The sequence below is a fragment of the Schistocerca serialis genome, chromosome 5 (assembly GCF_023864345.2).
Source record: "Schistocerca serialis cubense isolate TAMUIC-IGC-003099 chromosome 5, iqSchSeri2.2, whole genome shotgun sequence".
NCBI classification, from domain to species: domain Eukaryota; kingdom Metazoa; phylum Arthropoda; class Insecta; order Orthoptera; family Acrididae; genus Schistocerca; species Schistocerca serialis.
This window is the reverse complement of record NC_064642.1, coordinates 268,446,929-268,519,017: the sequence shown is the minus strand read 5'-3', so window position 1 is coordinate 268,519,017 and position 72,089 is coordinate 268,446,929. Positions and strand designations below refer to the sequence as shown.

The window sequence follows — 72,089 nt, the reverse complement described above, 5'->3', positions numbered from 1 at the left end:
TGTGCATACAATTCTCCAATGGTTAATTGAGGCAGAAGTTCTTTTGACAGACAGTGATGGTCTCAGCTTAATCCAGTGCACCTAAGGGAAGGGATCACTGTCACTTGCGCAAGAGGTGACAGTATGCAGTAGCCCGAGCCGGCTACCTGGGAGTACCGACACCAAATATCTGCTTCCTTATGACGTCCATCCATAGTGAAGAGTGTTGATCTTGGTGAAACAGATTTTCGCTGTAATATACTTCTCTTAGGATAAGACACAGTGGACCTGTTTACAGCACACCGTGAACCATTCATAAGGATGGTAGACGAATCATTTAAATGTCTCTGCAAACGAATCATAACGTCCTGATGAGGTCATAACGGACTACAAAAGATGCTAGTAGCCAAAATCTATGTGGGGTATTGTAAGAAGGTGTGTTAGAAGAACGAAAAAATTAATAACTATACACCCTAACCAAACACATCAGTACATTTCTTTATAAGATGCGTTCTCAATTTTATGATCCCATCGTCTGGTTTGGTATTTATCCGAAGCGTATTAATGCTTCGTTTTGGTGGGAGCACAAAAACTTTGTGACATACGCAAAAAAAAAAAAAAAAAAAAAAAAAAAAAAAAAAAAAAAAAAAAATCACCACAAATGCAAGAATTCACTCTGAATCAAGGATTTACTTACCTGATTATCTGATGTTGAAATGTTACACCGTAAAATATGTTTCACAAAGATGTTAAACTTCAGTTGATTACGGTATACAATTCAGTTACAGTAGGCCTAATCTCACACTATCCGCTTTATTAATATGAATTCCTGTATGCAGATTTCCTAAGGTACACAAAGAATCGAGAAAAATGTTAGCCAGATATAATTAAACAGCTTTATTTTTTGTTTCTAAAATCCAGGTTAAAATGGCTCTAAGCACTATGGGACTTAACAGCTGAGGTCATCAGTCCCCTAGAACTTAGAACTACTTAAACCTAACCAACCTAAGGACATCACACAAACCCGTGCCCGAGGCAGGATTCGAACCTTCGACCGTAGCAGCAGCGCGGCTCCGGACTGGAGCGCCTAGAACCGCACGGCCACCGCGGCCGGCTAAAATCCAGGACACGCTTCTGCAGAATCTATTAATTACTTGAAATACTTGAAAAAAAAAAAAAAAAAGAGCTGTGTTTGTAGTGAAGTATCGAAACAGTTAGACGTTTTCGGGGAAATACATTTGAAATTATGAAACAATCGTACAAAGAAATATGTATTGTGTACAAATGTATAAGTACAGTATCCAAACTAAGAAACTTGATCCTGGGCAGTTTTTTTACTCTGCGCGCGGTTGCTTCGCTTGCCCACAACGCGATTTTGTAAAGGTCTCTCTGTCAACATCTCTTCGTAGCTCCATAAACAGTTATCTTTTTCGCCTATGGTCGTTTGCGCTTCGTAGTTGAAAGCACTCAAAAACGTCGTCAACGTAAGTAACTTCCTCAAGTTGACTCGATTGAACGAGTGACTTAGTAGTATGGAATAAATCTACTAAAACTTCATGTATGATGCGGCGTTTTCCTCGTACGTCAGTGTTTATGACGTCATATCTCTTGAACTATATATGAAGAAATACTTGTGTAGATACTTACAGCGGTTTACACTGATAAGCCAAAACAATGAGACCACTGCCCACCGCAATGTTGGGTGCCGCCACGGTGACGTTGCTTGCACTTGAAGCGTTAACAAAAGTATGTAAGCGGAGCAGATACTGAAGGTATGGGCCTCAAATGGGATAATCCGTTCAGATAAACGACTTTGGCGAAGATTTAAAATAGTTCAAATGGCTCTGAGCACGCTGGGACTTAACAAAAATGGGACTTAACTTCTGAGGTCATCAGTCCCCTAGAACATAGAACTACTTAAACCTAACTAACCTAAGGACATCACACACATCCATGCCCGAGGCAGGATTCGAAGCTACGACCGTAGCGGTCGCGCGGCTCCTGGGACTTAAGAGCTGAGGTCATCAGTCCCCTAGAACTTAGAACTACTTAAACCTAACTAACCTAAGGACATCACACACATCCATGCCCGAGGCAGGATTCGATTCTGCGACCGTAGAGGTCGCGCGGTTCCAGACTGAAGCGCCTAGAACCGCTCGGCCACACTGGCCGGCTTTGGCGAAGAGTAGATTGTTATTATGTAGAGCCTATGAACGAGTATCTCGAAAGCGGAGAAGCTGGTCGAATATTCACGTGCTACTGTCATGGGAATCTACGGGAAGAGATAGAAGGATAGTGAAACTATCACTAGGCGTTAAAGAGTTGGATGTCCACGACTCCTCACACGACGTGGGTTTCTGAGGCTTTTCTGCACTGTAAAGTAGGATACATGGTCATCTGTGGCATCTCTGCAGAAAGAGCACAATGATGGTGCACGGACAACTGTTTTGGAGCACACCGTTCATCGTACATTGTTGAACAGGGGGCTCCGCAGCAGACAACCTCTAAGCGTTCACATGTTGACCCAATTACATCGTCAATTACTACTGCAGTGGCACGGTACCATCGGGATTCAACGGTCGATCAATTGAAATGTCTCGGCTCTTCGGGTACACTAGGTCGATGGTCATTTCCACAAACACCGTCATCGTGGTAAACGGCGGCTTGAAGCGTGCAGCACGCCACGACACAGTACTACGCTATGGGAGGTATTGTCCTGCACTTGCTTGTGATAGTAACCGAAGACCGCTAACAGCTGCGAGCAACCTGCATCCCTTCATGCTTGATGTCTTCTCCGACAGCGATGTCATCTTGTCTCGGAGTCAGAACCGTGCTGCAGTGATTTGAGGAGCATTATGGTGAGCTCTTCACCTGATGTGTTTCCCAAGGAACCCATCTGGGTCCCTATGGGGCACGGTCACCACGTACGCAAATCAGCGGCCCGTTATCTACGCGAATTGCATGACTTGTGCCTAGACGGCTAATGCCACATACCTCCAGAAATCGACCAACAAACTGTCGGATCCCTGATACGCAGAATCAGTGATGTATTTCGTTCTAAAGATGGAGAAACAAGATACTAAGCAGGTCGTCATAATATTTTGGCTCATCAGTGTTCGTGGATACTGTCAACAAAATATGTTGAGCTATTAGCAAAGAAGTAATAAACTTAAACCTCAAGCACAATGCGGCAGTTTTGCAAGCATCTCTGTATTTATGACGCCATATCTCCTGAACTATTTATGGTACCATGATATACTTTTGTAGGTGCATTTTGCGGCATATGTTGATACTGCTTGCTACATTTATTGCGAATACAGTTAGTAGCACAGAAGTAATACATTTAAGCGTCACGTACGATGCGGCACTTTTTCACGCTTCTCATTCTTTATGACGTCATATCTCTTGACAATAAGGGAATACGCGTACACACACACGCACACACACACACACACACACACACACACACACACACACACATATATATATATATATATATATATATATATATATATATAGTTTTAGTAGAATTTTCGGTGAGACCAAAGAGTTAGAAAACTCTACCGAATGCCATACTGTACTTAAATGAACATTGGAAAATATTTTCTGCTGTATCAACAAAAGAACAGCTTATATGTAGGAGTACATTGTAACAAATTTTTGGTCACATGTGGATAAATTTTACTGTCTGCCTTAAAGGCAGTTAACGGTTTCTGTTATAGCGCGCCATCATTCTTTATCAACAGGCTAGACTTACAAACGGGTGCAATCTGTAGGACTGTACGTTTTGCACCACATCGCTCGGAATTTGAAAGTGAGTACTTCTTATCCTCAGCAAATGCTGTAAGTTATTGTAACACGTATGTAGTGAGTGGAATGTGCGAGAAAAGAAAGTAAACACTGTAAGACGTTTTACAATGTTAGTTATAATCCGTCTTGATTGCAAAAATGTTTATTCACATGTCCGGTTTCGGTTCCTCTAGAACCATCTTCATGATTGCGGTATCCCATCAGAAATTATGTCTGTTTTTGCACAGTAAGACGTTTTGATGTATTATTTAGTTGTTTCTTAGTTTTCATGCTGCAGTGTTCACATACTTATTAGTATTACAACATACACAATTTTTTTCGTCACGGTACCACACATTCTCACTTAAGATTACTTTTACTTTTGTCAACAATTACTGCAAATATACATAAGAATTACAGATTTACTCCTCTAGTTGCCACAACTGCTTCAATAGCACTACACGTTTCATTTGTCATTTCATCACCATCATCAACAGAGGAATTAAAATGCTTTTACGTTCTGGAAGGCAGTTGCGACATGCACATGTGTCGTCTGTTTGAAACGCAGCTGTCTGATAAGAAGTTTGTATATCCTCTTTCATACATGGGTCAACAAATACATTTGCTCTACGCTGTAATGTCGCACCGCACGCGACAGCTACTCATCATTTCAAAATCTCAAAGCACTATGTTTTCCATTCAACGTTCACCTTGTTTCGACAACCAATCGTGGAACTGCTAATCCCTTAGCAGAGACTACACTAAGAAAGCTTACCATGCACCACATTATACAGAAATTTGGGTGACCAGTTTTCTGAATCCAATTCAGATTCAGGCCACCCCTGCTGTTGTCCACTGTGCAGGTGCCCGCAATGCACCCCTGACAGCAGTGTCCTCACTAACACACACGCTACTTGCAATGGCACAAGCTCGCCACATCGCACAGTGGGACCGAATCACCAAAACGTGGCCGAAACCCCAAGAAGGCGTTTAATTCAGACGAATCTCATCACACGGGAATCTTTGAGGTCGCTGATTATGGACTGGAAGTTAAAAATTGTCTAAACAAAATGGCGTATCCAATATAGCGACGGGACGCATGAAATCCCGTCTCAGTATTTTAATAATAGCATATATATAGAGGATCTGGAAAACAATAATTACAACAATTAACACAGTGACAAAGTGATTTGTTTATTAAACCAAAATAACAGAATTTCCGTCGAAAATATATTGGAAAATAACACTTCTTAGATACCACAAAAATTGACACACAGTAATACAATAGAACAAACTTCAAAGTCGGTGATTAAATCCAACTAATAAAAGTAATAGTATAATCAACGATAGAAGTAATTGTTATGATGATAATAATAATAATAATTACTACAGTAATAATAATAATAATAGCTATTGAAGACAATAGGTCTTAACATTTAAAACGTAATGTGACTGATGTTGAAGATGTTGTTCTGGTGCATACAAAATGATGTAATTTGTTTCATCTGAATCAGTATCGCTCTCGAAGTCCTCACACTCAGAATCCACATCGGAATCTGTGACTGGAATTTCAGGGGGTAGTAATAGCTCTATTGCGTCCTTCGACGAACGTTTCATATCGTTTTGTGGCAGTTTTCTAATACTGAAAATATATGGTTCGGAAGTTACCAGAAGCCGCTTGAAAACGTCTTCCATTGTTGTTGCAAACTTTTTGTCAATTTAGTAAACACGAGAGAGAGAGAGAGAGAGAGAGAGAGAGAGAGAGAGAGAGAGAGAGACTTTTATATCCTCCTGTAACTGCTACGGTCGACCTATTTTCTTTCAAAGTTGTTCCACAAATAAGGGATTAATGTAGAAGATTAACGATGTTGAATACTTCTTTCCGAGTGAATTTGACGTATTCTTCATCCAGTTCTGTGTGAAAATTATAAATTAGCATTACCAACAAATTATTTACAGATAAATAGTCAAATACCGTAACCGTGTTGCAAGGGAAACATGGTTCTGAAGCCTGCCGCGCTGTGCGCTAGCAACATAGACCGCGGCGCTGCGCTATGTTAGCGATACTATATGTGGGACGCACGGGCCCGAGGAAACATTCATTATACAAGAGAACAGGTGGATTTAGACAGCTGATTCTTGTCAATTACATCAAATAATTGATGAATCTATAGTCTGGAAGTCGTTATTCCGCGGTTTATGATATTTTTGCTCCGGTTGAAAGGGCAAGTTCGGCAAATCATGGTCATTTCGTACAAACATTGAGAAAGATATAATATAAATAGGATAACCATGAAATTTAGACGGCATTAGTGTGGGAATATGTTCTGAATACCTATAACAATCGTTTCCATCTTGTAAATATCCACTCACTAACCAAGCCTAAATTTGCCTAAATGTCACAGCGACGCGTGTGCTCTCGACGAAGGTCACCTTTGAAGTGATGTAATTCTACAGGTGTCGGAGGTAGGCACGCATCATTTTCGGGTGAGATGCTCCAATCCTTCCTCTACCCAACCTACCTCTCGAGACTCCCAGACTTGAAAATTCTTTTATCGGGGTTGTGGTCACGTTTTGGGGATTCTGTCGCCACCATCTGCGGCAGTCTGCACTACAGTGCAGACACGTCATCTTACCTCAGTTACATCATTTTACAGCACAACTGCACAATCATCGTTCAAGTGAGTACAGGAACTTCCGTGTCTCTCATAAATAAGAATACCTACGCTCAGGCGGGATCTCTCCAGCTGCTCCCTGCACCTTAGCCTCTAAGGGTGCGTTTATGGGCCCACCTCGCTGCTCGCTGCTCGCGCGGCAATGATGAATCAAACCTGCTACCACTGCGATATCAAGCTGGTTTGTGTTTTGAACTATGACCATCGTCGTATGTCCTGAAACCATGACTGGATATTTCAAGATCACTCCAGGAATGTATGGACAACTGCACCTTAGCACGAGCAGTGAGGCTGCAGCGCTAATGCAACGCCACCGCCTGTCAGCGAGGTTCGATGTGATAGCAGCGTGCAGCGAGGTGCCAGCAGCAAGTATGTGGCATAAACTCACCCTAATGAGCTACATCCAACAGTGCATCCCCTTACGTTATCATTATGAAATGGCCGCTCGCTGCAAGAACATCGACAGAAAGTTAACGTTTTACGTTGTTGCTTCAGGCTCTGTTGAAAACCTTTTCGGTCTTGAAGCTTTTCAGCTTGAAGATTCCGTAAAGACGCCTCTCGACAATCTCGGTAGCCCGTGTGAAGAATTATCAACTCTCATCGAGCCTGGTTTGGTTGTGCCAACAATTACGCAGCACACATTGACTTGAAATCGTCGGTCACTTCACGTTTTTTTTCCGTCTCCTCAGTTTCAGTCGCACTTCGCGGCATGTTCAAAGCCGAAATGAACTTCCTGGAAGCGTTAGGTTTATTGACTCCCGTTACTACAAGTCTTAGGAGCTACTTTGTTGGTGTTTCTTAGGAAGCCTGATTTTAGATTTCGTTTCTCTGAGGAAAATTTAAAACAAATGTCAATGCTCAGTTATTTGTCAAAATTTATAACATTTATCGCCCCGGCAAACTTACGCCAAAAGCAGTCGGAGGAAAATATTTTTCCAAAGTTGATCTAGCAGAGGCGTATCTTCGGTTACCATATTGTCCGGCTTCCCAGCATTTCATGGTCATCAGTTCTCCCCACAATCGCCCCCCTTTCAGCGTGGCTAGTGCCCCTGCATTGTTTCAGCGTTATCTGGAACTGGTTATCCGTAACGTTCCATTCTGCGCTAACAACTTTACTGGCCGAACAAGGAAAGCACGTCCATGTAATCTTTGCCTTCTCTACCAAACCCCACAACGTAATGGTCTCCATAACACTTTAAAGAAATCTGAATTTCTTAAACCAGAGGTTGACTACTATAATAATATGGACGGCTTACGCCCAATGAATAAAAATATCGAAGCCATCATGAAATTCCCTCCGCCTGTAACGTATCATCACTATTTTTTGCCATTTTCGCATGTCTGTGCCATCATATTCTAATAACGAATACACTTTGTATATCTTGCACATGAAACCACTGATTCACTGTTGATATATTCATGCAATATCTGCATAATAATTTGCTTTATTGAAGCAGTTCTGTAAATTAATTTATTTATGTTATTAATATTTACAAATATGTATGTAAATAACTGATCACTTCCTGTGGGAATGGTGTACTAAATTGCTGAACGTGGTCTTCAGCCACAAAAGTGGGGAATGTACTTTAAACTTTTCGTTTGCAAATTTTTCTTGTCTTGGCGCGCAACGAGAAAAGAGACCTGCAGTCAGTAGTAGCTTTACAATAGTGCAGTGCAGTCGACGACTGGTGTGCATAGCGAGTAGTTATTTCAGTGCAGTCTATGATATTGCACAATGTTGGTTGGAGACGTCGATTTGGTATATTTACATTAATAAGTCTTCTCTCTTATATAATCACTTCGGATGCAAGATATTTTTCGTAGATAAATTACTGATGAAGTATCTCACACCATTAATCGAACAAGTATTGCGGTCAAGGAATGCAGTATGGCACGCTGTGCGTGCGTCTTTAATATGAGAGGTGAAGATACTGTAATCTGTTCACTCTCTACACGTCTATGTTTCAGTTAAAAAGGAAAAACATTTCATTTCTGATTAGAGCGGTAACTGGAAGAAAAGTTAATGACAACTGTAGTTATTGAATTACGAACAATACATTAAAATCATCAACAATAACATTGTGTTAGTATTACCTTAAAAATTCATCAATTCCTTTCCTTTCTATCGTTTTCTAGTCATCCTATTAATTGATGAGTAATTATACGCAGTTTAAATGTTTATATAGCTACAGTAAACAAGTAACTGTTCCGCTTTTTTCCTTCAGTTCTCGCCTTGCTGAAGTTCACGATTAATTGAGTATTAAGTTTTTGCAGAATTAACTGAACAGTTAGATTTATAATTTGGTCACATTCGTGTTTGCATAACGTTACTAATGTTGTTTGCATATGTTTGTTTGCTTGATTCATATTTTTTTCAATAAATTCAAGTAGAAAACCTTGATGATAAATTCTGTTAGTGATATCTGAGAAGACATAAAAACAATTTGGTCCCTTATGGACTGATGACAGAATTCTGTAGCTAATACCATTTTTTCAGGTGGAAAAATAATAATGTATTAATAAAAGCTCTATTGTTTAGTGAATGTCTGTAAGTTATTTGAATAATGACTAATTTAAGGAGTGCAGCTTATATCTGTAAAGTTCTTTAGAGAATGAGCCAAACTAATAACTACTAAATGCTTCAGAACGACGCAATGGTCTTAACAATAATATAGTAAGTTTTGGTCATAGTCAACAATTTGCTAAATTAAAATCATTGAAAGGTTCATTATAAATCACACAAGGTAGTGTCACGGTGTCACTATATTATTCTGTTTTTATGTAGAGCTAAAGCATGTGTAGCTATATGAGAGCGTATTCTACATCATGCTAGTGCAAAGACTCGACATAACACTCAGCTTCGTTTAATAAGAATAAAATTAAAAATTAAAAGAAACTGAAAGTACAATAGACTGTGTTATATGACAGCTAATCTTAAGGAATTACAATCATTTTTGGGAAAACTCAGTTATTATGTCAAATTTATCTCCATGACATCAGAAACATCCAAACCTTCAACGTTCTGAGAAAATATGGGGCCAAATTCAGTGGACAACTGCTTACCAACAGATTTTCGATTGTTTAAGGTGCAGCCTTCACCGTGCCCCATGCCTAACCACGTTTGACCTCTGTAAACCATTGTTCTTCGCCACTGATGACTCACAACACAACACTAATGCACGTTTGTCACTTAAAAATTCTGCTGGCACAGAACACCTTGTTACACATATCTTGAAAACAATGAATAACGATCAACTCAGTTATAGTCAAAAACAAAACGGTCTTCGGCCCTTGCAGTTCACTGACTACAAGATAACAATATCAATTCCTCTATAGATCCATCTCTCAGCGCATCAATGTAAATGCAGTCTATCAGCTCCCCGTGGGTTACAGAAGATGCGTTACAGGAGATGGAGTGTTTTTCTATTGATGGGGTGCTATAGAATGTTCTCAATGGATTCCCCATCACTGCAGTAGCTCACTCAAGCCACAGTAGAGGATCCAGTCCTAAACAGGTCTCCCACTTGGCCACAATGAGCTGATCCAAGCTTGTGCCCACCAATACTGCTGGACTTCGGACTATGCTCTCGCCACAGCATCAACTACAAGCCATCAGAGGTGTCGTTCTCCATTCAGCGGCTGAAGGTAAGTGTTCGGCAATCATTCCCACATCACTACACCCCCACAACATGCAGCTTCTGCATCCACACTTGAGGAGAATGCACCGCACCGAGATGCTTGCCAGATGGTACTTCCACTGACCAGGCATGTCCTGGGACATAGAACACTTCGTCGGTGGCAGTCTTACCTTTGCTGCCACTCACGTCGCACCACTGCCGAAGGCTTCGCCCTGGCCGACACCGCTGCAACCGTGGAAGTACGTCCACTTCGACTGTGTTGATCTCTTCCTCGATGACATATGCTTGATGGTTGTCGACGAACTCTCCAAGTTTCCCTACATAGCTCGCTCAAATAGCACATTCTCAGCTGCAAGTATCTACGCCCTCAGAAAGATATTCCCGTTAAAGCACACTCTTCGCACTTAAGTCTCAGACAGTCGACCACAATTTTGGTCTGTTCAGTTTACGGACATCTACAGGAACAACGGAATCCAAGATATATTTGCTGCTCCTCCTCATTCCACTTCTACAGGGGAAGCTGAGTACTTTGTGTGCCCATTTAAAAGGCAAATGATCAAAGCCTTCACTACCGCTAACAAGAAATAAGCGCTTCATGCTTTTTTTATGAGCCAGCAGGAGCACCCCACTACAATGCCGATCACTAGCTGAAATCGTGCATGCTCGTCGTCAGCGCACGCTGCTGGACCTCCTGCAGCCGGCATCGCAAGGTTAGGCGTCCAGCAGTGGCCACATTGTGCAGTGGGCACCACTGTCTGGGCCCGTACACATGGCCAGCCCCACGATGGGTTCTGGGAGACGTCACAGCCGCTTTGAGCAACATGATGTTCGATGCAGAAGCAAATGGGATGCGCCTAATGTGACCCGCAAATCAGCTCCGTCTTCGCCTGCCATCCACTAAGCTGGAAAGCCTTGCCTCCTCCAGTACTGGCACAAATCCCGTACCACTACCAGCACTTTCGCTACGCCTCACTCTTGGCGTCCACCTTTGAGCATCTACCTACGAGGACGACGCTGTTTATGTACAGAGTTGCACAGCATCCCATAGGTCACCCACCTCATCTGCCACCCAGGTGTTTGACGCCGTGGAGGTGAAGACTGACAAGGCATCTCTGACGTCTCCCGTCACCAACACGCGTGGAGATGTATAGCTTACTCCGGCGGACCCATGAAGTGAGACGCTCAGCTTCACTTACCGTCGTCCGACCCGTTGTCTTCGGCAATAACGACCGATTCTGTGGGGGAGGGACCATGTGCCTCATTTGGATAATAACGGCATCAACTCCACCACAGAAGATATCAATGTCATAAAGTGAAAGATTTGCTGGGCACGACAACTCAAGATAGGCAGTGCTCCCTACCATCTACAGGCCAGAACGCTTTTATAACCAGCGTCCGGTAGCTCCAATGACGTTTCGTCTATTTCGTCTTCCGAGTGACGAATTTTCATCGTTTTGACACCATACTGAAACCTGGCTGCTCTGTACTAGATTGGACTATGGACTGATATATGGATCATAACTTGCTGTGCTGATAACGATTTTGTGAGGACTTGCCAACTTACTTGCATTATACTTCCACCAACAAATTTATGCACTCACGTTTACCCAAAAAGAGCACACAAAAATACTGATAAAGAAAATTTGCTGTTTTTCGTTATTCCCAAAAAAGAATGAGGCAGCCTTGAAAACTGATTGTTCAGCTGGACAGCACTTATATTAACTCCTGATAAATCTCTAGCCTGCTAAAACTCACCCCCATGCTCCTTATTTACAATATCCTACATCGAAGCGTTTAGTGTTGGCCGAGTATACAGCTCTTACCTGTCGACCCTGAATCGCATCACTATGCTCCCCTTCTTTACATAACAGTTTCAGATAACATGAACCAAATAATGTGCTACCCTGGCCGGTAGTCTCCTCAGCTGAAATCACAAAGATACTGTCCATTCCAAAAAGTTAATAAATGACTCAATCTCGGCCAAAAACTAATTTAATTGCAGTTTTATAGTACTTATGTTGTCCCCACGAAGTAAACAAAACTGTTTCTCCCAGCACATGACAAAACTGTTTCTTAGGCTCGGCACAGCAGCCACAGGAACCTATTCAAGACTGATGACTTCATGGGCCAATTATTCTTCCAAACTCATCGTATTCAAGGAACATGTCTAGCAGCACATTTACAAAAGCACAGGACTGTATAGAAACGAATTCTCACAACTTATCCAGACACAAAACGGCGCTATGCTACCACTTACAGTTTGCAGTAGTATTGGAATTGTGATGAGGAAGTCATGCGAATTGTTGGGCATAATTTTATTAACATTTAACACTTTACATAAATTTAATTGGAAATGAGAAAATCCAAGTAGATTCTTAAACAACCTTGCATATATAGTGCAGTTGAGCTGATAATTATACTGATAATCAAACAGAAAAACAATAACAGTGTGTGTCAAATATTCTACAAGCTTGCAAGTGTACAGACTTTAAATAATGAATGCTCTACTTGTGGATATAAGATCTGAAACAATTAATGTTGTTCTAAAATCAAGTAACTTAAACCTACGGAATTTAATAAACTTTACTAAAAGTATTACAGTTCTCCATAAGACATAAAACACGACCATTTTAACCTAAGACATAGCAACAAAGTGATTTAACTGAACTAACTGTCCAGGAACATGCAGAAGTTAGCGAAAGTCCTTTTAGACAAGAGTTAGCCTAACTGGAGGTTCTGCAAATAAAAAACAATGTACCATGGTGCGAATTTAGCAGTGAACGTGAGCACATCAAAACTGCAGACTAAAGATACATGTACGCAAAATCATTTTAAGTCGAGATTTCTGTGTGCGTTCAGTTAATTACCATTCAGCCTACACTTAATCACAACCAGAAAACTCCTGCCAGCATTCTTGCGTCCAGTCGACCACACATTCATTGTACCGATGTGTTGTCTGCCTACGAAGTCGATGGTCATTATGCTGTCCTTTTCCTCGCTGGACCAAATGATGGCGTCCTCTCTGGAAAGGGTCCTGTCTTTTTTTGCTGCAGCAGACTAGTTGCGGGTCTCGCTGTCCCAGGAAACTACGTCTATGACCTCTCCCTCAACGATCTCCAAGGCTCTGGTTGCGGTCTGAACTACACTCCTGGAAATTGAAATAAGAACACCGTGAATTCATTGTCCCAGGAAGGGGAAACTTTATTGACACATTCCTGGGGTCAGATACATCACATGATCACACTGACAGAACCACAGGCACATAGACACAGGCAACAGAGCATGCACAATGTCGGCACTAGTACAGTGTATATCCACCTTTCGCAGCAATGCAGGCTGCTATTCTCCCATGGAGACGATCGTAGAGATGCTGGATGTAGTCCTGTGGAATGGCTTGCCATGCCATTTCCACCTGGCGCCTCAGTTGGACCAGCGTTCGTGCTGGACGTGCAGACCGCGTGAGACGACGCTTCATCCAGTCCCAAACATGCTCAATGGGGGACAGATCCGGAGATCTTGCTGGCCAGGGTAGTTGACTTACACCTTCTAGAGCACGTTGGGTGGCACGGGATACATGCGGACGGGCATTGTCCTGGTAGAACGATGGGTTCGATGACGGTTTGGATGTACCGTGCACTATTCAGTGTCCCCTCGACGATCACCAGTGGTGTACGGCCAGTGTAGGAGATCGCTCCCCACACCATGATGCCGGGTGTTGGCCCTGTGTGCCTCGGTCGTATGCAGTCCTGATTGTGGCGCTCACCTGCACGGCGCCAAACACGCATACGACCATCATTGGCACCAAGGCAGAAGCGACTCTCATCGCTGAAGACGACACATCTCCATTCGTCCCTCCATTCACGCCTGTCGCGACACTACTGGAGGCGGGCTGCACGATGTTGGGGCGTGAGCGGAAGACGGCCTAACGGTGTGCGGGACCGTAGCCCAGCTTCATGGAGACGGTTGCGAATGGTCCTCGCCGATACCCCAGGAGCAACAGTGTCCCTAATTTGCTGGGAAGTGGCGGTGTGGTCCCCTACGGCACTGCGTAGGATCCTACGGTCTTGGCGTGCATCCGTGCGTCGCTGCGGTCCGGTCCCAGGTCGACGGGCACGTGCACCTTCCGCCGACCACTGGCGACAACATCGATGTACTGTGGAGACCTCACGCCCCACGTGTTGAGCAATTCGGCGGTACGTCCACCCGGCCTCCCGCATGCCCTCTATACGCCCTCGCTCAAAGTCCGTCAACTGCACATACGGTTCACGTCCACGCTGTCACGGCATGCTACCAGTGTTAAAGACTGCGATGGAGCTCCGTATGCCACGGCAAACTGGCTGACACTGACGGCGGCGGTGCACAAATGCAGCGCAGCTAGCGCCATTCGACGGCCAACACCGCGGTTCCTGGTGTGTCCGCTGTGCCGTGCGTGTGATCATTGCTTGTACAGCCCTCTCGCAGTGTCCGGAGCAAGTATGGTGGGTCTGACACACCGGTGTCAATGTGTTCTTTTTTCCATTTCCAGGTGTGTAGATTTACAGGTACCCTTTTAAAAACTGAGACTTGTCTCTTCGTCTTCCTATTACTATTCTTCGTCGGTTCTTGCACATGCTGTATACTAGCCATCTATGCTAGGTGAGTTCATACCTACTTTCAGGAAATTTCAAACAGGTTTTGTGGAGGGTAGTACATAATAATTTGAATAGGACTCCGTGTCTGTAAATGTACCGCTTCCGTTCTACGACGGTTTCATCTCAGTTGTTAACTCATCCACTTTGCTTGAGGTACTGAATTAGACGTGACGCAGTACAGTTATTAGGTAACAATTCGAAAGCAAGCATAACGAAACAACCATTTATCACTTAAGCACATAACACTTCGATATTACGTATCTACTCGTACATTATTCCAAAACAAAAAAGATCCCAGCACACTACATGTACAGAACAGTATTGATGCATTACAACAGAGGCTCGATGTGGGGACCACCAACGTTGCTACAGACATTCGACCTACGAGGCGTGCTCCGGTACACACTCTCCATCCCACCTGGTGTCTCTTCAGTTTCTAGTGCAGCGACGAGAATTAGTGCTAGCAGATCTCCCTCTGTCTCTACGCAGAGATTAGATTAGATTAGATTAGTACTTGTTCCATAGATCATGAATACGACACTTCGTAATGATGTGGAACATGTCAGGTTAATAAAAGGTGTCTATACAAGATATTACATTAGACAAAATATTACATGACACTCAATTATTTTTTTTTTTTTTTTTTTTTTTTTTTTGTGGAGGTTGGGAAATTACCCACTTACTATATCCAAAAATTCATCTAATGAGTAGAAGGAGTTGCCATTAAGAAATTCTTTTAATTTCCTTTTAAATGCTATATGGCTATCTGTCAGACTTTTGATGCTATTAGGTAAGTGACCAAAGACTTTTGTGGCAGCATAATTTACCCCCTTCTGAGCCAAAGTTAGATTTAACCTTGAGTAGTGAAGATCATTCTTTCTCCAAGTGTTGTAAGATCATCCTTTCTCCTAGACGCAAGTCTAGACAAACGTTACGTGTCAGCAGGTGATCGTCTGACGTAGTAAGCGTCATCCTATCTGTCCTATTGCACACCAGGATATGCAATTCTGAGGCTTTTCTCTTTGCCTCAGCAGACGTGGACGCGTTACACATGTGAATTGAAACCGTCGTACGTTTCCAGACACGGGTTCCTACTACAAATATTACATGATTATTCTCCTCTAGAAGTCTTAGACGTTTGTAACTGGAATTTCAGAACACTCTGTATATTGCTTCTGTCTTGTTTGATCGCATGTCTTCCAAAGCTTTTTCACACTGACTCCTATAATGGATCCATTATGTCTTCCAAATCGTCACTTATTTCATCATCTACGGCGACAGCCGATAGTTCTCTCCATCATAGAGGCCCTCAATGTACTCTTTCAGATACAGAGTGAGCAGTGAACGGCGACTGTTTGCTGGTGATGCTGGAGTGTATGGGAAAGTGTCGTCTTTGAGTCACTGTGGGACACTGGTGTGGTTCGCAAGAGCTAAAATATGGTCCGCGAAAGATTTAAAACTTCAAACTGTTATACGTTTCAAGTTGTTAATCCCTTGTAACATGGGCGGTGCGTAGTGGCGAGCGCAGGTGGCCGGTGTGAGGGCAAGTGAACGACGTCACACTACGGAACGAGCCGGTCGCTCAACCGCACTACGCTTTCTTTTGACTTGCTCGACGGTGTCAGTGACTCTATTTGGCTCTTTAGTGGTTCGACGGCATGAGTAGTTTAACTGACCTTTAGTCCTCTCCATTCTTACCAATTTTGACTCATGTAAAAGACGCAAGTACACATTTTTGTATGTTAAAATCTTAATCAAATCTAGGTATTACAAAAGGGAATACACAACAGTTAGGTACATTTTGTGGGCTACTAAATTTGAGTACCACATCACATAGCGATGTACAGTTAAAAATAAAGATAGTAAAAGTATATTTATTTATTTACTATTACATATTTATTTATTTTATTATGAAAATACATTATTTTTACTCAAGGTTGTCACGCTTACGTTCTATTACATTTCTGTTTTTTTACCAGAAAATAGCTCCATCGAACAACGTGGTAAAAGATCGAATTGAGCTGACATCTGATGATGATGAAAACTGTTTTAAGAGTTAAAAAATCGTCGTGCTTCGCTCTGCAGTGTGGTGAATCGATTGATATTTTTAACTGTTGTCAGTTATTCGTATTTGTCTGCTTGTTAGAAGACGACAACACAATCAAAGAAGAATTTTTGATTTCGTGGGAACTAGAAACGAGATCAAAAGTTATGGACATCAAGAAAATAATAACAGAATATTTTCAGATACATAAAATTGTGTTGGCGAAGATCGTCGGTATTTGTGCCGATGGCCCTAATAGAATATTTTGAGAAACATAAAATTGTGTTGGAAAAGTCGATCGTATTTTTACACATGGCCCTCCAGCTATGTTAGGATCACGTTTCGGTCTTGCGACGTAAATAAAACAGAAGAAACCTTTACATTAACATCATATTGAACCGTACATAGCCAGGCGTTAGCTTCCGAAAATGTTTCTGAATGCCTTGATAATGCAGAGAAATAGGTCACAAAAAAGGCAAATGTTGTGAAAGGTAGTGTCTGAAATACCCGCCTTTTTTAAAAAAAACTGTGCACTGGCATGGACTTCGGCCATAAAACCCTTCCTTTCAAACAGTCGTTCTTTGGTTGATGAAAGGTAATAAGCTTGGAAGATTATACGAACTCAGAAGTTGAGTTGTTTCTAGCTGAGGAAAAAGTGAAAGACCTACCAGAGCAGTTTTACCGAGCGAGGTGGCGCAGTGGTTAGCACACTGGTCTCGCATTCGGGTGGACCACGGTTCAAACTTGCGTCCAGCCATCCACATTTAGGTTTCCAGTGATTTCCCTAAATCACTCCACGCAAATGCCGGGATGGTTCCTTTGAAAGGGCACGGTCAATTTCCTTTCCCCTCCTTGACACAGTTCGGGCTTGTGCACCGGGGCAAATGATCTCGATGTCGACGGGACGTTAAACTGAGTCTTTCTTCTTTCTCTTAGATCAGTTTTCTGATCTGACATTTCAGATGCCTTTGGCTTATCTTGTGGATATTTTCACATACTTGAATAAGCTGAAACTGGTGAAAACAATTTATCTGCGTTCGTCACATTAAAAGCACTTCTTAATGATAAAAACAATGGCAACACTAGGGCAAAAATACAATAAAACATGAACGGTCATCTGAAAATGTGGACTGATGAGTTCAATCATCACTTCCCAAAACGTAACAAAACACAAGCTAAAGTTGACGAAAGACTGTTTCGCAACCATTTTAACACTAACGCTAAGTTACAGCAGAAATCTAGGAAAAGCTCATTGAATTCAAAAATAACAGAAACTCTAAGGACGCATTTGAACCTGTTACTCATGAGCAAATCGGTGCTATACATTAAAATTAGAGAAATTGCCTTGCTCTGTCTTACGATTGGATACCTCGAGGACTGAAAGTAAGTGATGATGTGTGTGTATCTTTGAGGAATAATAATAGCTCCAGAGCTACTGAACATATACTGAAGATGAAAGCTCGAAGATCATATTGATGCAAACGGAATTAAATTTTCTTCTAAGAATGTTGTGTTTCCTATTGTAATAATACTTTTAATGCAAGTTACTTTTGAGTTTAAGGAATATATTAAAACTTCTGCTTAAAGTTTATTTTTAGACTGACACAGATTATTTTTCTTGACCCTTATGGTCCCTGCTAATAATAAAGAAGTCAGTGCAGTCCCTGGTCAAAAAAGTTGGGTGCCACTGCTGCAGTAAGATACAAGAAGACTTAGACATAATTTATAGTTGTTATGATGAAAGGTAGATTGCTCTAAATGTAGAAAAATACAAGCTAATAAAGATGAGTAGTAAAACAACTCTGTAATGGTCGAATACAGTTTTGTTGGTGTTCTGCTAGACACACTAACGTCGATTAAATATCTAGGTGTAACGTTTTAAAGCGGTAACAAAAGGAAAGAGCACATAAGATCTATTGTTGGGAAGGCGAATAGTCAACTTCGGATTACTGAAAGAATTCTAGGAAACTGTTTTTCCTCTAGAAAGAAGACCGTTTGCAGAATATTTGTTAGAAACATTCTTAAATACTGCTCGAGCGTTTGGGAACCTCACCAGTTCGCATTAAAGGAAGACATCGGAAAGTTCAGAGACGCGCTGCTAGATCTGTCGTAGGTGCTTTGATCAACATATAACTGTTACGGAAATGATTCGTGAATTCAAATGTGAATTCCTTTAGGGAAGACGACGTTTTTATCGTGAAACACAAATGAGAAAGTTTAGAGAACCAGCATTTGCGACTGATTTCACAACGATACTTCTGCTATCAACGTTCATCTCTCGTACAGATTGCAGAGACAAGATAAGAGAAATCAGGGCACATATGGAGGCACAGAGACAGTCGGTTATGTTCTCGCACCATTTGCGAGTGAAACAGGAAAGGCGATGACTGGTAGTGGTACGAGGTATCCAGAGCCACGCAACACACGGTGACTTGCAGAATGTTGCGTTTAACAGCGATCTTCCCCTTGCACTGTTAATATTTTTGACTACATAGAAAAAACTTTAACTTTTCCATATGGTAAATCTGTTCTACCAACGACCATTTCCCTTCCGATTCCGTTACACTTTTTCTTGTGGCTTTTCCGTTGTAGCTTCTCTGCAGTTCGCATTAATTTTATTCCTAAATAACTTACATTATAGTATTCCTTTCGTTTCAGTAACAGCCACGCGGGATAACCGAGTGGTCTCGGGCGCCTTGACATGTTTGTACTGGCTCCCTCCCCCCCCCCCCCCCCCCGCCCCGTCGGAGGTTCGAGCCCTCCCTCCAGCATGGGTGTGTGTTTCGTCCTTAGCGTAAGTAAGTTAGTTTAAGTTAGATTAAGTAGTGTGTAAGCTTAGGGACCGATGACCTCAGCAGTTTGGTCACATAGGATCTTACCACAAATTTCCAAACTTCCTAAATTTTGAGGAACATTTGTGTACTTCGTTTTCGTCGATCAACGGACGTGCAAGATTTCTTCCAGTTAACTTCCTTGTACTCACATTTGTCTGTCCAATTCTTGACTACCCTCTTTGTTGTTCACTGAAATGTCTATTCTGGTATTTATTACATGATCGAACATCAAACGTACTTTCCTCCATACTTCGGTATTCCATTTCTTTGAACGTAGTTTCTTCCTAGCGATTCTCTTTTTAACTTCATACTTAATAAATTATCATAAGAATCTATCTCTGCTCTTGGTTACACCTCACCACCAGAATCTGATTTCATCTCCGTCTCACCACGATGAAATCCATCCTTTCATCTTCGGCTGCTGATAAGCGGCATACTCCTATATGAGTAATCTGTTGCAGGCGTTGATTTTCCTCGATCTCATTTTCCTCTTGTCAGTCCCCTCGCATCGATGGCACTACGAAGCTATTCCGGAATTCTTGCCAATGGAGAGATCATCATGACACTTCTTCAGTTACATGCCATATTTCCTACTGAAACCTTGAAAGCTCTCCCAGTATTAAAGCCTAAAGGTGCCAATAAACTGACAAATACAATTACGTCACTGGTGGCGTTATTGCGTGTTTAATGTAAAACGCTCAAAGTTTACTAAAATCAATAGAAGCGTTCTTATCACTCTTTTGCGAGCAGCATTAAATGTACTTCCATATCCGTATGAAATTTTAACAAGTTATCAATCACTTTACTTGTCTTAGCTACCAACTAACTACGATTACCATTTCCTGGCGCTGCGTGCATTATTAAGAATATCACTCCAATATTCAGTGCATTTTCGTTGTCATTCTTTTCCGTGACAAACAGCTGCACATGTGACATGATACCCACTGCAAGAATGCTGCCGTGTTAATTGTTTATGCGAATTCCTTAGAAAAGACCCGTTTACCTGACTGCTCAGAACATGCGCACTCTGCTAACAAGACAACGCTGACGTGTATGTCGACCTGCCAGGGCGGTCGTACTGACTATTATTCTCAAGGCTGCCGTCACTTCCGCGATAGTCAGGTCGGCGTGGAAACTTTCTTAAACAATCGGCTGAACTACGCAGTCAGTAGTTCGCTATCCGTCGCGATGGCACTCAGGCTGTGCTGGTTGCTACTTTTCGTCGTTTGCTGCGGTAAGTCATGGGACTTTGAAACTAATGTAGCTAAAGCCTCAAGAAATTACGACGGTATTTCGCAGTTTTTGATATTTATTTTTACGGCATTGACAGGTTTGACTCTGTAGAGCTCGTTCTTTGCTATGAGAAGCAACGTTTATGAACTGACACTATTCAGAGAGGAGAAGATTTTGCATGAACAGCTGCTACTGATAATAAAGGCATGCTTAGTAGACGTATCTGTCATTATGGAAGGTAGAATTGCCGAAGTGAAATTTTACGCCATTCATACTAATCCGGTAGAATACGCTGAGAAAAATTATTTCTGGATGGGGTTAAGTAGGGGGCTGTTTTATACCCATGGACACTGCTTCCCATGATACAAAGAAAACTCCAAAAAATAATGATTGTTCTAAAGATTATTGTATCTAATTTGATGAAACTTAACAAACTGTACTGTGTGCTCCCTTGATGAAAGCACAAACTTTAAGAAATGATGGGTAAGAGAGAATGTGTAAGTATGAGTTAGAGGACTCTGGTCCGCAAAAGATCGAGTCGAGGGTTACGAAGCCAACGCTTTGCGGTATAATTCTGACACTGGTACATGGGAATCTACACTCATGCTCGCAAATTAAGGATAATGCTGATACATGGTGAAACAACGCTCTGGTGGGTGGTTTGCGGTTTTAAACCACCTCGGGGTATGACCATGCGGTGCATTTCACCTGCGGTCGTCGCACAGTGGCGCTGGCAGCAGTCCACATACGCAGAGGTGTGATGGCGCATGTCTGAGTACGGTGGAGCGAGTAAGTGTGCAGACATACTAATGGTGACGGTGTGTTGAAAATGGCTCAAAGAACACATATTGATGACGTTATGATGGGTAGAATACTAGAGTGACTGGAGGCTGGTCAAACACAGCAGCCGCTACGGCCGCAGATTCGAATCCTGCCTCAGGCATGGATGTGTGTGATGTCCTTAGGTAGTTCTAAGTTCTAGGGGACTCATGACCTCCAATGTTAAGTCCCATAGTGCTCAGAGCCGTTTGAACCATTTTCAAACACAGCAGGTCGTAGCACGGGCCCACCGTGTGCCACAAAGTGTGATCTCAAAATTATGGCAACGATTCCAATAGGCAGAAAACGTGTCCAGGCGCTACAGTACGGGACATCCACGGTGTACAACACCACAAGAACATCGATATCTCACTATCAGAGCTCGCGGACGGCCACGGAGTACTGCAGGTAGCCTTGCTCGGGACCTTACCGCAGACACTGGAATAGTTGTCTCCAAACGGACAGTCTACAGACGACTGAACAGACATGGTTTATTCGCCCGGAGATCTGCAAGTTGGATTACACTGACCCCTGGTCACAGAAGAGCCCGTGAAGCCTGGTGTCAAAAACACAGTACATGGTCATTGGAACAGTGCTCCCAAGTTATGTTCACGGACGAGTCCAGGTATAGTCTGAAAGGTGATTCTCCTCGGGTTTTCATTTGGCGTTAACCAGGAACCACATACCAACCCCTTAATGTCCTTGAAAGGGACCTATATGAAGGTCGTGGTTTTATGGTGTGGGGTGGGATTATGATTGGTGCACGTACAACCCTGCATGTCTTTGACAGAGGAATTGTAACAGGTCAGGTGTATCGGGACGTCATTTCGCACCAGTATATCCGCCTTTTCAGGGGTGCAGTGGGTCCCACCTTCATCCTGATGGATGATAGCGCACGGCCCTACCGAGCTGCTATCGAGGAGTACCTTGAAACTTAAGATATCAGGCGAATTGAGTGACTTGCCTGTTGTCCAGACCTACATCCCATCGAGCACGTCTGGGATGCTCTCGGTCGACGTATCGCTGCACGTCTTCAAACCCCTAGGACACTTCAGGAGATCCGACAGGCACTGATGCAAGAATGGGAGGCTATACCCCAGCAGCTCCTCGACCACCTGATCCAGTGTATGCCAACCCGTTGTGCGGTCTGTGTACGTGTGCACGATGACCATATCCCATATTGATGTCGGGGTTTATGCGCAGGAAATAGTGGCGTTTCGGGACGGTTATCACCAATACCGTGGACTTACAGATCTGCGCTCTGTGTGTTCCCTACGTGCCTATGTTATCAGCGCCAGTGTTGTGTAGTGCCACGTTGTGTGGCATCACGTTCTGCAATTATCCTTAATTTATGAGCATCAGTGTACAAGTCGATAACATCGTAGGGTAGTTGAACACTAAACGGTGCCAAGTTGATCCTGTGCCACGGTAGAACTGCTAAAGCAGCGGGTACCGCTTCCCAATGTATCTTACCTTTCTGCAATATTTTCTTGATAAATTAAACAAATTATGTGAGTTTAATAAAAAGAACCATTGTTGAAAAACAGTAATTAAATTCCGTCGATGAAAAATCTGTTAACATAAATATCTGTATCTTATTTTTATGGGAGCTACCTACATCTATTTTAGTATGATGCATAAAAAATATCTCATTCGTTCATCATAAATTATTAATACTGCATAAATTATTAGCTGGAAATAAAATGAAAAGGGCTTTAGCTGTTAGCTGAGAAAATATCCTTTTACAGGAACTGTATTTTTACTACAATTTTTCTTTGCATTTCTTTGGCTTGAATAAACTATACTTATACATTAATACACTGAAGTCAAGTTTAGAAGCTACATCGTATTCTTCCATCCAGATAGCTAAATTTGACAGCATGCTTATACCGATACTTGTCCTTAATCGGCTTTTTCATTAATTTTAATTAATTCACAAGATGCTACAGTCACTGGTATTGTCATAAATAACCTCAAAGCAATTTCAATGTTCGGATAAGCATATCTTAACCATCACTGTGAAAAAACCTTTAAACTATTCTAACGATAAGCAGTTTCATATGGAACTTGAATGCAGGGTTTTTTTTAAACAGCTCCGGTGTATCAATACCTCCCGCTACCTTTGGTACCAAAATCTGCTATACATCGTTCCACATGAAGCAAGAAATTAAAGTCACACAAAATAGTGTAACATATGTGAGATCTTTATCCCATTTCCTTTATTACTCTATCAAATACTTCGAAGCATTCTCTCATATTCAGCAACCGCTCGCTGATCTTTCAGCTCTTATAATACCACAGTCCCCATGAATCATGGACTTTGTCCATTTGGGGAGACTTGGACAACTCCCGGACAACTTCTTCTCTTCAACCAAACAATATTGGTAACCAATAAAAAAAAATTGAAATTGCTTTTGGTGTAGTTGCATGAAGAGGGCTAGAAAAATAATGTGTTCATGAATTTTAAAAGAATCGTTCATATGATCTACGGAACATGAACTAATTAATTAACTAACTCAACGATACAGATCGCCGTACCGTAGGTGCAACCACAATGGAGGAGAATCTGTGGAGAGGGCAGACTGATCCGTGATTCCTGAAGAGAGGCAGCAGCCATTTCAGTAGCTGCAGGGGCAACAGACTGAATGACTGAATGGTCTGATGACAGCATCTCTTGGGTAAAATGTTACGGTGGTAGAATTGTCCCCCCTTTCGCATTTCTGGACTGGAACTATTCAGGAGGACGCAGTCATAAGGAAAAACAAAACTGACATTCTACGTGTTAGTGCGGAATGTTAGATCCTTTGATCGGGCAGGTAAATTAGATAATTTGAAAAAGGAATGAGACAGGTTGATGTAATAGTGAGGGTTAATAAGACACCGTGCAGGAAGAATGGGACTTCTTGTTAGGTTAGTACAGGGTTATACACATTAAATGAAATGGGAATAACACACGAGTAGGTCTAGTCTACATCTACATCTACGTGATTACTCTGCTATTCACAATAAAGTGCCTGGCAGAGGGTTCAATGAACCACCTTCATGCTGTTTCTCTACCGTTCCACTCTTGAACGGCACGCGGGAATAACGAGGACTTAAATTTTTCTGTGCGAGTCTTGATTTCTCTTATTTTATCGTGATGATCATTTCTCCCTATGTAGGTGGGTGGCAACAGAATGTTTTCGCACCCGGAGGAGAAAACTGGTGATTGAAATTTCATGAGAAGATCTCGTCGCAACGAAAAACACCTTTGTTTTAATGATTGCCACTCCAATTCACGTATCATGTCTATGATACTATCTCCCCTACTTCGAAATAATACAAAACGAGCTGCCCTTCTTTGTACTTTTTCGATGTCTACCGTCAGTCCCATCTGATGCGGATCCCACACCGCACAGCAATACTCCAGAATAGGGTGGACAAGCGTAGTGTAAGTAGTCTTCTTTAGTAGACCTGTTGCACCTTCTGAGTGTTCTGCCAGTGAATCGCAGTCTTTGGTTTGCCCTACCCACAATATTGTCTATGTGATCGTTCCAATTTAGGTTATTTGTAATTGTAATCCCTAAGTATTTAGTTGAATTTACAGCCTTCAGATTTGTGTGACTTATCATGTAATCGAAATTCAGCTGATTTATTTTACTGCTCATGTGAATAGCTACACGCTTTCCCTTATTCAGGGTCAATAACCACTTTTCGCAGCATACAGATTGCTTGTCTAAAGCATTTTGCAAGTCGTTTTGATCATCTGATGACTTTACAAGACGGTAAATGACAGCATCATCTGCAAACAATCTAAGACGGCTACTCAGAGTGTCTCCTATGTCGTTAATATAGATCAGGAAAAATAGAGGGCCTATAACATTTCCTTCTGTTCTGTTTTACTCGATGACTTTCCGTCTACTACTACGAACTGTGACCTTTCTGACAGGAAATCACGAATTCAGTCACACAACTGAGGCGATACTCCGTAGGCACGCATTTTGGTTAGAAGACGTTTGTGAGGAACGGTGTCGAAAGACCTCTGGAAATCTAAAAATATGGAATAAATTTGACATCCCCTGTCGATAGCACATTACTTCATGAGTATAAAGAGCTAGTTGTGTTTCACAAGAACGATATTTTCTGAAACCGTGCTGACAATGTGTCAATAAATCGTTTTCTTCGAGGTACTTGATAATGTTCGAATACAGTATATGTTCCAAAACCCTACTGCAAATCGACATTAGTCATATAGGCCTGTGATTCAGCGGATTACTCCTACTTCCCTTTTTGGGTATTGGTGTGACCTGAGCAATTTTCCAGTCTTTAGGCACGGATCTTTCTGTGAGCAAGTGGTTGTATATAATTGCTAAATATGTAGTTTATCAGCATACTCTGAGAGGAACCTGACTGGTGTACAATCTGTACCGGAGGCCTTGCCTTTATTAAGTGATTTAAACTGCTTCGTTACACCGACGATATCTACTTCTATGTTTCTCATCTCGGCAGTTGTTCTTGACTGGAATTCAGGAATATTTACTTCGTCTTCTTTAGTGAAGGAGTTTCGTAAAACCGTGTTTAATAACTCTGCTTTAGCGATACTGTCATCAGTGACTTCGCCGTTGTTATCGCGCTGTGAAGGCATTGATTGCGTCTTGCCACTGGTGTGCTTTATATATGACCAGAACCTCTTTGGGTTTACTGCCAGATTTCGATACAGAATTTCGTTGTGGAAACTATTGAAAGCATCTCGAATTGAAGTACGCGCCATATTTCGAACTTCAGTAAAACTTTGCCAATCTTGGGGATTTTGTGTTCTTTTAAATGTGGCATGCCTTTTTTCCGTTGCTTCTGCAACAACGATCTGACCCGTTTTGTGTACCATGGGGGATCAGTACCATCACTTATTAATTTATGTGGTATATATCTCTCAACTGCTGTCGATACTATCTCTTTGAAAACGTTCCACAAATTTTCTACACTTACATGATCAGATCGGAAGGAGTGAACACTGTCTCTTAAAAAGACGTTAAGATCATTTTTATCAGCTTTTTAAAATGGATATACTTTGCGTTTCTTTTTGATGGTAGTAGGTGTTACGGTATTCAGCCTAGCAGCAACTGCCTTGTGGTCACTAATCCCTGTATTCGTCACAATACTCACTATTTGTCCATGATTATTTATTGGTAATAGGTCAAGTATGCTTTCGTAACCATTTACGCTTCGAGTGGGCTCGTGAACCAACTGTTCGAAATAATTTTCTGAGAAAGCATTCAGTACAATTTCGGATGACGTGTTATGCCTGCCGCCGGCTTTAAACGTATAATTTTCCAACATATCGAGGGTAGATTGAAGTCATCATCGACTATAACTGTATGAGCGGAGTACTTATTTTAAATGAGACTCAAGTTTTCTTTGAACTGTTCAGCAACTATATGTTTTGAGTCAGGGGGTCGGTAAAACGATCCAGTTAATAGTATAGTCCGATTGTCAGGTACAACCTCTACCCATACTATTTCACACGAACTATTTACTTCAATTTTGCTTCAAGGCAAACTGCCTCTGACAGCAACAAATACACCACCACCACCAACAATATTTAATCTATCCTTTCTGAACACTGTTAGATCGTTTGAAAAAATTCGGCTGAACTTATTTCCTGCTTTAGCCAGCTCTCTGTACCTAAAACTATTTGAGCTTCAGTGCTTTCTGTTAGGGCTTGGAGCTCTGTTTCTTTTCCAACACATCTACGACAATTTACAGCTACAATACCAATCGTTTCTACAACTACCTTACTGTGTTTTACCTACCCACTTTTAGACGGACGTCCCTTCAGTGGTTCCCTGAGACCCTCTAATCTAAAAAAACTGCCCAGTCCCTTCCACACAGCCACCGCTACCCGTGTAGCCGTCTCCTGTGTGTAGTGGACTCCTGGTCTATTAAGCGGAACCCGGAAACTCACCACCCGATTGCGCAAGTCATGGAATCTGCAGCCTACACGGTCACAGAACCGCCTGAGCCTCTGATTCAGACCCTCCACTCGGCTCTGCACCAAAGGACTACAGTCGGTTCTATCGACAATGCTGCAGATGGTGAGCTCCGCCTTAATCTCGGAAGAGGCCGGCCGGAGTGGCCAAGCGGTTAAAGGCGCTACAGTCTGGAACCGCACGACTGCTACGGTCGCAGGTTCGAATCCTGCCTTGGGCATGGATGTGTGTGATGTCCTTATGTTAGTTAGGTTTAAGTAGTTCTAAGTTGAAGGGGACTGATGACCTTAGAAGTTACGTCCCATAGTGCTCAGAGCCATTTGAACTTTTAATCTCGGAAGCAAGACTGGCAGTCTTTACCATTTCCGCTAGCCGCCCAAAACCAGACAGAATCTGCTCCAGTCCAAAGCGACACATGTCATTGGTACCGACATGAGCCAGCACCTGCAGTTGGCTACACCCTGTACTCTTCATGGTATCGGAAGCACCCTTTCCACATCTGGAATGACTCCCCCCGGAATGCACACAGAGTGCACACTGGCTTCCTTCCCCTCCTTGGCAGACGTATTCCTAAGGGGCCTCATTATGCGCCTAACGTTGGAGCTCCCAACTACCAGCAAACCCACCCTCTGTGAATCCCCAGACCTTGCAGACCGACAAGCCTCCTCTGGAACAGGGCGGATGACTGCATCTGGCTCAGAGACACCGTCAGCCACGGATAAGTCCCAAAACCTGTTCGTCAAACGAACCGGGGAGGCCCTATGATCGGCCCCTCGGAAAGTTTTTCACTGCCTGCCAGACTTTGGAATGATCTCCCACTCGACCACGGGTGAGGGGTCAACCTCAGTGCAGGCAGTACCTGGGGCGGCCACAGCAATGGACCGATTGGAGGACACATGGGATGTGCTCGACACCCCTTGCATCCCTGCATTCGATCCCCCACAGTGACGCTCCTTGGCAGCAGCCTCAAGCTGTGTGATGGAAGCCAAAGCAGCCTGGAGCTGTGAGCGAAGGGTCGCCAACTCATCTTGCATCTGTACACAACAATCACAGTTTCTATCCATTACTGCAGTCGCTCCTGTTTGAAGCTCGTAAAAATATGCAACAAACGAACGGTGTACTCGACTTATTAGCAGCAGGAAATCGAAGTGCTCTTTCACTGACGGTCTAACTGATATTGAGCTGTTCTAACCAAACAAACAAAAGCCTGTACGATACGAGGGTCGATAGCAACGGCGGTACTGTACTCTACACTGTTATTCAAATAAAAAGTTTTCCTTAGTAAGCACTCAAACACGCAAGAAATTACAAAAATAAACTAGTAACTACCCAGATAACTGAAAATAAGTCGCTCCTGTTTGAAGCTCGTAAAAATATGTAACAAGCGATGTACTCGCCTTATTAGTAGCAGGAACTAGCGGTGCGCTCTCGCTTACGGTCTAATCGATAATGAATAACAAAATAAAACACCGGTAGGTTTCTACGAACAGCATAGTGAACACCAGTTCAACTAGTTAAAGGAGAGAGAAATTTAATTGTAATGGGTGACTGGAATTCGGTAGTGGTCGAGAAGGAAGGACAGTGGGAGAATATAGACTGCAGGAAAAAATGAACGAGGAAATTGCTTGATAGAATTCTGCACGAAACATAATTTAATCATCATTAACTCATTGTTTAAGAATCATTTAAAAAAGGCTGAATACATGGAAGAGTCCTGGAGACACTAGAGGTTTCATGGACTTTGTCCATTTGGGGAGTCACCCTTATTTGGTTTCCTCACTTTCTTAGTCAACAGATCTGGTTTGGCAGACCCTAGTTCGCTTGTGGCTAACTTATACTGATAATTTTATTTTCTGTTAGCACTTAAAACAGGTTCAACAGAATTCATGTAGAACGCAGGAAAACAGATTCTCGCACAGTAAACAACCAACTCCAAACTCAAACTGCCGTTGTGGATATGATTAAATTGAAGTAGTACTGTGTAGCCACATTATCACTTGACTAGAAAAGAAATGAGGCGCTGAGAACCATAAGGGCGAAACGCACAGAGCCATCTATCCCACATTTAAGTGAATATCAAAGAAACCAGTGAGATAGGTTTTCATAAATGTTCATATATACGATGTGGGCCTACAGCGCAGATAAACCTGATCCACTATAAGATCAATAGAAATTAGAAGCATGAGTAAATGCTAATCTCACAACTGATGATGTACTTAATGGTTCTTAGAGCCTCAAGTGGATTACTGTATGATAAAATCCAACACGTAATATGCTATACCACTTTCAGAATTCCACAAAATAGGTTTTTCTGTCAGTATAACTATAACATATACTGACGTCCCAATAATTTTGGTATATAGTGAGTGAATTGGCATATCTGAGGAGTCTGCTACTGTCTAGCGGGATTTATGCTAAGCGAATGGGGATAAAAATCTACTGCAGTGTGCTACCACCTGGTGGCACTGACTTAAACCTGCAGTTGAGTGGTAAGGGCCAGCTGTGCACACCGTGAACAGTGCACATTGTATATCAAATCCATACGTATTTGGCCCGTAAAGGAATTATGTCACGCCAGTTGTGCATGCGCAAGAGCTCCTTAAAGCGCATACGATTGAAGGTGTGCTCGTGACCCTGATGCAAAGTTTCACCGAGTCAAAAGAAATAGCATTGTAGCAACGCGTGCCGTGTGTTTCAGAATATCACATTTACATTACAATTAACAGGATTCAAAGAAAAATAACTAGTAATTGGGAAAGGTGTCAAAAGTTAGGGTGTTAATGTGATCTTATGCTCTTACTCAACAGCCGCCAATGTGTATAAATACCAAAAGCTCAGACGGGATTTAGTAATAAGCAAAGAACAAAAAACTGAAAGGTAGAAGGAACATAAAGAGGGTCTACGTAAGAAAACAAAGAGGATAATGCTATAGAAAGAGAAGAGGAAGTAGGTGAAGATAAGATGGGAGACATGATACTGAGAAAAATCCGACAGAGGACTGAAGGATTGTGGCCGAGCGGTTCTAGGTGCTACAGTCTGGAACCGCGCGACCGCTACGGTCGCAGGTTCGAATCCTGCTTCGGGCATGGATGTGTGTGATGTCCTTAGGTTAGTTAGGTTTAAGTAGTTCTAAGTTCTAGGGGACTGATGACCTCAGAAGTTAAGTCCCATAGTGCTCAGAGCCATTTTGAACCATTTTTTGACTGAAGGATCTCGTAAGAAACAAGGCCTCTGGCATTCATGACATACTCTCAGAATTATTGAGATCCTTGAGAGAGCCGGACATGATAAAATTTTTTCAGCTATTGTGCAAGATGTATGAGACAGCTGACTTACATCATAATTCAGGAAGAATGTAATTTTTCCGGTTCGAAGGAAGGCAGGTACATACCGGTGTGAATCATCAGTTTAATAAAAAATGATTGCAAAATGTAAACATGAATTAACCACAAAATAGTGGAAAAGCTAGCAAAACTCGACTTCATAGAGGTCAGTTTGGGTTCTGGAGAAATGAACAGACACATAGGACAACACTGATCCTACAACTTGTACTAGAAGATAGGCTGAGGAAATCCAAAACTACACTTATAGTGTTTGTAGATTTAGAGAAGCTTTCGACAGTGTTGACTGGCGTACAATCACTGAAATTCTGGAGGTGGTAGGGATGAATACGGGGAGCGAGAGGTTGTTTACAACTTGTGCAGGAATCAGACTGCAGTTATAGGAATCGAACGACACAAAAGGGAAGCAGTAGTTGCAAAGGAAGTGGGAGAATGTTGTAGCAGGTTCCAAATGATATTCAACGTGTACAACGAACAAGCAGTGAAGGAAGCAATGGAGAAATTTGGAAGGGCAATTAATGTTCATCGAGAAGAAACAAAACCCTTGTGGTTAGCCGATGAGATTGTAATTCTTTAAGTGACAGCAAAGGATTTGAAAGAACAGTTGAATGGAATGGATACTGTCTTGACGAGAGATTATAAGATGAACATGAACCGGCGGCTGGTCCCGGCGGAGGTTCGAGTCCTCCATCGGGTAAGGGTCTGTGTGTTTGTCCTTAGGATAATTTAGGTTAAGTAGTGTGTAAGCTTAGGGACTGATGACCTTAGCAGTTAAGTCCCATAAGATTTCACACACATTTGAACATATTTTTGAACATGAACTAAAGTACAACAAGGATAATGGATTGTAGTCGAATTAAACCAAGCTGTGCTGGGGAATTAGATTAGGATATGGGAAACAAGAGGTAATAAATGAATTTTGCTATAGTAGCACTAACTGATGATGGCCGAATTGTTGAATGCGAGCAGTCTGTGTACGCGCGAGCTATGTGAACCAAGCCTACTGTGCCACGCACACTGAGGTGACGGAAGTCATGGGATAACGAACTGCTCATATGCAGATGGCGGTAGTATCGCGTACACAAGGTGTAAAAGGGCAGTACGTTAGCGGAGCTGTCTTTTGTACTCAGAGGATTCATATGAAAATGTTCCCGACGCGATTATGGCAGCACAACGGAAATTAACAGACTTTTAATGGTACTTGGAGCTAGAAGCATGAGACATTTCATTTCGGAAATCGTTATGGAATTCAATAGTACGAGATCCATAGTGTGAAGAATGTGCTGAGAATTCCTGCAGCACTTTCACACTTACAGACGGCTACAGAGCCAGTGTAGGTCAATATTTCTGCAGGGGACTTTCAGCGACTTGTAGAGTCCATGCCACGTCGAGATGCTGCACTATGCCGCCCAAAAGAGGTTCTGAGACAGCGTTAGGAGATTTCCAACGGCTGATGCCACCTCAGTGAACACCATGACCCCAAACAGCTGCGGATGCACGGAATATAAAGTACTTTGTCACATATACCATCTTAGCGACAGAGCACTGGAAGTAGACTTTTCTTTATTATTTTACTTGGAGTAAATGACTCTGTGACAACAGCGTACGTTTACATGGCCTAAAGGGAAATATTCTTCCAGCAGCCAGTACACAGGAACACAATTAGGACAACTCATTTATGTTCCCGTCTGTACCTGAGATCTTGGCTGGGGCCTATCTTGCCACCCCGTCGATACGGCCCTGACCAAACCTGACGAACAAGTATGCGTGCATTACAAATGGTGAGACCCTGAAATACAACTAGTGCATTGCAAATAAGAACATAGGTACGGGGCCTGGCCAGTCCTTACGTAAAGATTTATAAGACTGCAGACTATGTTCAAATGGTTCAAATGGCTCTCAGCACTATGGGGCTTAACATCTGAGGTCATCAGTCCCCTAGAATTAGAACTAATAAACCTAACTAACCTAAGGACATCACACACCTTCACACCCGAGGCAGGATTTGAATCTGCGACCGTAGCAGCCGCACGCTTCCGGACTGAAGCACCTAGAACCGCTCGACCACTGCGGACGGCGCAGACTGTGTTTACAATCGAAGGCTATAGGCGAACAACCCTAGTGGGATAGCTTTATACCCAGTTTCAGAATAGGTAGATATATTTTCGTGTGCGAGCAAGCAAATAAACACTGTACGGAAGCAGGCGGGTCACATCGCCCCAAGGTCACACTCAGGATACGTTAGACATTGACCATGCTTTTCGAAACTGTTTCTACGGATAAGGGGAACAGATCGGTGATATCAACAATAAATGTATCAATTTGAGATAAAAATGGCAAGTTCGAAAATGATGGTTAAGATAAGCGTATGGGTTACCGATTTTTCTCAACTTTCACACGAGCTGTAGCTCGTAGTTAGATATGACAAATGCTGGTATAATGCAACACCCCTGTCAGGCGTTTAAGAGAAATCACATTTCAAAGCTTTTTATCTGCGGAATACAATCGGAGTGCCCCCGGTCATCGAGCAACAGCGTCAGTATAACCAGCTACGATCATAATATCGTAAGGCTGCCCATACTACGTTTGAAGCACGCCATTCTTTTTCCTAACCTTTCAAAGAACACACTGTGCTGTGTTCCTAAGAAATGGAAAGATAGTAATAATGATAATTGTGGTGTCATCGCCAGACACCACACTTGCTAGGTGGTAGCTTAAATCGGCCGCGGTCCATTTAGTACATGTCGGACCCGCGTGTCGCCACTGTGTGATCGCAGACCGAGCACCACCACAAGGCAGGTTTCGAGATACGGGCTAGCACTCGCCCCAGTTGTACGACGACTTTGCTAGCGACTACACAGACGAAGCCTTCTCTCATTTGCCGAGAGACAGTTAGAATAGCCTTCAGCTAAGTCCATGGCTACGACCTAGCAAGGCGCCATTAGCCTTACATAGTTGACAATAATCATTGTGGCGCATTCGTGGAGAGGGATAATCGTTGTATAATAAGGAACTATGATGGAATGAGCTTCATGTTAGTATCTCAGTGAAGTCATACTGGGCTATACCTGGTTTGAATAAAGTAGACAGTACTGTTTCTTCTGTCCAGATGGTCCTCATTACGCTTCCCCAAAGCAACATTTCCAACGATTATAAGTGCTTTCAGTCTTCCTCTTGATGGGACATACACAACTATTGATATTCATCATCAACAATAAGATCTTCTGCAGATGCAAAATTTTTTATTTCCTGAAATAATAGAAACATCCGTTACTAAACTTCTATAGACCCAATTCGAATCTAACTGTAGCGGATCTCTCAGTCTGTGTTCAACAATATTCAGCTTTCACAGCCAGTTAGGAGCATACGCCAGATGAACGTCTTGACAAATTGTTGTTCTTTTTCTATATTAAAACACTTATTCCTTGGTAGTTTTCTTCGCTCTTTGAAAACTCGCTTAGCTGTTTGCAATTCTTTTCCTTACTTTCGTAGCGCATCTGTTATCAAATGCAATAAAATTTTCTGTTATTTATTTCAATTTGAATGGTTGTTCCTGTAATTTTTAATTTGATTACTATCATAATTTTGTTTTTTGTTGCTGTTGATTTTAAGGTCAAACTTTTTTCGATTACATTAAGGAAATAACTAATTTACAGCCAATTTTAATGGTTTCCGCCGATATGGTGGGAGCTACTGCTGATATTCATACACATAGTTTGTTCTTTCAGACAAATGTTATTAGCGCACCGATTTTTAACAAGATCATATAAGACACGGTCCCATGCTATGACGGGATGGTGAATGGTAATTGAGTAGAGATTTTGATCAGGTCAGTGATCAGTGACAAAGCGCACCAAGACACAAGAAACTGGATTTATTTGGACCTTTTCTTAGAGAAGGCTTGTGAAGAAATCGTTTACTTAATTATTCCTGTGTAAACGTAAAACATTTCAGTTATCTCACAGTATGTGGAATATGGATCGTGCCTAGATTCATGAACTCGATGTAATAATATGAAATTTTGCATATTTGTTCCAGAAATTTGTAAAACAGGTGAGTACAATAAATCAGTAAGATGAATGGCCTACATCCTTCACTTTTCGTAATTTGGTACGTGGTTTTCGTCTGTTTACAAAGATATCCAAAGTAGCACGGCAGATTCTGACACGCCAGTAGTAAGACGAAGTGGTCTGTTGCCACATTACATAGCTGTAGCCCAGAGAGACATCTGATTTTTTCCACCCTATCCATTTAATGATGCCGGCCGTTGTGGCCGAGTGGTTCTAGGCACTTCATTCCGGAACCGCGCTGGATGTGTGTGCTGTCCATAGGTTAGTTAGGCTAAAGTAGTTCTAAGTCTAGGGGACTTCTGACCTCAGAAGTTAAGTCCCATAGTACTCAGAACCATTTGAACCATTTAATGATATTCATTGGATAGAAACTAATAAATCGATCATTCGTTTCTTTCAGGTGTCACCAACGCTTCAGATGACGAGGTAGGTGCCGCACCATATTTCCAGTGTGTGTGTGTGTGTGTGTGTGTGTGTGTGTGTGGACGCCCGCGCGCGCTCACTGGTGTACGTGTGAGCGTGGAGTTTCTACTGTAGCCACCACAGAAAAATTTGCTCTCCTTACAGAATGGTGAGATATTTACGTGTTCATTCCTCAACCCCGAAAAAAGTAAAGCTATTTGCACATCTCTCTATCATTACATAGATATTGGTGCATTATTCGCTTTTCGGCCGCCCCTGGTAACTGAGTGGTCAGTGCGCCGGAATGTCATACCTAACGGCCCGGGTTCGATTCCCCATTTGGTCGGACATTTTCTCCGCTCAGGGACTGGGTGTTGTGTTGTCCTTCTCATCATCATTTCATCCCCACCGACACGCAAGTCGCCGTAGTGGCGTCAGCTTGAAAGATTTGCACCAGGCGAACGGTCTACCATGCGGACACCCTAGCCACACTTCATTTTTATTATTTATTTTGACTTGTCCAAGACTTCTGTTCTTTCTTACATTATGATATGTTACCACTATTTTTCATTTGTTAATAGTACATGACATATAATGTCCAAAGTATGAGCATTGTCGGAAAACAGAAAGAGTACATTTGTTTTCAAGATCACCTTGAAAAGCGAAATTTGACTATCTATATTTGAAATGAGTATTCACTGCTACAAATTGCCAAATGATTCATTGGTAACGACAACTAACTGCAGTAAACTGTACAATTTCTCGGTAGTATTTGCCCTTTCGTTGTGAGTGGAGTGTTATCTTTTGGCGAAATTTACAATGTTTTGTCTCAAAGATGGCATCTAGATCCTATTTTGAGCGGTAGGATATCTTCTGTCATGCTGCATCAGACTAAAAACAGACGACAATTCGAGGAGCCGGAGAATCATGTCGCAGTTTTAGAGACGGTTTCCGAGAAACGGGTAATGTTTGCAGTAGACCAAAGTTTCCCGAAAACCTAGCTTTGACAATGTACTCGGTTGAGAGTCCACACGTTCTTTCAGGTACGTCTAATCCAGATGAAGCCACTCATGGAGCTACCAAATGAAGGAGATGCTGAGATGTTAAGATCGGGTCATTTAGCAGCACAATTAAGGTGAAACATGGCACCTTAGTTTCGCGAAATTAAGTTAGTACGCGTGTAGTCCTGTGCAGTTGTTGTCATTCTGGAAGAAGAAGTACCCTCAGCTTACTTGTCATGAAGATGTAAATGGAATGAGAACACTTGGTCACCGAAAAAACTTCTGTTGCTCATGTTGACGGTAATCTGAATCAGCCGTCACAAATCAAGGTCCGAAAAGCACGTCCAGAACATCACGAGTCTCCTCCAGCCTGAACTGCATCCGCCACACATTGCTGGTTAAACGCTCACTGGGCCAGTGGTGATATCGACGTCTTTATCATTTGAAAAGAGGCAAACCGTGACTCATCGGATCATATTAAGTGTCTCCATTCAATGACTGTCCAATTGTTTGGCCCATTGAAGACGTGCAGCTTTATGTTTAACGGCCTTTCGCAATGTAGCCATCTCCAAAGTCCATTGCATGTAGTTCCTTCCTCTGTGTCCTCTCGGAAAACGGTTGATATGCACCAGCAACCAATGAAGCCAAGGTCAGCGAGAAGGTCGAGAGTGGCAGAGAACAAGAGGAGGTGAGAAAAACACCAAGCGATAGCCCGAAAGCCACTCATTGAGTCCGTACATAACAAAGCTCAGATGAGGGAGGACTGTTTAATGGAACAGAGGGCTCGATATAGGGCCAGCAATTCCCCTGTAAACGACCCATCCGTGGCATGCAAGAGATGGTGTTCCGTGGCAACAGAAGACGTGAAGTCATATTTATGATCAGTGGGTTTAAAGCAATCGATGTAAACAACAATGACATGCTGAAACTCCCGTAAGAGCTTTTGGAACAAACAATGGAACACCATGTGAATGGTGGATGCTTTCAGAAGAGATCCATCCAAATCAGTGGCCGAGAAACTAATCGAGGGAAATGGTCGCGAGAGAACGTAGTGAAGAGGACAAGGAGGGGAGATGGAAGGCACAGCAGAGAGAAACGAGGCGAAGCCCATCCGGTAAACCCATCTGAGGGCGGGTGGTGTGCGTGGAATGGCCCGAAGCTGCGAAAAGAATAGGACAGAAGGGGGCGGGGGGGGGGGGGGTGATGTGATGCCCCTAATTTATCCTAATATGGATACGTATTCGCCTATAATTGACCGTGAGCACCGATCGGACTCATAAATACACTGGTGTCCAAAATTGAAACAACACACGTAAAATTTTGCAAGGCTGCGTTTATTTTGCCATGAAACAGTATGAACAGGTGATAGTTAAGTTGAAAAATGTAAAGAATACAGAATGTAAATAACGGTAGACAAAAACGTGCTTCGTTTTTTCCAACTTAACGTATTTACACACACATGCCGATAACTGGTAAATGTCCTCAGTATGGGGTGTGACCACCTCTGGCAGCAATATAGGCCAGACAACGACGGCGCATGCTGTGAATGATGTCATCAAACACATGTTGAGGTAATAACGCCCATTCTTCCTGCAGAGCTGCTTGCAAGCCTTGGGGAGGTGATGGTGGACGCTGACGTGATGCAATCTGCCTCCCTAGTACATACCAAATATGGTCTATGGGACTCAAATCGGGAGAGAGAGCAGGTCACGTTTTCGGTTTCCAAGAAAACATCAACTACTCGTTCTCTATGAGGTCGAGCATTATCGTCCATCAGTATGCAGTCTGGGTTCAAAAAACCTCGCAACATCTGCACCTGAGGTCCCAAGATCTCGTCACGATACCTGACAGCAGTTAAACCTTGCCGCTTGACCCATACAACTTCATGAAGAGATGTCTGAGTGGTCCACGTAACCCTGCCCACCGTTATGGATCCTTCTCGATATCGGTCTCTTTCCACAATGCTTGGGTCTCAAAATGTTCCACATTCCCTCCAGATACGAATGCTTCGAGAATCACTCTCCAGAAGAAGTACGGACTCATCCGTCAAAAGAACATTGGCCCACTGTTTGAGTGTCCAGATGGTATGCTGACAATTCTACTCTAGATGTTCACAATAAAGGTCATTCTGCCAAAGCCTTCTGTACACCGTTTCGCTCGATACAATACATTCGGTGGATGCTGCAAGGTCAGATGTCAGTTACTGTGCAGTACTACGGCGGTAAAGTCATGCCCTTACAACCAAATCACAGTCCTCTTTTCCTGACATCACACATGGTCGGCCCTGCCCTAGTCTTCAGGACACTGCTTCAGTCTCTATAAATTGTCGCCACATCCGAGAAACAACAGAAAGATTCCCATTAAACCATCAGGCTACATCAGTTTGCGACTGTCCTGCTTCGATACTTCTTATGGCCCCCCATCGCAGAGAGTCTGGTGAGTGTCGTCTTTGTACCATGTCGCCCCGTCTATAACTGTACACACAGCAATTGTGGTTGTGGGACAAGTGGGCACACACTATCTCGTTTGATAGGTGCCCCAACGTCATTGTGGCGTGCTTGACCGTTGACTGGAATTCCACCTTTCGTGCAGAACACGATTGTACGGACAGCTATTGACACTTTCTATGATTATACCATGAACTGGACATAAGACTGGCATATAGCGGTTTATTGCTTTAATTCTGAACACCAGTCTATTTGTGGGTGGACACTTGCTTCTAGAAAGTAATTAGCACTCCGTTTACTGATTGCTCTCTAGAATGCAAAGCTTGTATCTTGCCATACAATTGCAATTTTGATTGCAGGAACCGACAAAGTAACGTTACTAAAAACATTGAGGAGCAGAGCACAAATATTAACTGGCAAGACTTTGAGATGACGATGTTACACTGCAAATGATTAACAGGGACACCATATATTACTTTCATCTGCACAAAACGTCTCTATTGTAAACATGATACACTTATAAACAAATGTACTGTCAAATAATCAGTGAACACAGCCTGCTAAACAATGAAGTAGTGTAACTACTGTGGTGGTACTTTTGTTAATAATGTACCTAGTAATCATTACTTTCGTATTACTTTACAATATCGCATCATTGTGTATAGAAATGAGCTTTGTATTATTATTAAAACGTCATACATTATTTCGGAACAAGCCTACAATGATATGATTACCCTTTCATTAAACATAGAAAAACTGTATCCTGCACTTTAACGAACAGAAACTTACTTTCAATCATGTAGACTGAAATCCAACACAGTAATTTTCTGTTATAGGTACGAAAAATTACGCAGTACCTTTTGGTGTCTTCTTCTTTAACACTGCTTCCAATTTGTAGTAATATTTATAACAACAATCTTGTAAAATTATTTGGTAACGCTACGATGTTTTACTCAATGATGCCTTTTATAGAAATTTAGAACATATTATATTTATCACCAGCTCACATGTCTTTACAATCAGAGAGATGAGGTCACGACTTTTACAATATGGGGTCCTAGAATGAAAATTATTCTATACTGATACAGTAAAAAAACTGTACCAATAAAAAATATACTTTAGTCTTTTCACAGGTGATGAGCACTGCTTATAGCCTCTAATGAGAATTGCTACAGTACGATGAGTTTGCATCTTTCAACTGTGGCTTAGATGTCGTAGCACTTTTTGCTGTCGTACTTGGCCAGCACAATAGACCTTGCTGCAACGTAATGCATGTCATATGCCAGCATACAACATCTTCACACTGACCCACAAAAATATACAATTACCTCTTCTTTCTTGGATAAAAGCAGCTCAACACACTGCAGAATTAATGGTAGCTACTTTATGTGGTCCATAGAAGGCTTACAAGAGAGTTATGCTCAATTTTGTCCACCACAACTAAATACATGTGTCTGCCATTTCACACGTCACCTGAGACTGTCTTCCACATTCCATTTTTACTTAGAGAATCCTTCCACGGGTACGTCCCTACTGATTATGTCTTAAAACTCAAGTCATGTCCCTGTACATTTGTAGTTACCTAAATCCATGACAATTATAACGATAAAAGCAGTTTTACAAAATACATTTAACAATACACAAGTCATTATTTAAACAGAAATGTTCAAAAATATCTCTATGATTTAATAGTGCTGATTTCTCTGTCTAGTGATACTTGTATCGTTACAGTGAGCTAGGGAAGAGCATATAGTGATGCCATAGGAAACCAGATACTGGGACCACTGAATCGAGAGGGGTGGGATCCCTGTGTCAGCCAAAAGACTATCGATATGGCTATTGCCAAAAGCACCGGTGACTAAACAAATTCCATAATGACAAACTGCCTATTGGCTTCTGTCTCGGGTTCTTCGGCCGACGTTCATCTAATGATTTTTCTGACGTTTCGCCAGCACGAGTGGCTGGCATTGTCAAAGCTTCACCCTCCATTTTGTAAATTCTATAATGCTGAACTGCGTCCAAGAGGAGCAGCGTGGAAGGGGAACTGATCCATAAACTTGACAACCATAGCCCACATGAGAAAGAACTTATGCCCAGTAAAGGCAGACAAGGGCCAAACAATCCGTGTCCCAAGAGGTGTGGGGAAGGAAGTGAAGAACACTGAGATTACACAGTCAACCTTCAAATGACGGTTATGAGGCAACCAGATAAGCTTGTTGTCAAAAAGAAGACACAAGAAACGGTGCTGGGGGACCACAGTCAGGTGTATTATGGTAGCAGAAATGTACGACCCTCGTCTTACTGTGAAAGAACTAAAGACTGTGCGAGAGTGTCCACATGGAAGCGCCAGATGGCACACTGGAACTGTCGTCCTGCAGAGACCACATACAAAGCAGAGGGCACAACTCCTTTAACAGTGATTAGAAAAAGGACACTTAAATGGTTGGCTCTGAGCACTATGGGACTCAACTGCTGAGGTCATTAGCCCCCTAGAACTTAGAACTAGTTAAACCTAACTAACCTAAGGACATCACAAACATCCATGCCCGAGGCAGGATTCGAACCTGCGACCGTAGCAGTCTTGCGGTTCCAGACTGCAGCGCCTTTAACCGCACGGCCACTTCGGCCGGCAAGAACACTTAACACAGAGCCCTTAGGAATACCATTTTCCTGTGTCCACAGACTGCTGAGAACAGTGCCAGACCAGACCCTGAACTACCAGTGGCACATTCCGTTACCTTCCTTTTACTTTTACTGTAGTTCGTCTTACTCCTTTTTTTTTCACGACACTAAACATGCCATTCGGCTGATCTTCCAAGTCCTTTGTTGCCTCTGAGGAAATTACAATATCATCCGCAAACGTCAAAGTTTTTATTTCTTCTCCTTGAACTTTAATTCCCTTTACAAATTTCTCCTCGGTTCCCTTCACAGTTTGCTCAATGTACTGATTGAATAACATCGGTCAATAGGCTATAACTATGTCTCGCACACGTCCCAACTACTGCTTCCCTCAGGTCCTTCGACTCTACCTACAATCTAGTTTCTGTACATGTTGGCAGTAACCCTTCGCTCCTTGTATTTCATCTCTGCTATCTCATAATTTCAAAGAACATAGTTCAGTCAACATTGTCAAAAGTTCTCTCCAAAGCTAGAAATACTATTAACGCAGCTATCTTCTACGATAAATGATAGGATCAGTATTGCCTCCTGTGTTTCTCCAGAATCCCAGATTCCTGTACAAAATTCGTTTCAATACTTTAATACAACGACTCATTAATCTGGTAGTTCTGTAATATTTACATATCAGCACCCACATTCTTTGGAATTAGAGTATTATATTCTTCTTGAAGAGTATTCCGTATTTCATGTATCTTGGGCTCCAGGTGGAATACTGTGTCAAGGATCACAAGAATTCTGTGAGAATGTGTTCTTCAGGCGTCTTGTATCAACTTGGACGTTTCAGTACTCTGTCCAGTTCTTCTTGCAGTATCACATCTCCTACCACCTCTTTTACATCTACTTCGACTTCTTTGTCTAAAATACTGTCTTCAAGTCTATGTCTCTTTTATAGCACTTCTGTGTAATCCTTCCACCTTTCACTTTCCATTTGTTGAACTATGATAAGAGAAATACCGCAAGAAATAGGCTGTGGACTTTGTGAGTTTCAGCTATGGGTTCACTGCTGCCCCTAGGGGGCAGTTTTTTCCAAGCGCTCTCAAATTTCCTGTTGTGCTCAGTTGCATTTGTGTCACAGTCGATTGTACACTGTCTAAGATGGATAGGTCTTCTGGTTTGTAACAATCCATATAAGACAATATTCCCAAGAATCGATTTAACTTTTACTTTTTTTTTTTTTTTTTGGTCATCAGTCTACCTACGTCCTCAATTATTTGCTTGACGTATTCCAATCTCTGTCTTCTTCTACAGTTTTTGCCCTCTACAGTTCCCTCTAGTACCATGGAAGTCATTCTCTCATGTCTTAGCAGATGTCCTATCATCCTGTCCCTTCTCCTTATCAGTGTTTTCCACATATTCCTTTCCTCTCCGATTCTGCGTAAAACCTCCTCATTCCTTACCGTATCAGTCCACCTAATTTTCAACATTCGTCTATAGCACCACATCTCAAATGCTTCGATTCTCTTCTGTTCCGGTTTTCCCACAGTCCATGTTTCACTACCATACAATGCTGTACTCCAGACGTACATCCTCAGAAATTTCTTCCTCAAATTAAGGCCGGTATTTGATATTAGTAGACTTCTCTTGGCCAGAAATGCCTTTTTTGCCATAGCGAGTCTGCTTTTGATGTCCTCCTTGCTTCGTCCGTCATTGGTTATTTTACTGCCTAGGTAGCAGAATTCCTTAACTTCATTGACTTCGTGACCATCAATCCTGATGTTAAGTTTCTCGCTGTTCTCATTTCTACTACTTCTCATTACCTTCGTCTTTCTCCGATTATACCAACTAATAAAGGTTAGATGTTACATTACGAAGGCAGCTTCTTGAAAATATTACAATAGTAATTCTGTTTAACTTACAATGATCATTCAGTATCTGATTTGGAAAAACGTTTTCCATTTGTGCTACGTCATCGAGTGCTCCGGTGTCTGTTGTAGAACGTTTATTCCCATAAACGTGTGCACCAATTGCCATTTGGTTTTGGGAATAAGTATGCTCTTTTGATGGTGATTCAAATGAACGTCCTGGCTTACTTATAAAATTTTGATAACAATCATTGCAGTTAACTACATATACCTTAATTTTCAGAAAGTGTCACGTTTCGGTTCAATTTAATGACGCAGGCATTATTTCAAGGTATTTTATTTGAAAACTTGTCTTGACGTTTAATTTTTTTTTAACATTACAGAGCATTACCATGTATGTTCCAATGAAACAACGTTCGATTTAAAAATCCTAGGTAATAATTCTTGACCACCTGGAAGATAAACAAGATTTTTTTAAGGTCCCACATGATGGTTGCAGTAATCTTTCCTCATTACGTGATAAAGTAATCAGAAGCAGATTAAATCTTCAAAATATTCTTTTTTTAGCACCATTTTTATTCGTGCCCCATTATTTCCAACTTATAATTATTTCAAATTATTTTGTGTGCATCTACCTCCACAAATGTTTAACAAGCACATGTAGGCATGGGAATGTTTCTGGCTTGAGAGTCTCTATGAAAATAGCCAAATTCTGGAGAACTTACTAAAATATCTCGAAAATCATGAACTGTGCTGTCCTCCGTTGAACCGGTACGCGAACCAACTTCCTGTTCTACTCCCTAGTTGTTGGGTAAAACCGTGTATCGATTTACCGCATCTCAAACAGCAGGAGTATCTCGACCTCAAAGGTGGCTGTTATGCAGAGAAAATTGGCCAATACCCGCAACAGTTGAAGATTGGATTGGAAATGGTGGTGCACAATACACCCTCCGCAGAACACCGTACGGTGCTTTATTCATATTTGTTGAAAATTTGTGAAAAATCTTAAAATTCACCTCTAAAAGTGTTGTGGTGTGAAGTCAGAGCCCTTCATTAGCATTCTCTAAGTAGAACAGAAGTGTGTTCACCTATTCTGAAGAAGACTGGTTATTTTATATGTTGCCGTTTGCTTGCGACACATGTATCAGAGATAAGTATTATAATTGTCTTGTTGTAATATTTAGAATAATAATCACTTGGCTGTTCTTATAAACAGTTTAAATCTATTAAATTACAAAAACCGTTTGCTACAATTGTGATCGAATAGTAATTACAATCGATAGCGAGAAATAGAGCAAATTAGTTACATAGTGAATTATGAAGTTAAAGTTGCAACGTGGGCGAGACCGAATATTCGTTGTCTATGAACAAGTGACGCAGCAGATCGTCGGATAGGCGGAAAGTATGGGGGGCCACGGTTCCATGAGCGTGTCTAAAAGATTTTTTTAAAAACCCATAAGAACCATCAAGAAATATCCTCTCAAATTGTTGTTGTTGTTGTGGTCTTCAGTCCTGAGACTGGTTTGATGCAGCTCTCCATGCTACTCTATCCTGTGCAAGCTTCTTCATCTCCCAGTACCTACTGCAACCTACATCCTTCTGAATCTGCTTAGTGTATTCATCTCTTGGTCTCCCTCTACGATTTTTACCCTCCACGCTGCCCTCCAATGCTAAATTTGTGATCCCTTGATGCCTCAAAACATGTCCTACCAACCGATCCCTTCTTCTAGTCAAGTTGTGCTACAAACTTCTCTTCTCCCCAATCCTATTCAATACCTCCTCATTAGTTACGTGATCTACCCACCTTATCTTCAGCATTCTTCTGTAGCACCACATTTCGAAAGCTTCTATTCTCTTCTTGTCCAAACTAGTTATCGTCCATGTTTCACTTCCATACATGGCTACACTCCATACAAATATTTTCAGAAACGACTTCCTGACACTTAAATCTATACTCGATGTTAACAAATTTCTCTTCTTCAGAAACGATTTCCTTGCCATTGCCAGTCTACATTTTATATCCTCTCTACTTCGACCATCATCAGTTATTTTACTCCCTAAGTAGCAAAATTCCTTTACTACTTTAAGTGTCTCATTTCCTAATCTAATTCCCTCAGCATCACCCGATTTAATTTGACTACATTCCATTATCCTTGTTTTGCTTTTGTTGATGTTCATCTTATATCCTCCTTTCAAGACACTGTCCATTCCATTCAACTGCTCTTCCAAGTCCTTTGCTGTCTCTGACAGAATTACAATGTCATCGGCGAACCTCAAAGTTTTTACTTCTTCTCCATGAATTTTAATACCTACTCCGAATAACATCGGGGACAGGCTACAACCCTGTCTCACTCCTTTCCCAACCACTGCTTCCCTCTCATGCCCCTCGACTCTTATAACTGCCATCTGGTTTCTGTACAAATTGTAAATAGCCTTTCGCTCCCTGTATTTTACCCCTGCCACTTTCAGAATTTGAAAGAGAGTATTCCAGTTAACATTGTCAAAAGCTTTCTCTAAGTCTACAAATGCTAGAAACGTAGGTTTGCCTTTTCTTAATCTTTCTTCTAAGATAAGTCGTAAGGTTAGTATTGCCTCACGTGTTCCAACATTTCTAGGGAATCCAAACTGATCTTCCCCGAGGTCCTCTTCTACCAGTTTTTCCATTCGTCTGTAAAGAATTCGCGTTAGTATTTTGCAGCTGTGACTTATTAAACTGATAGTTCGGTAATTTTCACATCTGTCAACACCTGCTTTCTTTGGGATTGGAATTATTATATTCTTCTTGAAGTCTGAGGGTATTTCGCCTGTCTCATACATCTTGCTCACCAGATGGTAGAGTTTTGTCAGGAATGGCTCTCCAAAGGCCATCAATAGTTCTAATGGAATGTTGTCTATTCCCGGGGCCTTGTTTCGACTCAGGTCTTTCAGTGCTCTGTCAAACTCTTCACGCAGTATCTTATCTCCCATTTCGTCGTCATCAATTAATGTGATAAAAAACTAATAATGAGTTAGAATACCTAGTCAAAAATTAAAAACACCTGCCATGAATCCAAACGGACCGCAGCAGGCCGCACATAACCGATCAAGCAATAGATATAGGAGCACAATCCATGAAAAGTGCCTATGAATCAATGAAAATGTTGGAAGTTTTTCTAATTGTTCGCTCTGCGGGAATCGTGGTCAGAACAAAAATACTGCCAGCGACTTGCAGCAAATGCGTGAAGTCCATATGACAGTGAAATCGCATAAACCACATACTGCTTAACCCGAGCATGTCTGTATTTTGCTTTGATGCCTACTTCAAACATGATTTCTTTGGGCAGGTCCAGGTGTGCAGAGGTCACTGTCATTCAGTCGCGACGGCGCTGATATCGGATCTCTCCGACAACTCAACAGGTAACAATGCTCTGCAAGCGTCTGTACTTGCAAATAAGATAGAAGGGCCGATTTAAGCATGCATTTGGTATTGTCGTAGCAATGTTTACAATATTTGTATCAAAGTCGGCGATATTTCTACGTAACACACGCTCGATAAAAAGTATCTTGTTTTGGAATTCATGTTTTCGATCATATTTGTTAAGGAAAGTATTTACTCTGAACTGTGATAACTAACTTCTGAAAGAGAACTTCCTTAACGTGACAAAAAAACCGCACAAGTAACTGAAATAATATATTTATTAGTTTGGATGCCATGAAAATACTGAGCACCATTATACGGCGTTTAAGATTTGATTAACACGTTGGCTTCTGCACGCATAGTGAAAGCCATAGCAGGCCACACCACGGGATCAGGCCAGAGGCGTAATTGTGTGGCTACCGGCGGCTTTGTGGCAGTCAACGAGTTAAGCTGAAAAAGCAGGAAATAATATTTTTGATTAGTGTAGAAGAAACAGATACATCAAGAGTTTCAATTAAGATATGCAGTTTAATTTTTATTGCACGAACAGTGTACAATTACTGTACATATACTTCCCTACAAATGACTTGTCTGCTGAGTGAAATTTCCATTCTGCAGCGAAGTGTGCATTGATGTAACACTTCTTCCCAGATTAAAAGTTTGAGTTAGAGCGATAATCGAGTGCAGCGCCTTTGCCTTTCACGGGCAAGTGCTCTACCGACGGAGCACCCATGCACGATTTGCGACACCTCGCAGCTTTACTTCCGCGAGTACCTCGTCTCCTAGCTTCCAAACTCACAGAAGCTCTCCCGCGAAATGTGCAATACCAGCACTCTTGGAAGAAAGGCTATCGCGGAGACTTGGCTTAGCCACAGCCCGCGGGATGTATCCAAAATAAAATTTTCACTCTCCATCTGAGTGTGTGCAGATGAACATCTGTGAAGACTGGAACGTAGAAGACGAGGTATTGGAGGAAGTAAAGCCGTGAGGAAGAGTCGTGAGTTGTGCTTGGGTAGCTCAGTCGCCGGCAAGGCAGCTCACCGTGATGGGTCAGAGGACTGGCTGCCCTCTGTAATAAAAACAAACTAAATAAAGTAATCAACGATGAACTTAAATCGGTGTCAAGTGACGTCTTCCCAGACCAAACGCAACGAACAAACATGTATAAAATGGAAAAAGGAAAAAAAAAAAATAGTCAGTAGAGCACTTGCCCACGAAATGCAAAGAACCAGACTTCGAGTTTCGGTCCGGGACCTGGTTTTAATCTGCCAGGTAGTTTCAAATAAAGCACTCCGCCTTCAGGCCACGAGTGGCCTACCGGGACCATCCGACCCCCGTGTCATCCTCGGTGGAGGATGCGGATAGGAGGGGCGTGGGGTCAGCACACCGCTCTGCCGGTCGTAAGATGGTATTCTTGACCGAAGCCACAACTATCCAGTCGAGTAGCTCCGCAGCTGGCATCACGAGGCTGAGTGCACCCCGAAAAATGGCAGCAGCACATGGCGGCATGGATGGTCACCCATCCAAGAGCCGACCACTCCCGACAGCGCTTAACATCGGTGATTTCACGGGAACCGGTGTAGCCACTGGGGCAAGGCCGTTGCCTAGTTTCAAATGACTTACTGTTTAGTCCATCGCTAGCGAATACATATAGTGTACCGGCAAGAACAGTGACACCAACCCAAAAATCGAATAATTGGGAAAAATTGACTTAAAGAATTCTATGAAACTTACATTGAAATAGTTTAAGCTCACTTTAAATTTCAAGTAAATGTTTTAGTTCTGTTCTTGTCGAATGTAAAGCGTTATCATGTAATTATTAATAAATTCTTTCAACTGTGTCACTTTTATTGCTCTTCTGTTAACTTTTTCATTTTTCTTAGGACCCTTCATATAATAGTTCTGCTACTTTTCCAACCAAAATAATATTTGTTTTTGCTTGTTGTAATATAATACGACATTCGAAAGTCCATCGGACAAAATTAGTATGTAAGTCAACCTAAGAAATGAAAAAAAGGTTAAATTATTTTAATAGAAGAATACAAAAGGCAAATTATAATTCATGAAAATTAATACAACTTAGCAAGGAACATCAGTTAGGCACAATTAAGGGAATACAATGTAAGAAAGCATAGAATCACAAATGGGCTTATAATGTAGAAATGTTTTTCTCCGCGAAAAAGCGCTTAGTATGAACTGTCTTTACAGCAAAAATTTCCGTTTTTTTTCTTGTACACTGCAACGCATGATATTTCGCAACATTTATAACAGCTGTAATCGTCAAAACAATGTGTGATCCTTCACATATGCATGCCGGTCTAAATAACACAGTAATGTAAGGCATAGGTATGTATGAATACAGACCGTGCAATAAACAATTATATTAAAAATTACTTTCAACTTACCTTATACATGAAACACGTAATAACTGAGCTCTTCTTGAATGACCCACGCGCACCTGCCAGTAGCAACGCTGAAGCGACACCGTTATTGTCGTGGCGAATCATGCAGTAGACTACTACGAAACTGACAATTCTCCCGAAATCATGAGATTGCGGAGTAGAGATATGACGTTTTACGTACACGTTGGCGCATTTCACAAATGTTTTTCAGCTACGTAATGAAATAAATGTCGTTGTTTTGGACTAGTCAATTTTGTTGCCGGAGTGTGAATTACGAGTGTAGGATAAGAAAGTTGGTAGCACTCCTTTAAGAGAGCATAGCCAATACTAAAAGACAAAAATTAAAATATTGCAATTACAGTTCAGATGAAGAAAGATGAAAAGAGAAAATTTAACGGCCAGACGCCATCGAGATTATGAGAGTTGGAAAATTGCGGGGTGAGGACATTACTCGTCACTCGTTTGAAATGATTTGAAGAAACCAATGAAACATAAAAAAACAGTATGAACAGACGAGTACCCATACCCTCCTCCTCCGTGTCGTAAGTCGGGTTTGTTAACCGAGATGTAAAGTTTAATGGGCGAAGTATTATATGTGTTTTTTGTGAAAAATTAGTACTGATCATATTAAGCCTTCATTTCTCTACGTAGACATTCGACCCTAAATCTTAGACATAATAAACCATGTAAAATTAATTAAGTGCATTGAAATAAAATGAATGGATTGTTGCAAATGAAAATAAAAATTTTGTGGGATGATTTGAGTGCAAGGTCTTCCGGTATCTGCAATGTAATACATGTGAAGTATAAATTGAAAATTCGAGGCTATACCATAACTCGAAACCGTATTTCACGCGTAAGGCGAGGTTCACCTCAAATTACTTTTCACCCGTTACACACAATTGCAATTTTCTTTCACTTAGACCAGCATTTCTTAGTGTTTTCGACGGCTGGAGCCATTTTTAATGTCCACTTTTATCGTAAACTCCTGGTTTCTTTATGTATTATGTTGCAATGCAACATTTAGTTCCAGGTTTATTTGGAAAAATAAAAGTTTTTCAAATAACTTTAATTTACTTAAAAAGTAATACCAAGAGTAATCCTAAAGCGGTTAAATTAATTGAAAATCAAAATAACATATGAAGCTAAACTTTTAAATTTCAGTTTTAGTGAAATGAATGGTGCTGGTTCTTGTTTTTGAAGATACATTTAATATTTCTAGTCTTTGTGGATGAAAGTGGAATTCTCATGAATAATTCCGCATTAAACGTGTTGTGGTACTTATTTTTGTCTAAACAAATGAGAATCCTGTTCCACACATATACATTTGCAAGTGATAGAAGGATGTAGGTTGTAGTAGTTACTCTGAGATGAAGAAGCTTGGACAGCATAGAGCGTCCTGTAGAGCTGCATCAAACCAGTCTCTGTTCTGAAGACCACAACAACAACAACGCAGAAGTACTAACACGACCTTTTGCGACAGCAGAAGATACTCAGTTGTACCAGAATTCCGCTAACGGCCTCAGTCCATCAAAGGGACTGCGACACGAAGTGGTAAAGAGGAAGTGCTAGGAATGGAACGTTCTGCAGCAGTAAGTATAACGCTGGTGAGATAGTCCATCTGGTCATCACAACTGAGGAAATCTTGTTCTGCGAAGATCGCCAGGGAGGAGTAAACCTGCCAGTCAGCTTTAGTAAGGCCTCCATTTGGGCATGCGTGTGGATGGGGTAGGAGTCAGCAGATGGAGAGCACACAGGAAATAATCGCTTGAGTAGGCGTCAGAAAAAAACGGACCACTCAAGATGATGGGCAAGCTGGGCAGTGCAAAAGGATAGGTCCAAATGGGCATAGGTGTGCGAGGAGTCAGAAAGGAAAGTGGGTGATCCAGTATTAAAGTAGAAGAGGTTGAGTTGATTAAGAAGGTCAGCCAAGAGGGCACCTCTCTGACAGGTCCTGGGAGAGCCCCAAAGGGGATGATGCACGTTTAAGTCACAGAATAGCAAAAATAGGGGAGGTTGCTGCCCAATAAGCTGAAGGAAGTCTGCCCTGATGGCATCGAAAGACAGAGGTACATAAATGGTACAGAGGGAGAAATACAGGTGAGGAAGGAAACGGTGAACGACAACAGCTTGAAGACAGGTTGATTATGAAGGTCATTCCATATGAGCAGCATAACGCCCCCATGAGATGGGATGCCGACTTCGGGGGGAAGGTCAAAATGAATTGGTAAGTGATGTAAAAGCTCAAAGCGGTCTTGAGGGCGCAATTTCGTTTCCTGAAGGCAGAGTGCAAGGGGATGCTGCGATGCTAAAAGCAGCTGTAAATCCTCTTTGTGGGACCGAAGGCTACAAATTTTCCATTGGAGGACAGTCATGAGGAGAAAGAGATGTAGGGGTGTCAATTCGGTGGTCACTGAGGGACATCCGCCGGAGAGTCGCTATTACAGGGCACAGAAGCAGGAGGATCCTGCTCCATGGGTCCACAGATGCATCGGCGTGCTTGTGCGGTCGGTCTGTGGAGTCCAACGCTGGAAAACGGTTGGTGGTGCACACCGGCGAGACAGAGGCCGGACGGGCTAAGTGACTAGGTGGCGACACCGGCGAGCAGGATCTTCTAGTTGGTCAAGGAGAAGACCGTTTGTCTTTAGCAGAGTTCGGGCCCTTCTGGTTAGAGGAAGACTTGGGTGTTGTTTGGCTGGGGGGATGGAGGAAGTCTTCTTGGGAGTACTCCTTCTGTCCTTTCCTGCCTGCCAGTTGTGAAGTGGGTACCTTAGCCCCTTTACGCGAGAGTTTGACGGGTTGTTGCACAGTGGGACGGGGGGACGACGATGCTATTTTGACACTGGGCGACTTCACAACCTCAGAGCCAAATTTGAGGTGGCATGTCTGAGTGACTATGTCCTTCATGGAGCGAGGAGTAACAAGAACTGAACTATAGGTGCCAGACGGGAGAACACTGGGTTTGCGACTAGCCAGTAACTTGCAAGCTACTGGATAAGGCACTTTTTCCTTTACCCAAATCTCTTGAACAACCCACTCATCTAGATACATTGGATAATCCCGGGAGGAGGCTGCATAGCCGCCATTGCAGTTGATACAGTGGAGAGAAGGAGGTGGACATTCGCCTTCATGTGCATCCCTGCCACAGGTTATGCATGTGGCTGGGTGTCGACAAGACGTTCTACTGTGAATCAACCGATGACACTGGTAGCAGCGCATCTGATTCGGAACGTACGGCCGGACTGTGATGATTTCATAGCCTGCTTTAATCTTGGACGGCAGCACCACCCCACCAAAGGTGAAGAAAAGAGTGTGGGTGAGCACCAAGGAGGAACCGACCTTTTTCATTATACAATGGACAGAAATGACACCCTGATCAGAGAGGTAAGATTGTATTTCAGCTTCGGTTAGACCGTCAAGCAGACGTGTAAATTACACCACGGGAAGAAGTTAAAGTTCTATGAGCCTCGACATGAACAGGGTAGCCGTGGAGAAGTGAGGCAGCAAGTAGTTGTTGTGCTTGAGAATCGGAAGCCATCTCCAAAAGTGAAGTGCCTTTCCGTAAACGAGAACAGGATTTCACAGGTCCAACAATGGCATCAACACCTTTCTGAATAATAAAAGGACTGACTGTGGCGAGGGACTGATGGTCTTCAGTACGGGATACCACAAGGAACCACGGTGCTGCGGGAAGGGTCTTAGAATCAGTAGCCTCATTACGTTTACGTTTCGTCGACGTCGATGGAGAGGATGATTGACTCATCACGAGGAAATCCCCCATGATTGCCAGCATCTCCGATGACGCACTCCTTCCATCTGGGGGCCCACTTCACAAGGGGGTGCACCCGCCTTAGGTGATTGTTCACACCTCAGGTCACAACTCCCGAACACCTGACAGAGGGACCAATGGGCAATTTGGGAAGGTGACAGCTCAGGCAATCACCCCTCCCTGGGCCTGGCCTGTACCAGGGGGTACGTGCGAACCTTACCTGTCGACCCGGGGCTAGGAATTATGTGTTACCAAGTCACCTTTTACGCGTCAGACGCATAAGCCGGTCTTCAGGAGTGCACAGGGAGGAAGAAGAAAGGGGAGGAGCCTCAAACGCCGAAGCGGAGGGACGAGAGGAGAAGGGAAACACATTAAGGAAAAGGGAGCCAAAAAGAATGTTGATACTGTACGCAGGTCAGCGACAGAATGCAAAACATTCCCAATAATACCCCAGACATGTTCCCCAAGGGAGAGGAAAAAGAATAGGAAGAGGATAGACGTACAGCAGAGAAGGGAAAAAGTGCTGCAAAGGCAGGGGGCCTGTGGTAACGAAGCATGAACCCGCCAAAGAGTGGCGAGCCCACTGGAGGGTTCAACTGTAGTGACACAGTACGCGCTCTGCCTGGCTATCAGGAATTGCGAGCAGCGTTGTCTGCCATAACAATCGCGATTTCATCGACCACCTATGGTGCAACCGGTCATTGGCCCCTTCCCACAGCTACTCCCAGTTCTCTAATTGATTCGAACTTCTTCATCATTCTCCATGCAAAAAGGAGGAAAGAGGATCTTCCATAATTTTTTCAGCCGGCGATATTCTCTAAGTGCAGCTGCAGCATTACTGTTGTTTTGATAATAGAGCTTCACCAACAATGCCCTGTTCCTTTTGTCGAAGCTCATGTTGACACGTCAACAAGTGCACTGTGACTGGTCGGGTGTGGGAGACTATCAATCACGATGCTTGATCACGGCACCTGCTTGCTACAGTTGGAACTGGATGATGGCGCTGTGACGCATGGAAATTATTCACCCCATACTCTGCAAATTAATGCTATCAAATTTAGTACTCATCTGGTAATTAGTATCTGTGTTACAACATCTTAAATAGGGAAAGTTCACTTATAACCATCTGGTAATTTCCATTTCTGCGAACCATTCCTGACGTATTTTCTAGATCTGAGGTTGTTGATTAACTTTCTAAAAACGATGAATATATAAATACAATGCCATTAAGAACTAAAACGAAAGTTCAACTACAGTGGTAATCATATACTGCATATAGTATACTGAGGGATACCTCCCGCTGGCTGGTGTGGCCGAGCGGTTCTAGGCGCTACAGTCTGGAACCGCGTGACTGCTACGGTCGCAGGTTCGAATCCTGCCTCAGTCATGGATGTGTGTGATGTCCTTAGGTTAGTTATGTTTAAGTAGTTCTAAGTTCTATGGGACTGATGACCTCCGATATTAAGTCCCATAGTACTCAGAGCCATTTGATTTGATACCTCCTAATAATCGTGTCGAACCTCCTTTCACCCAGTGTAGTGCAATAACTCGACGTGGCAAGGCGTCAACAAATTCTTGAAAGTCCCCTACAGAATCAGAGAGCCATGTTGCTTCTATAACCGTCCATAATTGCGAAAGTGTTGCTGGTGTACGATTTGGTGCACGAGCTGACCTCTCGATTATGTTCTATAAATGTTCAATGGGATTCATTTCGAGTTGTCTGGGTGGCCAAATCATTCGCACGAACTGTCCCGAATACTCTCAGAACCAGCCGAGAACAATTGTGGCCCAATGACTTGTCGAATTTCCATCCATAGAAGTTCCATCGTCTGTTGGCTCCAAATGGTATCCAGCTAGCCGAACATAAACATTTCATGTTAATCATCGATACAGTGGGACCAGAGGACCCAGTCCATTCCATGTAAACACAATTCACACCAATATAGAGCCTTCATCAGCTTGTGCAGTGCCTCGTTGACAACTTGGGTCCATCGCTTCTTGGGGTCTGCACCACACTCGAACCTTACCATCAGCTCTTACCAAATGAAATCGGGTCTCATCTGACGAGGCTACAGTTTTCTAGACGTCTGTGATCCAACCGATATGGTGACGAGTCCAGAAGAGGCGCTGTAGGCTATGTCGTGCAAAGGCACTCCCTTCGATCGTCTGCTGCCATAGCTCATTAACGCCAGATTTCGCCGCACTGTCCTAACGGATGCGTTCGTCGTACGCCCCACTTTGATTTCTGCTGCTATTTCACGCAGTGTCGCTTGTCTGTCAGCGCTGCTCTTGGGGGTTACGTCAAGTAGGTAGACCACTGCGTGAGATGTAATGCTTGAAATTTGATATTCTCGACACTCTCTTAACACTGTGGATCGCTGGTCATTGAATCCCCTAACGATTTCTGAAGTGGAATGTCCCATGCGTCTAGCTCCAACTACCATTCCGCGTTCATTGGCTGGTAATTCCCGTCGTTAGGCCATAATCACCCCGGAAACTTTTCCGCATGAATCACCCGAGTACAAATGACAGCTGCACCATTGCACTGCTTTTTATACCTTGTGTACGCGATACTACCGCCGTCTATATATGTGATATCGCTGTCCAAAGACTTCTGTCGCCTCAGTGTTAAGTAAAGTCTTATGGCATGAATCGCAGTGAGACCCCGAAGGATAGGTACAACCGCAGACACCTTTCCTTCGTGAAGTGTGAGTGTTGTTTGTTGTGCAAGTGTAAATGACTGTAACGGGTGTGTTTGTAGTATGGTGTCGTGTATGTGTTGGCTGATGACGAGAGAAGGGAGAAACATGTTGTCAGCACACAGCCTACTCCTCTTGAATAACACCAAGGGGACGCCGAGCTTATCGTCCCAATCGAACGGACGGATCATCATCAATAATGTCGCATGCCCTCACTTCACAAGAATCTGCGGAGAGGTTTGGAATTTAATCCAAAACATAGGCATAAAGACCGGCGGTCACGGACTACGCCACCACCCCTCCTGCCCGTCTTGCCGTAAAGGCAAAGAGACAGTGTACTATCAACAACATGAGGCATGTCCAGACGGACACCCATACAAGTATTTGTCTCGCCCGACGGTGCTTAACTTGGTCTGACGGGAAGCGGTGTGTCCACCGCTGCAGGCCCGTTGACTGCAATGGCTGTGAGGCGCAGCGTGAAGCATCGCGTGCTTGATTGTGAGAGCATTATTGGTTCTTCAGACACAGGAATTATAACGCGCTGAATCAGTTCCGTGGTGGTAGGACGCACAAGCTTTGACGCAGCACTGTTCACTTCCGGCGCCTTATATGAGCCTCAATGACTCCCGTCAGGAAGTCTCTTGTCCATCGTGACTAGTACTTCATACTACTAAACCGAACTGTAACATATATTAAAATTTAAATGAAAGCAGTTTATGATAGTAGTGGCAAGTATGAACTACACACAATGTACCACATGCGGCGTCTAGAAAGGGTAGTTGCAACGAAGTTTTAGTGCATTTTTGTTATAACATGTAATATGAGATTTCACCACACCAACCATGGTCATCGGTACCCTGACCAACTAGCTGTCTCAACGTTTTAAGCGCTCTGACAATGAAGTATCTACAAGAAACGTCATTGAAGAATTCATTCAGCGTTGGGAGACTAACTTCCACATCAGTGATACCAATGCAATAGTGTCTTGTTAAGATACGATACATAACACTGAATGGACTCATATTCATTTAACGACTATGCTATTCTCGTTTTGGATTACACTAAAAAAGTGATACCGAATGCTTGACATCATAGTAATTCTACTCGTGACTATTTCCAGATACGGACGAGTCAGCAGAAAGCAGGCATGGAAATAGCAAAGCGGTTGTACCACATACTCCTAGCAACAGAGACCTCCTGTTGGGTTTGGATGTCCACACTTTCTGCACAGTTCTTTGCCGGCGAATGAATGAAGACGAGGTAAGCTGCTTCACAGTAATCAAAGACAGACATGTCCAACTGATAGCTTGGTTAGTATCTATGATGCAACGGTTGTGTGGATCCAATACAGATTTATTTTTTCTTATTGTTTTCTGTACCTGTGCTCGCTCCCATCGAGTCACTTTACAGTACTCTGTTGTTAACAGACCGTACTCGTATTCGGGCTGAGTAAAATTCAAGTACAAGTTTCCGTGGCGTCGATAACGCAATTTTAGATTGATACTTGTATAATCTACGATCAATGCTACGGCAGATTCCCTCCATCACCATCGATATGCGCTGTAACTTCGTCAATTATTAGCTCCACGTCGATAGGGCTTCCAGCGACCTACTTTCCCTCGCAAATTAGGCATTTGGGAAAACTCAAAACAATATTCTTGCGGAAAAGTTTAACAAAAGGTATACGTTCATATACTTTTCACACAACTGAATGACCTGCAGTCTCGTGTTTGATCGATGTCACTCAGAAGTTAGCTGCATTTACGTGCGTCTAGGAACTGTGGAACAGTTACGGTCAGCGGAAAACTGCTCTTATTTGAGCACAAAAAAGGCGAGCTTCAGTTTGCCTTCAACAATTATCAAATCATTTGAGTGGACGCCGCGCAGCAGTTGCTGCAACAAGTTTTTAGGTGCCCAGATCTTAAGATGGCCTGTGCTGGCTGACATCGGTCACAGAAATTAAATAATACTTTGTCCTAGATTGTGTTACCGAGATAATATAACAACTACTGTGGGATCTCCCCGACACAGTGCGGTTGTATACTTATATGGATATGGCGTCTGTTCTTTCGGGCCGGCCGGAGTGGCCGAGCGGTTCAAGGCGCTACAGTCTGGAACCGAGCGACCGCTACGGTCGCAGGTTCGAATCCTGCCGCGGGCATGGATGTGTGTGATGTCCTTAGGTTAGTTAGGTTTAAGTAGTTCTAAGTTTTAGGGGACTGATGACATAAGCAGTTAAGTCCCATAGTGCTCAGAGCCATTTGAACCATTTTTTTGTTCTTTCGTACATATCCGAAAGAACAGACACCATATCCATATAAGTATATAGTTCTGGCAATACCGGCCATGACCTTCTTCTTCTGCGCGGATGCACACATATTCCCCGAACTCATACGGTACTTGGTAAGAATGTCTTCCACGAGTAATGAGTATGTTGGGGTGGGACCCTACGAAAGTAGTGTGTGGACATACAGGGTGAGAATGTGGGTCTCGCGGGAGGCGTGCGCGAGATAGTCCCTGCAGTCGCAATATCCTCTGTGGTCTTAGTGGCTCAGATGGGTACAGCGTCTGCCATGTAAGCAGGCGATCCGGGGTTCGCATCGCGGTCGGGGCACACATTTTCACGTGTCCCCGTTATACACTCCTGGAAATTGAAATAAGAACACCGTGAATTCATTGTCCCAGGAAGGGGAAACTTTATTGACACATTCCTGGGGTCAGATACATCACATGATCACACTGACAGAACCACAGGCACATAGACACAGGCAACAGAGCATGCACAATGTCGGCACTAGTACAGTGTATATCCACCTTTCGCAGCAATGCAGGCTGCTATTCTCCCATGGAAACGATCGTAGAGATGCTGGATGTAGTCCTGTGGAATGGCTTGCCATGCCATTTCCACCTGGCGCCTCAGTTGGACCAGCGTTCGTGCTGGACGTGCAGACCGCGTGAGACGACGCTTCATCCAGTCCCAAACATGCTCAATGGGGGACAGATCCGGAGATCTTGCTGGCCAGGGTAGTTGACTTACACCTTCTAGAGCACGTTGGGTGGCACGGGATACATGCGGACGGGCATTGTCCTGGTAGAACGATGGGTTCGATGACGGTTTGGATGTACCGTGCACTATTCAGTGTCCCCTCGACGATCACCAGTGGTGTACGGCCAGTGTAGGAGATCGCTCCCCACACCATGATGCCGGGTGTTGGCCCTGTGTGCCTCGGTCGTATGCAGTCCTGATTGTGGCGCTCACCTGCACGGCGCCAAACACGCATACGACCATCATTGGCACCAAGGCAGAAGCGACTCTCATCGCTGAAGACGACACATCTCCATTCGTCCCTCCATTCACGCCTGTCGCGACACTACTGGAGGCGGGCTGCACGATGTTGGGGCGTGAGCGGAAGACGGCCTAACGGTGTGCGGGACCGTAGCCCAGCTTCATGGAGACGGTTGCGAATGGTCCTCGCCGATACCCCAGGAGCAACAGTGTCCCTAATTTGCTGGGAAGTGGCGGTGTGGTCCCCTACGGCACTGCGTAGGATCCTACGGTCTTGGCGTGCATCCGTGCGTCGCTGCGGTCCGGTCCCAGGTCGACGGGCACGTGCACCTTCCGCCGACCACTGGCGACAACATCGATGTACTGTGGAGACCTCACCCCCCACGTGTTGAGCAATTCGGCGGTACGTCCACCCGGCCTCCCGCATGCCCACTATACGCCCTCGCTCAAAGTCCGTCAACTGCACATACGGTTCACGTCCACGCTGTCGCGGCATGCTACCAGTGTTAAAGACTGCGATGGAGCTCCGTATGCCACGGTAAACTGGCTGACACTGACGGCGGCGGTGCACAAATGCTGCGCAGCTAGCGCCATTCGACGGCCAACACCGCGGTTCCTGGTGTGTCCGCTGTGCCGTGCGTGTGATCATTGCTTGTACAGCCCTCTCGCAGTGTCCGGAGCAAGTATGGTGGGTCTGACACACCGGTGTCAATGTGTTCTTTTTTCCATTTCCAGGAGTGTATATCAACGCCCGTCTGCAGTTGAAGGTGTTAATATAATTCTAATTTCGGTAAGGTTGTCGTTTAATAAATACGGTTCTGTTACATCAAATAGCCCCCCACACCATGATTTCAGAAGTTTCTGTGTATGGGTATCGAGATCTTCCTGTAACCTTTCACTAGGTCGTCTACGGATACGATGACATCGATATGACCATCACAGTCAGAAACGAGACTCGTCGCTGAACAGCACAGACTGCCACTCTATGCTCCAGATGGGTCTTGACTCTACACCACGCAACTCTATCGTCTGTGGTGAGGCATCAGCATCTAGCAAGGTGTAACCAATGTTTCGTGGTGACACACCACCTGTAGCCTCTGCCCGATTATTTTATGTTGTCATCCATCTGTTCGACAGAGACAGTCAAACAATGGTACGACGTTCTCGTGGTGAAATTCTTCTGGAAGACTCTTGCCTAACATCGCCGCATTGTTGTCCTAAGTCCGTCTCTCCACCACTCGTTCTGCAGTCATTGCACTGCGTCCAACTGACTGTGGGATCTGTCGACATGATTCTTCCGTGTCCCAACATTTCTCAAAATCCGAAAGACGACGATTGGCTGTGCGTGCACATCCTCTGGGCATGGCGGCTTCCATCTGAAAAATTCCAGTAACATTAGACACACCCAGTAGCCATCATGCAATTACTTCATTCTTCATCTGTAGGAACGGCTTTTTCATACAGGGTGGTCCAAAACAGTCTGAAAAGCTATTAAGGGTGTTTCAGGGTAGGATGCGCTGAGAAATAATTGTAAAGAAAGAAGTTCGATACGTTGAACCGTTTCCGAGATGAACAGTATTGAAGTTAGCGAATCAGGCCAATCACGCCGTTGCGCACGCAAATTCAAGTGGCCCGTCGGAGACGGTATCGCCAAATGTGTTCTTCGTTTGGTTTACTAAAAACGAACAAAAGAGTGATTCAAAAATTAGACATGAGATGCCATTGAGGATCGAACCTGAGCCAGTGACGCAAAAGTCTCGTGCACTATCATCTGCGATATAAGAACAACTGACACTAATTGTATCTGGCGAGCTGCTTGAATGTGTGCGCGCTACGGCTTGATTGGGTAACTTCAACGCTAATTAACTCAAAAACGATCCAGCGTATCAATTTTTCTCTATCCCCTAGCTCAACTGACAAGAAACATCCTCAAAGGGTTTTGAGACTGCTTGTGATCACCTTATATACTGAAAATCGAAAACAAACCCGCATTACAAATTTTAATCAACATATGGCAAGGGCATAGACGTTTCCAAGATGTGGCAATGGGGGGGGGGGGGGGGAGGTTCCCCGCGATACAGAGTTTTTGTTAATTACAGAATTCTGTTACACTTTTAGGAGTAAGTGGCTAATCATCAATTCCCCAGGAATAAGCTTTTTGTATTACCTATAAAATTAATTTTTGTGGCATGATACATCTCGTAACAGACAGTTTATAACAAAAATAACTGTTTTAGTCTCTTACCCCCGTCAATAAATTTCTGTAGACGCCCATGTCTATAGGCATGGAAATTCGGTTGTTCCAGTTTGATAAAGATCGGTTGAGGATCCATGGTGTAACATTTTGCATTTTTGGGGTTTGAGAGTTGTTTTCTAGAAGTGCATGATAATGAAATTGCTATATTAACTTAGGAGCGACGAATGCTTTGTAATAGCTTGCCGAGTAGCAGTGGCAACATTATTGGTCAGCTGTGTGGTTTAGCGTAGTAGTGGTCGCATGGATGGCAAATTACTGTTATCAAAAAAATGTACTGTATTCACGTTTGATGACTGTAACCAACAAACGCAGAATACACCTCAGACAACTGCAATTTGATAGGAGGTATAAAGCAGCGAAAAATTAGGATGCTGTTGAAAAACAGGTCAACAGTCTTCTGTCTGTGGTCTCTAGCGTCGTTTAGTTTGCAGTGTGACGTTGTTTATTCTGGTAGGCCTATCATGGGCCGTCGATGGGTGATTTGTTTATATTGCGTTTGATAGTGAAAATACTAAGGAGAAAGGAGAATTGAAAAAAAAAATTGATGAAAATACTAGGGAAGACCAGTTCGACTTTAGAAAAAGTAAAAGAACAAGAGTTTCTATACGTTGTGAGATGATGATTGGAGAAAGAGTGACAGAAATGAAGAAGCAGGTGTATGTTTGTTTTATCGACATGCAGAAGACTTTCGATAATCACCTGGAGCATACTAATGAGATTTTTAGAAAGATGTTGGTATAGACTGGAGAGATATAAGGTTAATTAAAGAGGTATACACAAAGGAAAGGGACAATTTATCGAAAGAGGAGACAGAAGGGATGAACATTAGAAGGGGTATAAGGCAATAGTGCTCACAGTCACCGAAGTATTCAGAGTATTTGGAGAAGAACTGATAGGTAAAATCAAAGAAGAGGCAAGAGGCATTGTAATTAGAAGTGAAAGGATACAGAGTATAAAATACGTGAATGATCATGCTGAGATGGCGGAATCAGAAGTGTTTTTGAAACGTGGCTATGAAAAGTCTTGCAAGAAGGAGCGCGTAATATAGAACATAAATAAATATGGATGGGGAAGACAAAAGTGATAAAGGCTTCAGTTAACATAGTCTTCAAAAAAGAAAAAAAAACGATAGAACTAGTTTAATGACACAGAACACAAGCAGAAGACAAAAAATAAGGAGGAGGATATCCATGTGAATGACAGCTTATGAAAATGTGAAGCAATCAGTAATATTCATAAGCTAACATTCATAAGAATGCCAATGTAACTAAGAAAAAGACTTGCTAAATATCATTTCTAGAGTGTCGTGTCATATTACAGTGAATCGTGGACAGTTAAAAAGAAAGAAGAAAGATATTTAGAAAGTCTTGAAAAGAATAATGCTTAAGGTGAAACTGACTGACAGACCTAACAATGAAGACGTACTGAAGAAAATACGGCAACAAAGAAATTTATTGAAAGTTATCAGAAAGATGAAAAAATTTTGGCCGGGGCATACACACTATGTGATCAAAAGTATGCGGACACCTACAAAACAAATGTCTTTCATATTACGTTCATTGTGCTGCCACCTACTGCCAGGTATTCCGTATCAGCGACCTCAGTAGTCATTGGACATCGTGAGAGAGCAGAATGGGGCACTCCGCGGAACTCACGGACTTCGAACGTGGTCAAATGATTCGGTGTCACTTGTGTCTGTACGCGAGATTTCCACACTCCTACACATCCCTAGGTCCACTGTTTCCGATGTGATAGTGAAGAGGAAAGGCGAAGGGACACGTACAGCACAAAAGCGTACAGGCTGACCTCGTCTGTTGACTGTATGAGACCGCCGACAGTTGAAGAGGGTCGTAATGTGTAATAGTCAGACATCTATCCAGAACATCACACAGGAATTCCAAACTGCATCAGAATACTCTGCACAGTTAGGTGGGAGGTGAGGAAACTTTGATTTCATAGTCGAGCGGCTGCTCATAAGCCACATATCACGCCGGTAAATGCCAAACGACGCCTCGGATGGTGTAAGGAGCGTAAACATTGGACTATTGAACAGCGGAAAAACGTTGTGTGGAGTGACGAATCACGGCACACAATGGGGCGATCCGATGGCTGGGTGTATGTGTGGCGAATGACCGGTGAACGTCACCTGCCAGTGTTTGTAGTGCCAACAGTAAAATTCGGAGGCGATGTTGTTATGGTGTAGCTGTGTTTTTCATGGAGGGGCTTGCACCCCTTGTTGTTTTGCGTGGCACGATCGCAGCACAGGCCTACATTGATGTTTTAGGCATCTTCCTGCTTCCCACTGTTGAAGAGCAACTCGTGGATGTCGATTGCATCTTTCAGCACTATTGAGCACCTGTTCATAATGTACGGCCTATGGCGGAGTGGCTACACGACAATAACACACCTATAATGGACTGGCTTGCACAGACTCCTGACTTGAATCCTATAGAACACCTTTGGGATATTTTGGAACGCCGACTTCGTGCCAGGCCTCACCGACCGACATCGATACCTCTCCTCAGTGCAGCACTCCTTGAAGAATGGGCTGCCATTCCCCAAGAAACTTCCAGCACCTGATGCAACGTATGCCTTCGAGAGTGGAAGCTGTCATCAAGAATAAGGGTGGGACAACACAATATTGAATTCCAACATTACCGATGGAGGGCGCCCCGAACTTACAAGTAATTTTCAGGCAGATGTCCATATTCTTTTGATAACATAGTGTACTACGTAGGAATTATCTGCATCAAAGAACTATAGAGGGAAAAGTGGAAGGGATGAGAGGAAGAGGTAAGAAGAGAATTGGAGTGATGGACGACATTAAAAGACGACGAACTTACAGACAGGTGAAGGAATATAGTCAGAACAGGATTGGATGGAGCGCCTCCAGTTGAAATAAATCGTAATTCAGATTGACTGAAGAAGAAGAAAAGTTCTTCACAAATCCAGAGTGACGAGCAATACCCATACAAATCAAGAGGGAACAAAAACAGTGAAACATCAAATGGCGAAATTTGCTAAGCTGATAAAAATTAGTTAACTCGAGGACGTTTAGCAAATAACTCAGTATTTCTCTAAATTTTAAACTATACAGCGTCTAACTAGCTTGTTCTGTTTATGGTGAAATTATATTGTCATCAACCCTGCTTCGACCACGTAAACTTTGGGTAACTTCAGCACAATTTACATGCAATATATTTGGATGGTACAAATTGCGCCCAGCTTCGTGATGCCAGCTGAGTATCTGCTTGACAGTAGCAGCGGCTTCACAGCCTGGAAAGTCTACAAAACGGCCGGGTGAGCGGTGTACAGACCACATACCCCTCCATGTACCCTTATGACGCCGCAAGGCAGAGGGTGACACGGCGGTCAGTCGACGTCCCTTGGGCCTTTACAACCTGGGCAAGCTCGTTTTCATACTTGGGCGTTCACAGCAGCTTTTAGGACCTCAAACAGTGTATTATCTGTATAGATATCGATTAAGGTAAGCCTTGAACGACAGTAGAAAGTACTAATCGAAATGTACTACCATTTTTAGTTCCTGTCATTTATGTTTTTGTGGTATGCCCTTGACTTGACGGACTTGATTTAAATTTCTTGTAACGTAGGTGTTTTTTCTTTAACAAAAGATATTCAGCGTGCAAACTGTTAGTAGAAGACTGTGGCATCACATTTACGGTACAGAAAAGGTTTGTGTTAGTATGTTACACTTAATTAGTAACCAAACGATTACGGGTTTTCTGTAAATACCGGAGATGGTGCGATTAGGAAACGTGAGATTTTTTTAAAATGATTTAACAGGGAATCGGTACGCATGCAACAGAATGGTGTACCTAATATGTTCCAAACCAGCGCACATAGAAACTGGGTTTTTCAGGGCTCATATTTAGGATTCTCTTGATGGTAGAAAGGTAGGGTCAAGTCTTTTGGATAGCCTTTGGTCTTATGTAGTTAATAGAAGGATTGTCTTACTGTAAATATCCTACGGAACAGAAAGATAAACCAGGTTGTCATACTTTCCATCACCAGGCTACGGAACGACATATTCTAGCAGTTTATTTCCGTAACCTCCCGATAAATGAGATGACTAACCTCTCAATAAAAATGTGACTCATATATAACCTTTAAATAATTAACTGACTGTGAATCTAAACTGGTAAATATGGACGTCAGCAATGCTGCGTCATGCCCCTGAAAGGTCATTCTGAATAAACTGAAAGTTCTTAACTCAATGAAGTCACCAGGTAACGCGTATATATCTGCTCCTATAAGAAATTTTTTTGGCACAGCCCAGTACAATGCTGGCCACTAGATTTGTCATGTATAAAAAGAAACAACTGATTTTTCCTTACAATAATCGGGATGACCATGGATAGGAGAAATTAGTAAAATCTTTAAATTCAGATGAATGATAGTCAAAAGTTAGTTTTGTAAGAAAGATTATTATTAAAAGATTCTTTAAAAACATTTTACATGGGACTTGATATAACAATAGTACAAAATCAGTTGTTACGATTTACATATACGCGCGGCTACAAATAACAATTTTTGCTTTTACCTTACACTACATCGCTCAGGCACCGCCATCGCTCTCCACGACTGGCCTACGTAATTCCATACAGGACACAAGTGCTCTCTGTGAGCTAAACAACTCGATAACTGCTTTCTAATAGCGATCTGACCCAACCGCCCGACACTGCTCTCTGCTCTGCGATTCTATTGTAGCTTACATATCGCAGACAGCGCGTGAGCAGTCCATCGAAGTTACATCTGCTCGAGTGCGCTAGCAATAAATTCCTTAGTCAGGGACCTCTTACAAGGTTAATGCCCTACTCCACGCAATATTTGACGCCACAATACACATCAGGAATGTACCGATCCTTGAGTGGCCTGCCTTGTTCCCTGATTGGTCACGCGTAGACCATGCCGGGGATGCGAGGGCCACGCAGCGATCTTCGTGAGCAGCACAGCATGTATTTCCGGTCTGGCTACAAATTTCTCGAAAAACCATACCACAATGAATACGAGAATGTATTCGTACTCAAGGGGGTTACATTATGTACTGATACTGATGAAGGAAATCGGTTCCGAATAGAATGAAAGCTTAATCCTTTTTACGCATTTCGTGAGTAATATCCTCACAAAGTTTTATAAGCATCGAACTGGTGTTTCTTGATGTAACATGTCCCGTTTCCGTCTGTGTATCTGAAACTTTTTCTTACAGTTGCTTAATTCCTTTCACACACGTTATATCTCACTCTGCAGCTAACGCTGGTGCCTTGCGTTCCTGAGGAGGGGTCCAACGACGATTCAGACGATGACGACTCCGAGTCAGAAAACGAGCAGGAGGATCGCCTGCGGAGACGACAGCTAGTAAGAAGGCGGAAAATGGCGGCGGGAAGGCGTGGTCAACACTCCAAGGCGGCCAGGGCTGCTCGCCGACGTCGTACACGCTGACGACACCGATAAACTGAGCTCACGCACATTTTCCTTGTAGCTAAACGCACACTTTGTGTCATAAGGAGTTTAAAAATATGCATTAACCTGCAATAAAATTTAGACTGTTGAGTGCACTGAACCATACTGTTGCTACTTTTTCGTATGTAAAGAATAATGGTCCGTTGTTAGTGACCATAGAATTTTAAGTGTTCCAGGAATACTAGGGTCAGTCAATAAGTATCTGCAATCGATTTTTATAATTTATTACAAGAACACACAATATTTATTGACATTATTTTTCAACGAAGTCTCACAGCTTTTCAATGCAACTGGTCCACCGTTCCACGAGCTTTCCCGTATCCTCTGAAAGAAATGTTTTTGGTTGTACAGCAAGGCACGTACGCACCGTTTCCTTCATCTGCTGATCGGAGCTGAATCGACGGCCTCTTAAAGCGGCTTTGAGAAGACCAAACGGATGGTTATCCAGCGGGACATGATTGGGACGGGAATGTGTGCACAATGCTACAACTTCTCGAAACGCGACATCTGGAGACTTTGGGCTGTGTGGCCGGCGGAATGTGGACGCACATTGTCATGCAACAAAATAACGTCTTCCGACAATTGGCATCTGCGTTTACTGCGAACAGCAGGCCTCAGTTTGCTTAAGAGAATGTCACTGTAATGTTCAATGTTTATTGCTGGCCTCTTTTCCAGGTAATGTTCCGTGACTGGCCAAGGTGAGTCAGAGAAAGCTGGGGGCATCACTTTTCCTACCGAATGTTGACCTTGAATTTATTTTTCACTGGAGATCTTCCGGATTCTTCAAGCCCCTGCTTTTGCTCTCTGGGTCGAAGTGGTGAATCCATGTTTCATATACAGTGATTATTTGTTTCAGAAACGTTTCACGTCTATTAGCGTGATAATCCCGTACGTGATGACAGATTTTCACACGGCTTTGTCTCTGCTTTTCATCGACTTTTTTTTTTTTTTTTTTTTTTTTGAACACGTCTTGCACACACTTCTTGAAAGCTGAGACTGGTACACAGTCTGACCATAGAAGACTGACTACGGAACGCTGGTCTTCTATGGTGTAAGCAGAGAGTGGCGCGGCCATCTTTAGTCGCAACATGACAGAGCGTACTGATGTGATAATGTTGCAAGATACCACAATCGCAGTGCCGTCTAGCAGCAGGTAAGCACATAAAGCCGTAGAGACAACCTTAAGTCAACTAGAGTAACACTGCAGATACTTACTGAATTACCCTCGTATTTGCTTCCATAGTTTAGTAAAACCTGGGTAAGTTTTATAAGTTGTGCGTTAGCTTGTGAATAGACCATTTACTGACATTATGTTGGACAAGACTGAACCAACAAAATCAAATCCTAAACAACGATCTAAACTTTCTTTTTTTGAGTCATCAGTCTTCTGACTAGTTTGTAGCAGCCCACCGCGAATTCATCTTCTGCGCCAACCTTTTCATTTCAAAGTAGTACTTGCAACAGACATCCTCGGTTATCTGCTGGATCTTTTCCAATTTCTGTCTGCCGGTTTTTACCCTGTTGTGTTACAGACGTGCTATCATCCTGTCTCTGCTTCTTGTCGATATATTCCATATATCACTTTCCTCGCAGATAATTCAGAAAACCTCCTCATTCCTTATCTTATCACTACACCTTACTTTCAACATTCTTCTGTATCGTGACATCTCAAATGCTTCGACTTCCTGTTCCAGTTTTCCCACAGCTCATGTCTCAATACCATACTATGCTATGCTCCAAACGTACATTCTCAGAAATTACTTCCTCAAATTAAGAGTTATGTTTTATACTAGTTGACTTCTCTTGACCAGTGCTAGTCAGCTTTTTATGAAGACCTGTTGCAGTAGTTACTGGGAGATGAAGAAGCTTGCACAGGATAGAGTAGCATGGAGAGCTGCTTCAAACCAGTCTCAGGACTGAAGACCACAACAACAACAACATTTCCGGCCAACATGGATGATTTTGTTACTTAGGTAGCAGAATTCCTTAACTTCGTCTACTTCGTGGTATCCAAAGGCTGTTCAAATTCTGACAGCAGGAATGACAGTAAATAAAGAAATTTTTATTACTGTGCATATACAAAAAATGGTTCAAATGGCTCTGAGCACATGGGACTTAACTACTGAGGTCATCAGTCCCCTAGAACTTAGAACTACTTAAACCTAACTAACCTAAGGGCATCACACACATCCATGCCCGAGCCAGGATTCGAACCTGCGACCGTAGCGGTCACGCGGTTCCAAACTGACGCGCTTAGAACCGCACGGCCACACCGACCGGCTGTGCAAATACAGTATAGTAGAAAGAAGACACGGTTAATTCTGTTGGTAATTTGGGAACATACAGGATACGAAATACAGAAATTGAATAATAACAGCCTAGATGTGAACAGTGCGGTCTTCTTCTTCTTCTTCTTCTTCTTAAACGAAGCAGTGTCCAATTCACCCACAGCCCAATGAGACGTTTAATCTGCGTTGTATGTAGGGCATACTTTGGGCTGGAGCTGCCCTAGGTGTTTTTTTTTTTGTTTTGTTTTATGAAACGTCCCCTTTGAACAATTATACAAGACTGTGCTTAAACTGACACACAATGTTTTAGCGCAACGCAATCTGACTTTCAAAATTCCCTACTAAAGAATGGCCCTGACTGACATTAAACTATACCTTTCACAAATCACTTACCTCACAAAAATCTTCGCTGCTCAAGCTACTGCAATACAGCGTGCGCCACTACTGCCAGCTAAATAAAAGATTCAAACTATGGAAGGCAGTAACTACTGATAGGGATAGTTAGCAAATGAAAGATACTAATAGAGAACAAACAATAATGTATTTACCTTGATATCATCATATATAAATATAGCAGTTCATGACAAATTTCAAAACTCCGCCATCTCTCTCCCCACATCCACCACTGCTGGCGGCTCACCTCCAACTGCGCAACGCTACGCGCTGTTCACATCCAGCTGCCGCTGCCCAACACTACAATGGCAGACAACAATGCAAACTAGCCACAGACTGCACACAGCACAGCTAGTGATTTTCATATTGAGCGCTACGTAACGTTGCCAATAAGAAAACATAAACAGCCTACTTACATAGAGAAAACATAAACAGCCTACTTACAGTTTTTGCGGGAGGGGGTTTCGTGTTTTCCAGAGCATGAGTAAAGCCCACTCACTCAGGCTACCGTGAACATGTAAATAGGATTTTTATTATAACATTGTCAGCCACTATGTGTTGCCCTTTCATCTAGATCCTAATGGTGAGAATGATGCGGATGGGCCATTCTTTAGTAGGGAATTTTGAAAGTCAGATTGCGTTGCGCTAAAACATTGTGTGTCAGTTTAAGCACAGTCTTGTATAATTGTTCAAAGGGGACGTTTCATAAAACAAAACAAAAAAAAAACACCTAGGGCAGCTCCAGCCCAAAGTATGCCCTACATACAACGCAGATTAAACGTCTCATTGGGCTGTCGGTGAATTGGACACTGCTTCATTTAAGAAGAAGAAGAAGAAGAAGAAGACCGCACTGTTCACATCTAGGCTGTTATTATTCAATGACAACATGCACATGTGCTTTCTTGATTTAACGGACATTCATTAACCCTATCTCACCTCCTCTGGCCTGCTAAATCAGTCGATAGAGGATATGTGGAACTCTTTAGAACGGCAAATGTAAAGAAACGATCAACAACCCCACAATTTGGTGACTCTACAGAATCAATGAGTGCATTCATCCAGATGTGGCGTACGCGAACGAACTTGTAGACTCCCATTCTCGCCGAACTGAGAGCATTATCAAGACTAAAGGCCGTGTTACACTGTGTTAGTGTAATGTATCCTGGCGCTGACTAATTTTTTGTCAGGTATTTGTAGATTATATTGTCTCTCATCTCTTCCACACCTTCTGTTCTCTGATCCTGTGCTCTTTTACTTGACGGCAAAGTGACAGCCTGCAATAAACTGGTACATTGTACTACGTACCGTGTCCCAATGAGGCGTCCTTGTCTGCTAGATCCGTTACTTTTCCTGAGACCACAGCAAGATTTCGAACCTAGGTGAATGATAGATGCTACCTTGTAACATAGTTATCAAACAAGCTAATTCCGGGCATTTTGTATTTTATTAGCCTTTTTCTATTACTTCATTGCTCGGAGGCCCCAAGTGAATCGAAGAAAGTTTCTTCCCTACTTTAACCCTCAACTGCTCGGGTCTCTTCAGGCCTGACGACATTTTAACCCTATGTAAGTAAATAGTTAATACAACTTAGGGGAAAACGACTGAATAGCCCAGGGAATATATATTTGACTTTCCTATATTTATAACGTTAAAATCGTGATGCTTGTCAAGAATCTTCTATCGCATTACCCTCTATTATTCTATGTGATTGATCTATAGTCTCCCAACGGCCAACACGAACTAAGCTGTTGACATCGACGTGGGTCAGGCTAATAAGCCCTGAAATGTTTCAATTGTCTGACTTCGTAAGATCACGGTACACAGAACTCGCGACTACAGCGTTTGCTAAAATTACGGGTATCTCTCATTTAACATTTCCCGCAAACGTGAAGTCATTTTGACGTCACACGCAATATCGACAACAACGTGATCGGCTATCAACTTCGTTAGCGTTCGATACAGACCTCTCACAAGACTTCATGCTCGCGTACCGGAGATTTACAAAAACACGTCGTTCTTGGAATGATTTATTATAATTATTGCTGTAATAAAATGTCACATATTGATTTACCGATAGTTAACGCCTTCATATAAGAGTACCCTCTCAGGAAGGAGTTGTTATCATCAATAATTTAAAAATTAAGCATGAAGGTAACTTGTTTTAAAATTTGCAGCATGCCTTTTCAAGATAACGGAAGACTGAAAATTTATCACAAAGACGTCAACATCATCATTAAATGTCACTTAATAACGCATCAATGATATAGGCCTTCTAGAGAGAATATGATAAAAAAGGAGACATACATCACATGACTAAGTGCTAGTGAAATGGATAACGTCGTGTTTTCTGGAGTCGAAATACGTTTGTTCGTATTCTGTCGTATGGGAATATTTCTTTTTGTCGTGTTAACGTTGTTAACACTTTCCGGGACTTTCTTATGCATGTAATACAAGTAATTTCTGCAATTTTGGATGTTATTCACGTTCTGTCTGATTTGAGAAGGAAGGATGAAATAAATATTTAGCGATTTCCGGGGGTGCGGTTAGGCTGGAACCTAAGAGCTCAGCTTTAATAGCTGCGACTGAAATGAGCAGCCATAAAATTTATATTCTGACTTTTCACAAATATTTGGCTCTCTATTTAAGAACACATGGCGATTTCCGAGTGTGGGGTTAGGCGGGAACCTGAGAGTACAGCATTATATGCCAAGACTAAAACAAACTGCAACAAAATACATATTCTTTCTTCTCACAAGTATTTGGCTCT

General features: G+C 42.7%; 1 protein-coding gene across 1 annotated transcript; it reads left to right on the top strand.

The window, feature by feature from the left end:
- The first annotated feature begins 20,698 nt into the window (after positions 1-20,698).
- LOC126481144 (uncharacterized) lies at positions 20,699-66,741 on the top strand. The gene is made up of 5 exons (XM_050104699.1): positions 20,699-20,824; positions 35,420-35,445; positions 46,674-46,746; positions 56,738-56,877; positions 66,429-66,741. The coding sequence occupies exons 1-5, from the start codon at positions 20,779-20,781 to the stop codon at positions 66,618-66,620; spliced, it is 477 nt and encodes a 158-aa protein (XP_049960656.1). The 5' UTR covers positions 20,699-20,778; the 3' UTR covers positions 66,621-66,741.
- The last annotated feature ends 5,348 nt before the right edge of the window (positions 66,742-72,089 follow it).

Bases quoted from the DNA above. Each gene is read 5' to 3' on its own strand.
- LOC126481144 (XM_050104699.1), top strand. From the start codon at position 20,779: ATGGCACTCAGGCTGTGCTGGTTGCTACTTTTCGTCGTTTGCTGCG. The intron at 35,446-46,673 runs GTAGGTGCCGCA...TTCTTTGGGCAG, and splicing joins CCAACGCTTCAGATGACGAG to GTCCAGGTGTGCAGAGGTCA. The intron at 46,747-56,737 runs GTAACAATGCTC...GACTATTTCCAG, and splicing joins TCTCTCCGACAACTCAACAG to ATACGGACGAGTCAGCAGAA.